Here is a 71,161-nt window from a genome sequence, read left to right on the forward strand (position 1 = left end):
CTTTAAAAGATGAAGGGCTGCAACACCAGGAGCCCAAGGTCGCACACCCACTGAGAGGCAACAATTGGCAACCAGTCAGGACCTTTGGACTCAAGGCCTGTGTCTTCAACCCCCTCCCTGTGTGCTGATTCACCCTGGACTTGTCCCGTCTGTGTCTCCAGTGCCGACACGGACAGACTGGTGCCTGCTTCCTTCCCCTAGCCCTCTGCTTCCACCCAGAAAGGGGGTCAGCTTCCCCCACAGTAACTGAGGCTGCCGTATCGCACGACATCCCTGAGTGGCATTCACATCTCATGTTTGTCAGCCTGCTGGGACTTTAAAAATTGCAGTGTTGTTTTACTGTGTGTTAAACTTGTATAAATTTGCACTTAATTTGCATTGAATAGTAAAGCCTTACATTTCTCAGCAATTGAGACAGCTGCTCTTTTTTTTTTAAGATTTATTTATTCGTTTTAGAGAGAGAGAGTGCACACAAGCAAGGAGAGGGGCAGAGGAAGAGGGAGAAGCAGACTCCCCACTGAGTATGGAGCCTCACGTAGGCCTCGATCTCAGGACCCTGAGATCCTGACTGGAGCCGAAATCAAAAGTCAGGTGTTTAACCGACTGAGCCACCAGGTGCCCCACAAGAGAGAGCTGCTCTTGTTTTTGCATGACGGCCTCACTGACCCACGGCTGACACGCTGGTTCTGCCAGTCCTTAGGGCAAGCTTGGGGGGCCGGCTCCACACTCCATTCCTTATCTCCGCATACGGAAAACACAGCACCTACCTTGAAACCTTGTTCTGAACACACGAGTTAATCCGTTAAGGAAGCCGGCATCTTCAAATAGTGAAACTTGGCTACTGTTATTACCCGTTATTTTCAGGGGTGTTCAACGTTTCTCTTACTGGTTTGTAAAGACTCTTCACATTCTTGGGGTCTTACCTTTGTGATACAAACATTTAGTTCTGTTGTTTGTTTATTCACTTTCTTTGCAGTGTTTAACCCTAAACGTCATCTAAAATTCTATTAGTCAAATGTAGTGATGTTTTCTTTTATAGTTTCTCACTATAGTGTTGGGCTTATAAAGGCCTGGCCTGTTTTATCTTTATTAAACATCACCTAACCTTTTTCCCTAGTACAGTATGTGAATGGTTTTGTTTATTTTTACACTTAAAAATGCACCTGGAATTCATTCTGACGTAAGGTATCCAGCTCTAATTCTCTTGCAAAGGATAAGCCTGATGACCTAACAGCACTTTCTAATTAATTTATTCTCACCTCACCATTTTAAAAGATTACTTTCTATCACATCATGTTTCCCAGACATGGAAACCCTTTCGTGGGTTTGTAACCCTTTTGCTCTTCTACTAGGGAGGCAGGCTGGCTTTCTATCGTGACTTCTGGCTGGGTGCGTCCCACCTCATTGCTATGGGACCATCCATGGGGTAGTGAGGCGGCAGGTGCACACTCGCACCCGGAGTTCAGTCTGGGGGCAGCGCTGGGTGCGCTCTCTGTGTGCAGCAGATGCCTTCATCTCCGCGGAGCCAGCAAGCATTCCACACCACTTTCCTGATATGCAAGGTGGGCGAGAACTCCCACTTTCGTTTCCTGGGGGGTTGTTGAGAGGATCAAGCAGGATGAGCCCATTCCAGTCCGTGCCTGCAGGGGCTGCATGTAGGGTGTATTACAGACTGAATTGTATCCCTCAGAAGTCCTATGTTGAAGCACTAACCCCCACCGTCTCAGAACGTGACTGTCTTCGGAGATAGAGTCTCTTCAGGGGTGATTAAGTTTAAATAGGGTCGTAGGGGTGCCCCTGTCCAATCGGACTGGTGTCCTTAGACGGAGAGGACACAGAGGACGACCATGTGAGGACACAAGGAGAAGATGGCCATCTGTAAGCCAAGGACAGGGACTCTGGAAGGAACCTTGATCGTGGACTTCCAGCCTCCAGAACTGTGAGAAAATAAACAACAGCCCAGTGTGTGGAACTTCGCTATGGCACCTGAGCAGACAAATAGGGAGCATGAGCTGGGAGCGCCTGGTTCTGGGGACCTGCTGGTGTAGCACGAGGTCTCAAAAGCTGGCTGCCCTGCAGGGAGGCTCCAGGAGCCTGACGATGAGCTAGACAGCTCGACATGTATCAGGCAAAAGACCTCTGGGGAGCCAAGGCCCCGGGCCACAGTGAGTCAGGGTGCCCTCCCCTCCAGCCGGGGAGACATTAAAGCAGGGTGGCCCCACTTTCAGGAGCAACAAGCTGTGGTGGACAGAAAAAAAAATGAGCCCATTTGGCACCAAGGCCCCCCCTTTCCTGGCCTCTGCCCTTCGCTGGCTTGCAGTTCTCTAACAGCTAAACCGGACCACAGCGAAGCTCTGGCCAGCCCCTCGGCAGCACTGGCCTCTGCCCACACACCTCACCATCCCACAGCAGCGACAGGCCTGTCCCCTTGGCTGGAGACCTCCAAGGGGCCCACAAGGCATGCCCAGAGCTTCCAGTATTTCCCACCAGCCACATGGCAGTTGGGCAGTAGTCCTAACATTGCTCCACTGCACAAAACTCAGTTATAAGAAACCAAACATCTCCTAAAGATGAGCATATATTTGAACAGACATTTCACCAAAGATACAAAGATGGCAAACGAAAGTGCTTGAAAACAGGTAGCTCTGGTTCTCAGAGTTGTTTTGACTCTTCTGGTTCTTCTGCATTTCCCTGTGAATCTTAGGACCAAGCGGTCGATTTCTACGAAAAGCCCACTGAGCATCTGACTGAGATTGCATCGAATCTGTAGATCAATTTGGGCAGGACTGACGTCACAGCGATGTTTCATCCTCCAACCAGTGAAGGAAGAATAGCTCTCTATTTGTTTAGGTCTCCCTTGATTCCTCCAAAAATGTTTTATAGTGTTTAGACAATAGGTCTCACAGATTTATCCCTAGGTTGTGGATTTTTTTTTTGTTCTACTACAAATGGTGTGGATTTTTTTATTTCAATTTTTGACCATTACCAGCAGAGATAAATTGATTTTTGCATAAGATCTTGTACCTGCAATCTTGCTAAACCCACTTACTACTTCTAGTGGATTCCATCAGATTTTCCTCATAGGCAATCATGTCGTCTGTGAGTAAACATGGTTCACTCCTTCTTTTCCAATCTCGACGCATTTTGTTTCTTCTTCTTCCTTTATTGAGCTGGATAGAACCTCTGGTACACTGCGGAATAGATGTGTTGAGAGTGGGCATGCTGGTTTGTTGCTGATCTTAAGGAGACAGCATTCAGTCTTTTACCATAACACATGATGCTAGCTCTAGGCTTTTTCACAGACACCCTTTGTCAGTTGAGGAACTGCCCTCTTTCCTGGTTTTCTAAGAATTTTTTTTTTTTTTGATCAGAATGGATGTTGGAGTTGGTACAGCCACTCTGGAAAACAGTGTGGAGGTCCCTTAAAAAGTTAAAAATTGAGCTACCCTATGACCCAGCATTGCACTACTGGGCATTTACCCCAAAGATACAGACATAGTGAAGAGAAGGGCCATAGGCACCCCAATGTTCATAGCAGCATTGTCCACAATAGCTAAATCGTGGAAGGAGCCGAGATGCCCTTCAACAGATGACTGGATTAAGAAGCTGTGGTCCATGTATACAATGGAATATTACTCAGCTATCAGAAAGAACGAGTTCTCAACATTTGCTGCAACATGGACGGCACTGCAGGAGATAATGCTAAGTGAAATAAGTCAAGCAGAGAAAGACAATTATCATATGATTTCTCTCATCTATGGAACATAAGAAATAGGATGATCGGTAGGGGAAGAAAGGGATAAAGAAAGGGGGGTAATCAGAAGGGGGAATGAAACATGAGAGACTATGGACTCTGAAAAACAAACTGAGGACTTCAGAGGGGAGGGGGTGGAGGAATGGGATAGGCTAGTGATGGGTAGTAAGGAGGGCACATATTGCATGGTGCACTGGGTGTTATACGCAACTAATGAATCATCGAACTTTACATCGGAAACCGGGGATGTACTGTATGGTGACTAACATAATATAATAAAAAATCATTTAAAAAAAAAAAAAAGGATGGATGTTGGGTTTTGGGGTTTTTTTTCCCAAATGGTTGCTCTGTTTCTATTAAGATGGTAGTATGGGGTTTTTTAAATTTAATTTATTAATGCAGTGCATTGCATTGATTGGTGTTTTTCTAATGTTAAACTAACCTCGCATTCCTGAGATAAAACCCACTTGTTTGCGATGGCTTTCATTAAGCCAACTTGGCTAGGTTAAACTATATTCCCTAGAATTCCTTTCCTAGCGTGTTTTCAGTTAGGGTAGGCTATAAGAGGTAGCCACTGGCAAGGACAGATTAGATGATAGTGGTAATTTTTTTTTTAAGATTTTATTTATTTATTTGACACAGAGAAAGAGAGCACACAAGCAGGGGGAGGGGCAGTGGGAGAGGGAGAAGCAGAGGGGAGCCCGACACGGGGCCCCATCCCAGGACCCTGGGATCATGACCTGAGCCAAAGGCAGATGCTCAACCTACTGAGCCCCCCAGGCGCCCTGTTAGTGGTCATTTTATAGCACACACACCTCTCGACTACCCAAACACCAATCTCGGTGACGGTGTAAGTGACTTTTCAGAAATGAGGTCATACATATGTATGGTTCTGTTGGGTTCACTGATGTCTTTGTACCCTATAAATATTCTTGAACTTTGTTCTGGTGCTCAGTCAAGTTACTGGAACCAGTGTGATCATATCAAGTACTGCCTTTCAGATTCATTAAGTGGAAGCAAAACAGCACTTATCCTGATGAAGCAAGATCATTCTGAGTATGGCATCTAACACTCCATGAACTATTAGGTCTTCTGGTCTGGCTGGTGAGAATAGCTACACATCCCAGAACTTTATGAGCGCCCAGGCATTGTTCCTCTAATTTTTTCTAATGGGCCCTCCCTCAACCTTAGCTGTGTCCTCACCTGCACGCACTGACCCGTCCACTGCTGAGTGCTCTGGAGACCTCTCCTGTGTGCACGTCCCCCCGTGTGGCTCTCTGTCTGAGTTCCCCTCCTAGCACCTCCACATGAGAATGTTCTCAAGGCAGAAGCGGGGCTTGAAAACATTTGCTTTCCCATCTTTAGGGTCATTGTCCTTCACAATTTGATATCCAATGCTTTAACCACCATTGTTTCTTATCTTTTGTCTAGGTTTGTAATTGGTTCGTGCAGGAGGATAAATTAGGTCCCTGTTATTCCATCTTGGTTGGAAATGGAAGTCTGAGAATGCTTTTGAAGTTGCTGCCCTTCCACTCATTGAACGTGAGCTTGGAATACTGTTGGCTGCAAGAAACTGAAAATATGACTTTGCGAAAACCATTTACCGTTTACCCATGTAGTAAACATGGCTAGTCATTCCCCAATATCCTGTTCTCCCCTCTCCTCTCCATATAGAACTCTCAAATGTTAATTGGGCTCGTGGCCACCCAGGGCCCAGGTAGAATTTAGGTTTCTCAGTCCCCCAGGTACTAGGTGTGATAATGTGACGAAGTCCTTGCAAATTTACTGTAAATGAAAGTTTACAAAATGCTGCCAGTGATGTATTCTTACTTTAATAAATATGTATTTTTTATTTTAATAGAAATAAAGTTTAATTTTATTTAACATGATTAATTTGGGCTTTCTGTCATTCATATCTGAAACTAATTCTAACAAATAACAAAAAAAAGAAAAGAAAAGAATTATAGAGGCAGATGAATCTCAGAGTTAGTCCATGACACAGAGGTACAAGAACCCAGCACTTTCCATAATTAAGTCCCACCCTCTTTAGTGTATTATCTTTTTCTTCTCATACTTGGAGCCTCAGGGTTGCAAGAAGGCTGCCACAGATTCAGGCATCACATTTATGTACCAGCAAAAAGAGGGGGGGAAGAGCAGCTCCCACCATTCACCACTTTCATCTGGCATCTATCTCTTCTATCAAGGAAGAAAAAATCTCCCCAAAAGTCCCTTCCACACTTCATTCCTCAGAACTGGGCACTTGGCCGCTCCTACTGCAAGGGAGGTTCGGAAAGTTACGGTCTGCTCTTCTAGTCTCTGCTATGGGAGGCGAGCAGGGGGAAAGTGTTTGGGTGTGGTTGTTGGGCTGGGCAACCCAACATTATCTGCCCCACACAATAGGGATTACAGCCATCCTAAAAGCAAAGGTTTTGAAAGCCCAGACATCTGAATATAGCCTTTTTTTGTGGGGAGGGGAGAAGAGAAAAGAAGGAGAATGTCTTTCTTAGACTGTCTTTGGGATTCTCAAACTTTGGTGTGCAAGGGATTTATTGATCAGAGGTGTATGGAGACATCAAGGCTTATTTTATGCATTATATTTGATGAGTGGCTAAAGAGATTTTCACAGAAAAATCTGACTTTATCTTCTTTTATTTCTGCACTCACCAGCCTGCATACTAAGCACTATGTAAGAGGCAGCTCTGTCCTTCTTCATTCAACTCTCAGGCCCATAGGGCCTAAGGGATTCGGCTCCAGAAGCTTTCTTCTCAGGTTTGTACTTTGGAAGTCAAGAGGCCTGGAATGCTGGTTATTTGGGGGCATCAAAGCCCCAGAGGTGCTCTCTTCGCCTTCCCTACTCAGGGACTAACCACAGTTCTGGAATCCTTACCCTCCTGGAAGCCTCTTGGGCTTATGGGTAGAAGTCTTGGTGAATGTTGCTTAGAAGTCACATTGAAGGGGGCGCCTGGGTGGCACAGCGGTTAAGCGTCTGCCTTCGGCTCAGGGCGTGATCCCGGCGTTATGGGATCGAGCCCCACATCAGGCTCCTCTGCTCTGAGCCTGCTTCTTCCTCTCCCACTCCCCCTGCTTGTGTTCCCTCTCTCGCTGGCTGTCTCTATCTCTGTTGAATGAATAAATAAAATCTTAAAAAAAAAAAAAAAGTCACATTGAGGAAAAAAACACATTGTGGCAGCTCTCCCCCAACCCCCAAAATATTTACTCTATGAAAATAAATGTGTAACCCAGATGTTGACTGGTTGAACCTCACTCCACGCCCTGCTGCAAACTCCCCTGGGCCTGTGGTCTCTTGGCAAACTTGGACTCTGGCCTTAAATGGCCATTTTCTTTAGCGTGGATGCTCGCGTGCGCACACACACACACACGCCTACGTGTGCACACATACGCATACACTTACACATAAACACGTGCACACAGCACACGCACACACAAACACGTGTACCCCTCTGTGCAGTCCAGTGCACTGAATGCTTGTGGCCCCTCCCCAAACTCATATGTGGAAGTCTAATCCAGGTGGAGTCTTCAAGGGGTGATTAGGTCAGGAGGGAAGAGCCCTCGGGAAGGGGGTTAGTGCCCTTACCAGAAGAGGTCAGAGTTAGGTCTGTCCACTCTGCTGTGCCCGGCAAGAAGGACCTCTGCAAACCAGGAGGAGGGCTCTCCCTGAACGGGCCCGTGCTGGCGCCCGACCTCAGACTGCCAGCCTCCAGGCCCGGGAGAAATAAATGTCCGCTGTCAATCACCGCACACAGGTCTCCAGCCCTTTGTGACAGCAGCCCGAGCTGACCAAGTCAGGCAGTGAGAGGGGTGGACAGGGCATTTGCACTGCAGAATGTCGACTGCCTCCCACCGGCAGCGCACAACTGTTTAAAAAGAGGCCCTTCCTCTGCTTCCACCATGCTTTCTCCCTAGCCCTTTGTGGCCCCAGCCCAGCCCCATCCAAACCCCTCTGAGCCGTGACAATCCAGAGCAAGCCCTGATGGGTGCCCATCCAACACTCCCCTCCCCCAAGGGCCTGACTCCCCCCCCCACCACCATCCCGGAGCACAGGCTTCTCCACTCCCCACTCTCCACTGCGGCACCATCCGTCCTTCCCAGCCTCCAGCCGTGGGACCTGCACGTGGACCACTGTCTGGCAGGGCCCACGGAGACTCCCTTCAGGACGCCAGCCGGCCGGGGGTCCGTGGAGAAGCCAGACGTCAGGAGGGGACGCAGACTGTGGAATGCGACGTGGGGCTGCTATGTTGAGGAAGTGAGAGAAATAAGCACCATGCTGGTCAGAGGCGAGCATCTAGAGCGGGTTACAGGGCCACCGGCACGTCTTCCCGTGGCCTTGCCACAGAGCAGGGCCACACATGTGGCAGCACCGCCAGAAGACTCAGCCGCAGGCGGGTCTTGTTTGTTTTCGAGAAACAAAACCAGTCACAGATCAGAATGCTTTGCGTAAAAGTCAGGATCTTTAGCTTGTCTTCAAAAATGCACAGCTCAGGTGACACTGGGCCCCCGTTTCCACAGGGCGGACAGCAGCTGGAACTGAGGAGGGGCTGTCCCCCAGCCCAGGCTCCGTCCCAGCTGGCCAGAGGCCTCACTCTGGGGTCTTCCTCTCTGCTCTCTTACTTCCCAGGTGGGCCGCCATCAGTCGTCAGGGAGAACCCCACAGTAGACTTGACAAGCCTCCTAGCCTGCCTCTTCCCCAGCAACACCATGTCTTCCCGGGCCTCAGCACTTTCGTGCCTGCTCTGCAGCCCTGGCCTGAAGACATGGCAAGTCTGGGCAGAAGGCGCAGGGGGCAGAGAGAGGGCACAGACTGGTCAGCTAGCAGTGGACAGGAAGCCAGCCTAGCAGCCCCCAAGCTGAGGAAGAACCGTGGGCTGGCTGGGCTGGGCCCGTTCCTGGCTGGCCTTCTGCTCTAAGGCATACTGTTCGTCTCTGCAGAAGCAGACCCTGAGGTAGACACCCACTTGCAGGATGGCCTACAGAGCAACACTGTGGGGACAGGAAGGAAGCCAACAGTCCTAGCACACGCACCGTAACAGACACCATCAGTGGGGCCACCTAAACAACAGACACTTCTTTCTTGCAGTTCTGTGGCAGATCATCTCACGTCTCCTTGTATAAGGGCACTAATCCCACTCATGAGGCTCTACCTTCATGACCTGTCACCTCCAAAGGCCCCACCTCCTACACAATCACACTGACGGGTTGGGGTTCAACATATGAATTTTAGAGGAACGCAAACATGCAGTCCTTTGCACGAACATTGATGGAGGGACAGTTGAGCTACGGTGCAGGCCTGACACAGGCCTCAGCCATCCTCCCGGGGGCTCTGGAGCTGGTGGCTTGCAGAGTTGTCCCAAGTTGGGAAGACAGGCCAGGCCTGATTCCTGGTGTCAGTCTGTTACTGGAAGGAGCCATGAATGAGCCGTTTCTCTTCAGGTGAGGAAATCCCCAAAAAGCTGATCAGTGCCTGGTCAGCAGCCAGAAAATAAGTCCCCTGTTTCTGAAGGGGGATCCGAGAAATTCATCCCAGCATCCACCACAATGTGACCCTGAAATAAAAGCCCAGGGGAGTTCCTCGGGGACAGACCCATGGGGTTCAGAGCTCAGAGGTCCCTGCCCTGCCCAGGGTTTTATCTGTCCTGTAAGTCCTGACTTGGCACCGCTGGCCTCGGAGCTCAGCCCAAAGGACGCCAGGGAAAATCTTTCCATGCAATAACAGGAGGAACCTCTCCTGGTGAGTGTAGTAATCCTAAGTGGAGAGCAGACCTTCTCCCCAGCAGTGAGGAAGCTCCTGTACCATTTCCCAGAGGAGCTGACTCTGCTCTCCCCCGGGTGTCTCCGAGTAGAAGAAAGATCTGACAATGACCCACTGAGAAATGTGGGGAAACAGTAAAGCAGCATGCTAACTTCACTGCCGGGCAGCTCACCAAGGAGGGCAGGACTCAAGCAAGGCTGGCAAGGCAAGGAAGGTGGTGTTGAAATGCAGAGAGGGGTGACAGCGGAATGGTGGGGGGGAGGGGAGTGTGGAAGATGCTTAGATGTGTGGGTGCAGAGAGCAGAGAAGCTCAGTGACAGGGTAGACACTGCCATTGACTCACCCAACAAATACCACATGAGGACATAGTAATGTCTGAAATTCATGAAGTAAGCAAATAATCTGTAAAAAAAAGAATATATATGAAAGAGCATCCTTGAAGGGACTGAGGGAAATGGTGCTGGCCTAAGTAAGTCTGGGAATGAGGGGAATCTCTAAGAACAGCATCAAGAGAGCACATTGCATGGTGCACTGGGTGTTATACGCAACTAATGAATCATCGAACTTTACATCAAAAATAAATAAATAAATAAAAATTTTAAAAAATTAAAAAAAAAAGAGAGAGAGCACATAAGCACCCATCCCAGCTGGCAAAGTAGTTTCCTATGGGTGAGCAATTCTAATGCCTCCCTCCATGTATCCTGGAATTGCACAATTGACTAAGGAACTGAACGGCAGGTGGCAGGGCCAGGTTTCTCACTGTTGGAGTGGGAGATTACAGGCAAACCAACGCAGAGGGCTGGGCTGGAATGATCCATGCATAATGGACGGGAGTTGGAGACATGAATACAAGCTCATGTATAGCTTAAGACGGGTACGGATGGTCACATATGGAAATATTTATGGATATGGGTGTGTGCACACACAGATATTTCTTTGCTCTGCAAGTTGGAAGGACCTAGAAGAAATGGCAGTCCCCTAGCACAGCGAACACCAAACGTTGGTTTCTGATACCATTCTCCAGCAGAAGGAATAGGGCTCCTTGGGGAAATGGCTGATTCCAGGGTTGGGGCAGGGAATATGCAGGGTGACCCTGGAACATCTTGTAGCGCTGAAAGTAAGGAAGTGCTCAGAAAACAAAACCACAATAATGAGGGCTGCAGGAGCCAAATGAAGGAGCGCCCACTGGCCAAAGCTGGAACAACTGGAGCGTGAAAACAAATAATGTAGCACGTTATAACCCAAAATATAAAATACACATGTATGAGTCCTGGGAACTCATGTTCCAGACAACCTTCTTGCCCCATGTCTGGCCTGCAGGCTCTACCCTCAGCTGCAAACTCAGGAGCTGTTTCACACTGGCTACAGAACAAGTGTAACACAACGTCGGGGGGGGATTGGGGGGCCCTGTGAGTGCGGAGACCCTGCTGAGCTCCGGGAGTCCTCAAGGGTGGTGTAGAAGTCAGCTCAGGTTCCAGAACAAAGTCCCATAGATGGAGTGGCTGAGACAACGGATAGTACCTCTCTCACAGTTCTGGAGGCTGGAATTCAAAGATGAAGGTGTCTGCAGGGTTGGTTTCTTCTGGGGCCTCTGTCCTTGGCTTGTGGATGGCTGTCTTCTCCCTGTGTCCTCCCATGGTCACCCCTCTGTGAATGTCTATGTACTAATCTACTCTTTCTATAAGGACACTAGTCATATTGGATAGCCCCCCTCAATGACTTCACTTTAACCCAGTTACCTCTTTAAAGACCCTGTCTCGAAATACAGTTACATCTAAGGTATGGGGTGTTAGGACTTCCACATACGAATGGAGGAAAAGGCACAGCCCAGGGGCTTCCACACGCCCAGAAGCCCCTTTGTGGGGAGGCTGACTGCAGCACCTCCTCAGGAACCCCTGTCCACACGACCTTTGCCGCGTTTGGTGGCGCGTCCACAGCGGGGTGCCAGGGCAGCGCTGGGTCCTAGGCTAAGGCAGAGGATGGTCTCCCCCAGCCTCTGTGCCGCACCCCACATCACAGGCCCCCTGCAGCTTGCCGCCCACACCTGCAAGTTCCCCTGCTATGCACGTCCCTCACTCTGGCCATCACAGCTACGCCAGAGTCTCACTGCCCCCACCAACCAGAAATGGGCCCTTCCCCCAGACTCCAGAAGCTTGAGTCCAGTCCAAAGAGCCTTTGGGGGAAGAGAATTCCTGGCACATTCCTTCCTCTTCCAAGTCAAGCTCCCAGTTTTCCTCTGGGTGGCTGCACGAGCTCCAGTGTACATAAGCAGACTAACATTAGACCACGGGCAGGGGTTGATAATGTTTGCATCTGGGTCCTGGGCTCCGCCAGTCCAAGGTGCCCATGTGTATCCTCCACCTTGTAAAATCTGGACATCCCTCCAGAGGCCTCTACCCTGTCTTCTCAACACAATTCAGAGGTCAGGAAAGAGCCTTGGCCTTGAGCTGCAACTGGGAACGCCCTCTCTTGCACCTGGACAGTGTATATTTCTCACCCTTCCTCTGGAACCACAGCTTATTTATTGGCTCCCCCGCAGAGGGAGAGAACCCTCTATACCCTGTTGCTTTTCTCCTCCAGAGCTCTGACCTTAATTTCCTTGACCTTCACTAACCTCTGGGTAGGTCAGGTCCAAGGGCAGTGGAAAAGGTAAGAATATACTAGAAAGCAGAGTCCCCCCCCCCCCGTCCCCACCAGCTTGAGCCCAGAGTTTGTGGACCCCCCACCCTGTTTACTACTAAGAGGTCAGGAGTTAGCCAGGAAGGTGGCCCAGCCCCAGCCCCTTGCTTATCGGCTGGCTTGAAGGCAGGGCAGCTGCTGGTCCAACCAGTTCCCTATCAACCACGGACAGCTGGGTTGGCCGCCCTTGCTTGGATCCAGTCACCTGCTGCATTCCAGCCCACCCTCTAGAAAGGGAGTAGCTGTGCAGCCACTGAGTAATATGGGCCCACCAGGCAGCCCCAGTTCTGCAGCCACTCCCAGGTCCTTCTTGCAGCATCTGGAGTCAAGCGTGCGATACACGCCTGTGCCTGCCAGAGTTCACGGGAAGGAGAGCTGCTGTCTAAAAACCAGTCTTGGGGCGCCTGGGTGGCTCAGTCGTTAAGCGTCTGCCTTCAGCTCAGGGTGTGATCCCAGAGTCCTGGGATCGAGCCCTGCGTCGGTTCCCTGCTCTGCTGGGAGCCTGCTTCTTCCTCTCCCACTCCCCCTGCTTGTGTTCCCTCTCTCGCTGCCTCTCTCTCTCTCTGTCAAATAAATAAATAAAATCTTAAAAAAATAAAAATAAAAAAAATAAAAACCAGAGTTTAGCCCTCTCATCAACTGACTGCACAGGTCGTGGCTTCCCCCCATTTTTATTTCTCCTTCTCAGATAAGATCTCACCAGGTATGTTCATTTGTATGACTGGTCACTTTTACACTGTGACAGCAGAGTGAGTGGTTGGACAGAAACTGCCTATGGCTTGCAAAGCCTAAACTATCTCCTATCTTGATTTTCGTGGAAAAGCTTGCTGACCCTGATGTCAGGCAGCCTCACTATTATGCCTGGTGGCCAGTGCCCACCATCACCCTCAGGGACTCTCATCCTCAGGGAGGCCTGGCTAGGCTTCCTCACAAAGCAGCGTTGGGCTTCTAAGAGGCTGGGTGCAGAAGCTGCAAAGCCCGGGCTCAGAAATCACAAGTCAGTCCCATGGCAGCCATATTGAGGGAGTGGGGACAGGATCCCATGATGGGAGACTCGGCAGTCACTCACCAAGGGCCACATAGCAGGGGTGGAAGGAACTGCCACCATCATTACAAAAATCATGCAGATGTCTTCCCCTGAACACCCCAGTTCAGCTAAGTCCAGCCCAGGGTCCCTGACAAAGCTTTACTGACTGGGTGAGGAGAATGGATTATCACACAGAATGACCTTCACTGCGTCCAGCGTGGTGTTCTTAGGGCTCAGATTCCCCAAACACGCCCCCCTTCCTCCCATTCAGTAGCTACTCCGGTCAGGCAGACCGGAGTGTGGGATGAAAGGTTTGGGGAGCTCGGAGAGGTGCAGAGAGCCAAGGCTAAGAGTAGGTCTGTGGGCAGGGGAGCTGGGGGTTAGAAATGCTCCTTGCGGGGGGGGGGGGTGGAGGTGAATAGTCAAAACTGAACAGTGCCCCTGCCTAGCTGACCTGCCCCCATACAGGACCAAGCCTTTACAGGGTCTGTTACCAAGAGGGGAGCCCAGAGGGACAGACAAGCTGCCTGAAGGGCACACTAACAGCCAGACTGCATTGCTCAAGATTTCTTTTTGCAAACAATAAACTGACTTCAACTTAAATAAGCAGAAAAGGGACTTAAGAGAAAGACCCAGAGTAGCACACCACATCTATCAGAGAACGAGGGTCAGATCAATGGGCAAGAACCATGGACAGAATCATCTTCAAGATCATACCACAGGGAGAGACTTGCTGGTCTTGGCTGGCACTGCTGCCCCAGCACTGCTGTGAGCTCTGCCCCAGGCACCACGTGAATTAAGGCCACCATGGTGAATCATGAGCTGCCCTCTCTCTCTCTCTTTTTTTTTTTTTTTTTTTTTTTTTTTGTCATTTGCTCCAAATCCAAGGCTCAAGGCAGAAGCATCTGCTTGGCGAAGCATAGGTCCTAGCCCATAACCTGCCCAGGATCAAGGTAAGCAAGTATCATACAGAATGCAATTCCTCAACCTGAATGAGGAAGGACGATGCTGGGGAACCAAGACAGATTGCCCAGCACAGTCCACCCCTTTGACTGACTGATGTACTCAGGTGGTGACCTCGGCTGCAAACCCAAACTCCTGAGTGTAAAGTTTACAAAGCATCCCAACCACATTAATGGGAGAAAGAGAGTTGAAAGAAAAGTTAATCTGCGCAAACATCTCTGTGACCTAACCAAGGAAAGACATGCAAAATGGCCATTTCTTCATTTCAGCAACGGACCATGAGGCCATAGCTGCTGCCTGTGATTCCCGCTTTTCCTTCCCAGCTGCAGTTCCTGCACTCTCACCAGTGTCAGGAGGAAGCTTCTTGATCTCACCCCTCGGTGACGCAAGTCCCTAGGGTCTTCCACTAAATTTCGCCATAAGATTTGGAAGTACTAGGAGGTCTTCTAAATTCCATCCATTCTCCTTCCCACCTTCACCGTGTGGCAACAAACCCATTAAGTCAAACACCAAAAGCAATACCATAAGCCATGAATATAATGGTGGGTAGACTAGATGTCACCTGGGGCTGCCCTGTGCTCTGAGATCTAATTAACATTGGCTCTACATCCCTAATTCTATGTCTTGTAGGCATTCAAATCCCTCCCAAATATGTCTACAAATGTTCCAGGGAAAACGCCTTTGTGGTCATCCTGTGCTCTGAGTCCGTGATCCAGGCCAGCTGGCTCAGTTGTACATAGCACCAACTTGGAGGCATGAAAAAAACAGCTCATCTCTCCAGATCCACCATTTTTCTTTCTTTCTGCCTTCACCCTTCCCTCTCTGTCCTTCCATCTGGGCCTTCCCCAGCCTCAAATTCCTCTATTTTATCATGTCAAGCAACTTGACTACAACTTCATTCTGCGGGCTCACCTCACACATGCCTTTAACTTACAGGAAATCAGCCACAGTAGTTCCTGAAAATGGGGGAGAAAAATGCACATGAATTTTGGTCACGTGGGATAACCCATGCTCATGTAATAGAAGGTACACTTCCCAACCCTGACTCCAATTCTCACAGCGTGAGTTTCCAGCTTCGTTTACGGCGATCCTCGCATTGAAAGACATGTATTTGTCATACAAAATAATTGCTTCTAAATGCAGGCCAACTACTGATTCCACCCAACTTGAGGGGAAATACAGCTGTGATGGGCATACAGAGAGAGGGGAAGGTAGCGCCCAAGGTGGCTAGCATACATCACACACTGCTCTGTGGATGATTTAAGAAAAAAATTCGAAAGTATTTTTGGCTAATTAGGATTTCATCTTCTGACCTGGTTTTAGAATTTAACTCCCTTTTAAGACATGACTCAACTTGATTTTTTTGTTTTATTGCTTTTAATTAATAAACTTTATTTTTATAGCAATTTTAGGTTCATAGCAAAATTTAGTGGGAAGTACAGAGTCCTGCTATATGCCCTGTCCTCCCACACATGCGCAGTCTCCCTTATCGTCAGCATCCTGCCCCAGAGTGGTGCATTTCTTACATAGATGAACCGACGCTGACACGCTGCCAGCACCCGAGCTCCATAGTTTACACAAGGGTTCACTCTGTGGGGTTGCACAAATGAATAATGACGTGTATCCATCGTGATACACACAGAGTATTTTCACTGCCCTAATAATCCTCTGTGCTCTAATCATCCCTCCTCCTAACCCCCAGCAACCTCAGATCTTTTGGCCTTCGCCATAGTTTTGCTTTTCCCAGGACATCACATAGTTGGAACCATACAATTTGTAGCCTTTTCAGATGGGCTTCTTTCACTTAGTAATATGCACTTAAAGTTCTTCCATGTCTTTTCATAGCTTGATAGCTCATTTCTTTTCAGTGCTAACTAACACCCCACTGTACCACCGTACGATAGTGCATCCATTCACCTACTGAAAAACATCTCAGTTGCTTCCAAGTTTCGGCAATGAAGAACAGAGCTACCATAAACATCCATGTGCAGGTTTTTGTGCAGACGTAAGTTTTCAATTCATTTGGGGAAATACCAAGAAGTGTGATTGCTGCATCTTATGAAAAGTGTTTAGTTTTATGAGAAACTGCCAAACTGTCTTCCAAAGTCTCTGCCGTGTTGCGTCCCACCAGCCACGAACGAGAGCTCCTGTTGTTCTACACCCTCGCTGGCGCTTGGTTTGTCAGTGTTCTGGGTTTGGGCCATTTAAATAGATGTGTAGTGGAGTCTCGCTGTGGTTTTAATTTGCATTTCCCTGACGACAGGTGATGTGGAGCACCTTTTCATATGCTTACCTGTCATCTGCGTGTCTTCTTTGAGGAGGTGTCTCTTCAGGTCTTTGACCCTTCTTTTTTTTTTTTTTTTTTTTTGGTCAGGCTGTTCATTTTCTTACAGTTGAATTTAGGAGCTCTTTCTTTGATTTTAATGATTTGGCTCCTAATCACAGTTATGCCCCCCCCTTATACCATGGGCTTATCAAGGGTTTTCCCAAACAGAGATATTTCTCTCCCTTGGAGGATTTCTAGTCCCAGCTCATGTACACCTGCCAGCAATACGCTCAGCAGTGACGTGTGGCAAGTCAGGGAGAACAGAAGGGGTGACTGATGGCTGGGGGAGATCTGGGAAGACCTCTCGGAGGAGGGGGCACATCTGGAGTGCAGCTGAAGAAAGAGTAAGACTCCAGTTGAGACACAGGGTGAGGAGGGCATAGCCGACTAGGGAGACAGCATCAGGAGAAGCCTGGGGAGGGACAAAGTGACCGTGTGGACACAGTGGCTGAAAGTGAATGAAAGCAGTATTGGGGACACTGCCCATGTTGGGGCAGGGGTGCACACACCGGCCAGACTGGAACTTGCAACTAATTTGTTGGGACTTCCTCAAAGGATCTCAAACTCCTAGAGGAGCCCAAGAGGTAACATAGATGGGTGAGGCAGATAATGTGTGAGACAGCAGGGAGCAGTGAGATCTCTGACACACTGGAGGTCACATGACCCCTCTAGCAGGGCAGGGCAGGGCAGGGCAGAGCTCCTGAGCTATAGTTGGTAGGTGCCCTTCAGGAACATGGCCCAGTACTGCCTTATCACTTTTCAAAAGAAGCTGAACGTGTAGGTTTTTATGTGAAATCTCATTTTTTAAATGCTAGCCCTGAGTTTTTGCATATGTGCTGCTGAAGCGAGCACCAGCTCTGAGTTTTTGAATCATGAGCACCAAACAAAATGTGAGCATAAGCTGAAACTGGCAGCAAGGCCCCCACGTGCTCTCCATGCACAAAGACACATGCGGGAATGCACGCGCATCCACACAGAGCCTGTGCGTGCTCACATGGACCTGCACAAGTGCACACTCAGTGCGGCCCCGAGCGCACACTCAGACGAGCATGCACGCCTGCACGCACACGCCTGAACTCACCCGGCTGCACGTGCCTGCACACAAACGCACACCCATGTACGCAAATACTGTGTACACATGTACACACAGGCATGCAGCCTTGGACTGGAACTCTCCAGCAGAGGCCTGGAGAACATAGGGGCCCCCTCGGGCCTGGATGAAGATGGTAGTCAGTCCACAGTCTCTGTGGGTGAGGGGAAGGGTGTCATGGGCCAAGTCTCCGCGTCACTGAACACGGTACCTCACACAGCCCTGGGCTTTCTGCCTTTCTGCTTGGATTCCCTTCCCACTGGCCAATGTTTCTCTGAGCTGTCAGAGGCCCAGGTGCCATGTCTTCTCGGTAGAGGTAGAGGCAGCCCCAGTCTGTCAGCACCTCTCTGCAGCCACTGGACTGCTGCTTCTCCAGAGCACCCGTGCAAGAGTAGGTTTTAAAAGTGTATTTTTATGGTGGTCAGATGCGCCCATGATAATCAATCCATGAGCACTACAGAGCAAAGAGGGCAGGTGACAACCTGGACACCCCCTCCCGACCCTCTTCCAGGGGCAGTCTCTCTCTCTCTCTTTTTTTTTTTTTTAGTTTCAGGGGTAGAATTTAGAGATTCATCGTTCGCATATAATACCTAGTGCTCACTCCACCACGTGTCCTCCTTAATGCCCATCACCCAGTAGAGTTAAGAGTCTCTTATGGTTTGTATCCCTCTCTGTTTCTATCTTATTTTATTTTTCCTTCGCTTCCCCTATGTTCATCTGTTTTGTTTCTTAAATTCCACAGACGAGTGAAATCATGTATTTGTCTTTCTCTGACTGATTATTTTGCTTAGCATAACGTCCTCTAGCTCCATCCACGTTGTTGCAAACAGCAAGTTTTCATTTTCTTTGATGGCTGAGTAATATTCCAGGTATATATATATATACTACATTTTCCTTATCCATTCATCAGTTGATTGACACCTGGGCACTTTCCATAGTTTGACTAGTTTGGACATTGCTGCTATAAACATTGGGGTCCACGTGCAGGGGCAGCCTCTCTTAACTGTCTGGTTTTCATCCCACTGGAGACTGCATCCAAGGGTAGCTGACATGTGAAATAACCTGCATCTGGAGTTGCTGACTCTGGACTCTGCCAATTCCCTTAGGAAAGATGTGGTGTCCGCAACCTTCCTGTCCGCCTCTCTCCTTCGCAGCTCCTCCACAGCTCATGTTTAGGACTTGTGTTTTTATTTTACTTCTATTAATACCTGGGTCCATTTCCTACTGCTGTAACAAATTACCATGAACTTGGTAGCTGAAAACAACACCAAGTCATTCTCGCACCGTTCTAGAGCTCAGAAATCCTAGAATGAAGATGTAGGACAGTGTTCCTTCTGGAGGCCTCAGGGAGAATGGGCCTCCTTGCCTTTCTACCTTGCAGAGGCACCTACGTTCCTTCCTCCATCTTCTAAGTCAGCAGCATCTTCTCATCTCTCCCCCTGACCTCTGCCTCCACTGTCACACCACCTTCTGACCCTCTTATACGGACCCTTATGATGGTATTGTGTGCACCAGATAATCCAGGGTCATCTCCTCAGGTGGAGACCCTTAAAGTAATCACACCTGCAGAGTCCTTTTTGCTGTGTGAGGGAATATATTCCCAGGTTCTGGAGATTCGGACATGGACATCTTTGGGAGACCGTTATTCTGTCTACCACACTACCTTTATAACTTTAAATAATGTGTTTAAATATCTATATCTTATCCCATCAATTTTAGCAATAGCTCTTGCTACTACCCACTTTGTTTGCTCAACAAACACTTGTTCTGGGAGCTGGGTTTATAGCCCTGAACAAAACAAGCAAAACCCCAATTCCCAAGGAATTTATGTTCTAGTGAAAAACACATAAGAAACTAAATAAATAGGTAAATCCTGTTTCCAACATAATTGTTTTTCGGATGATGATTTGGCAAAGATTACCAGGATTTAAAATGCGCCCACCCTTTGACCCAGCCAACCCAGCCATTAAAAGTCTGTGTATGAAACTATGTGTGCGACGTGTACTTTAAAGCAGCGTTTATGACAGCAAACGTTTGGGAGCTAATCAAACACGTATTAATGGTAAATAACTTACCATTAAATATGTGGTGCCCAGAAGCTAGAATTTATAGAATAATATTATGGTATGTGTTCCAGAATGTGGGTTTATGGCAAACTCTGTCCTGACAGAGCAGTCTAGCAGGGAATGAACACAGGAGTAAATCACAGTGTGGAAGGTGTGCCGTGGAGAAAGACCAAGAGTACAGAGGGATGAGGAGTGCTGGTGGGTATAACTTTTGTTTGTTTTTATTCTGAAATATTTTAGATTTACAAGAGTTGCAAAGACAGCACAGAGGTTTCCTGAATGCCCCTCTCCCAGCTTGCCCTATGAACACATTGCATAACCAGGGTATGTTTATCAAGACATGAAGGGAGACACAAACTATCAACTGGAGTCCTCTCTCATGCAGTAACATCCAAGCACAGACTTGAAGGAGGGGAGGAAGGAACTGTGGGGTAGCTGAGGAAGAGTGCTTCAGGCAGAGGGAACAGTCAATGCAAAGCCCACAAGGCAAGAGCTGCCTGTTTCCCCAGAATAGCAGACTAGCCTGGAGTGGATGAAGAAGCTTGGTAGGTGGTGAGGTCCACACGGTGCAGGACGGACCACCCTTGCAGGGCTTTCCCAGGTCTTCCTTCTCCTCTGAGTGAAGCAGGTGAATCCTTGGAAGGTTCTGAGCAGAGGGGGGACATGATCAGACAGATTTTATCTGGATCGCCTGGCTGCTGTGCTGTGGGTGTGTGGCCAGAGCAGGGAGAGCAGGGGGAGCTACTGCTACAGGGTGTGCGAGAGGTCATGGGTGGCTTGGGCCCCAGCGGCTGGGAGGAGTGGTCCTTTTCCAGGTACATTCTGCTGGTGAAGGAGATGTTCCTTCATGGATCGGACGCACTCCACGGCTCTTAGGGCCTGCCATCTCCCCCGAGCGTGCTTCTCCATATTCTTGCTGCACCTTTGTCAGCTACATTCGTGTTGTGGGTTTACACCTTAATTAGGTCCCACCACCTTAACCAAGCCTTCCATCCAGGATGCACAGGGTGATTCTAAAAACTAAAACCCTGGGGCACCTGGGTGGCACATCGGTTAAAGCGTCTGCCTTCGGCTCAGGGCGTGATCCTGGCGTTGCGGGATCGAGCCCCACATCAGGCTCCTCTCCTGGGAGCCTGCTTCTTCCTCTCCCACTCCCCCTGCTTGTGTTCCCTCTCTCGCTGGCTGTTTCTATCTCTGTCAAATAAATAAATAAAATCTTTAAAAAAAAAAAACTAAAACCCTATGCGGAGTTTTTATATATGCAAATTGTATCTAATTATGACGACTTCACTGCCAACCAAGTAAAGAGCTAGTTTCTGGGCACCATACTTTACCCAATTCTCCATTAGTAAATTTTTAGATTGTTCCCCACTGTTTGCAGTTGTAAGTATTGTTAAAAAGAACAAACTTGTTTGCATATCTTTGTACATGGATTTTTTTTAAAGAAATTCTCTTTCTCCCCTCCTCTTATTTTTTTTTTAAAGATTTTATTTATTTATTTGACAGAGACAGCCAGCGAGAGAGGGAACACAAGCAGGGGGAGTGGGAGAGGAAGAAGCAGGCTCATAGCAGAGGAGCCTGATGTGGGGCTCGATCCCAGAACGCCGGGATCACGCCCTGAGCCGAAGGCAGACGCTTAACCGCTGTGCCACCCAGGCGCCCCGTGTACATGGATTTTAAAAATATCTTCCTTTAGTGTTCTCTTTCCCCGCAGTTTTGGGATGTACTCGGTGCCCAGCACTGTGCAAGTTGAAGACGTACAGCATGATGGTTGGACTTACGTGTATCATGATACGCTCACCAGAATATAAGTTTAGCTAACATCTATCATCTTATGTAGATACAAAAGGAAAAAAGAAAAGAAAAAAAATGTTTTATTCCTTGTGATGAGAACTCTTAAGATTTACTCTCTACACAACTTTCAGGTATACCACACAGCAGTGTTCACTATCTTCACCAGGCAGTAAACACACATCCCTAGTGTGTTTGTCTTATACTGCAAGTTTGTACTTTTTCACCCTCTTCTCTAATCCGCCCTCTCCCCACTCCCACCGGTGTGACCATGAACCTGATCTCTTCTGAGTTTCATTTTTTCTTGTTTAGATTCCATGTATAAGTAAGATCATAAGGTATGTGTCTTTCTCTGTCTGACTTAGTTCACTTAGCATAATGTCCTCCATATGCAGATTTTTAATGGTGAATTTGCCGGGTCAAAGAATAGGCATATTTTAAATTTTGATTAATTCTTCCAAAGTATCTTCCTAAAACCACTGTGCTGCAGTCAACAGTGAAGAGAGTAGCCATTTCCCCACCCTGGATATATTGTCAGTCTTTCACATTTTTTCAATCTAGCCAGCATAAATAGGATATATTGTTATTTTTATCTTCCCATGTATATTTCCAAGGTCAAACGTCTCCTATACTTATTTGCTACTTGGCATTTCTTTTTCTACAAGTTACTAGCTTATATCCACTGCACACTTTTCTGTTGGCATTCTTACCTTTTACTCACTAATATATAGAACAGTTCCATGCGTTCCAGATATATTTGGGTTGTTGGCTCACACAATTCTCTCCACATCTAATACTTGTCCTTCTAACTTTGTCTATGGTTGTCTACTCTTAAATCAAGATCTTAAATATTGGTGTCAAATATATCTATTATTTCCATTGTGGCTTCTGTTTTGTTATTTCTTGTACTTGAGTGTTTATGGTTGGCTCTTTAATCTGGAGTGGATTTTGTGTGTATGGTGTGAGGTAAGGCTTTATCTTTCCTTATGCCATATAATAACCAGTTGTCCCACTGTCATGTATTAAATGTATCTTACATTGAATTCCCTATTATTTATGTCCTTTTCGAGGATCTTTATTCTGTTTTGTGACTTATTTGCCTTTGTCTATTCTAATACCACATTTTAAAACTCTCTTACTTCTATAGGGTATTTCCATACTTCCTAAGGCAGGCTACTCACCACCACCATGATGCAAAATTGTATTGCACTCTTGCACATTTATATTTCTAGATAGACATTAAAACCAAGTAAAGTGTCATCAAAAACAATCCCCTTAGGATTTGTACTGGAATTGCTTTGAAGTATGAATTAACATGACAAAAAGTGTGAATCTTTACAATTTGGAGTCTCTGATAAAGGAAAAATGGTAGGCAACTCCATTCAGTCTATTTATTTAGTCTTTTTATGTGTTCCATTAAAGTTTTATCATATATTATTGCACATTTTTGATAAGTTTACTGCCATGTTGTTTGTGATTTTTCTTGCTGTTGTGAAAGTCATGAATGCTATTTCTTGTTATAGCTCTAGTTGGTTTTTGACCACATTGTTGGCACCAGTGATGATCCCTCCATTTATCCATGCCCTTTGCCATGGGACTTCACACCGCCCTCACTTGGGGTGGGGTAGCCTATGCCACCCCCTGACACTTGGCCACATGGCCTACATTAGTCAATGGGCTGTAGTGGACAGGACACAAGCAGAGGCTGGAGATGGGCTTGTACACTGGAGCTTGCTCTCTTGCCTTCACCATGGTTAGGGGTGACCAGGTAGGACCCCAGCTTTGCCCTCACCATGCAAACATGCCCCAGCTGGCCCACTGGGCCCAGGAGGATCGTGAGTGGCATGGAGAGCAGAGCTCCAGCTAAACTGCCCCAGCCTAGCTCAAGTTAGAGCAGAACTCTCCACCAAACCACAGACACACGGGTGAGGCCAACCTAGATTAGCGGACCCCTAGCCAGCCCACAGATGCATCGGCTATAATGCAAAATCACTACCGTTCTGGAGCACTGAGTTTTGAGGCAGGTCATTATGCAGCAATTGCCACCTGACACAATGACAATGTCAGTCATCTAATTCCACGTGTCCATCTTGCATCTGGTCACTAAGTGCGCAGTCACAAATTCTGGTAGACCTTCAGTTGATTATTTTCTGACTGTCTGGATAATTATGTCATATACAGTAAAGATCACCCTGTTTCTTCCTTTCCTATCATCCCTCTTTGTTTTTGTTGTCATTGGCAAGGTCTTCACAAACAGTACCAAGGGCACATTTATGTTTGTGTGGGCGCATGCGGGGAGTGTGTTGCTCTTTGCGAATACAGGTGTTAGGGCACCCAGTGTCTCCAGCAGCCTGAGAACATTGCTCTAAGCACAGTAAATTTGTCTAGCATCCCTCTTGTAGGAAGAGCAGGCTAGGTGGGAGCCAGATGTGAATTGACATGAATGGATTTCAGGAGATAGCATGCCCCTGTCAACATGGCCCCTGACAATGCCAGTGTCAACATGGCAGCAGGAGGTGGAGGGAGAGAAAAAGAAGCACTTAAGATGCCCTCTCACCCTCAGCTCCATGGACACAAACTAGAGAGTCACAGGGCGCCCAGGATAACCACCTGGCATTTTTAAGTGAGGCTCAGCTGCCCAGTTATCCAAGAGTATAACCACCCCCTCACGGAGACAGGCCGCTGCCCTTAGTTCTCAGGCCTCCCAAGACCAGGACATATATTTGGGGGTTCTTCTCATGAGCTACAAGGCCTGCCCCTCTGTGGGGGTGGAAAGAGTGATGGCATAAAAGAATTCAGGCCCAGGTAGTATTCCCAGGTGGCACTGTATGGAACAGTACAATGACTAGCTTCCTGTTGAGAAAAATGCAAATAAAACCCATGAAATGTACATGACCTTTTAAAGCCACTACAATTTCTGATTGGGTTTATCTTGTTTATTGCTTGATACTTAATCATCAGTGGCTTGTGTTAAGTATTCAATGGTCTGTGAATGAACACAGAGAAGACATGGAAAACAGACCCCCGCAATCCTTTTGCAGAGGGAGTGAGCTTGCCCTCTGCTAGACCAATCTGCATACTAGATGCCAAGGCGTTGGTGCTGGAGAATGTCTAATCTCACAAATGTCTGTTGGAAGAGTACTGTGTTCATTTAGCAGAAATGTCTTATGAGGGGTGCCTGAGTGGCTCAGTCGTTGACCGTCTGCCTTCAGCTCAGAGCATGATCCCAGCGTTCTGGGATCGAGCCCCACATCAGGCTCCTCTGCTGGGAGCCTGCTTCTTCTTCTCCCACTCCCTGCTTGTGTTCCCTCTCTTGCTCCCTCTCTCTGTCAAAATAAATAAATAAAATCTTTAAAAAAGAAAAAAAAGAAATGTCTTATGATGCCTCTTGGGGTAAAGCAGATGGGGACGCTGAGGGAATACTCAAGTAACAATGAGTAGTAATAAACATACCACCAGCAATAACAGCTTCTGTTCCCTGCCAGATGCCCCTCTAAGTACATTTCACGTTTTAACTCATTTTGTCTGCACAATGACCTATGAGAGAGGTACCCTTGTCAATCCACACAGGTGAGGAAATGGAGGCAAGGAGAGTTTACAGGAACCCAGAGTCTGAGTCTGAATTCTTCTGTGTATTTAAAGAGGTAGGGAATTTGATGTTCTAGGAGGAAAAGGAAGGTGCTTACACAGTGGTACAGGGATAGATTCAAGAAGCAAGTCCCTGGGTGCCTCACAGAGAAGGTAGCAGGTGTATTATATATCATGTAGTTCTTTTTTTAAAGATTTTATTCATTTATTTATTCATGAAAGACAGAGAGAGAGAGAGGCGGAGGCAGAGGGAGAAGCAGACTCCCTGCAGAGCGGGGGGCCCAATGCGGGACTCCATCCCAGGACCCTGGGATCATGACCTGAGCCAAAGGCAGATGTTTAAACGGCTGAGCCACCCAGGTGCTCTATATCATATAGTTCTATTATTTAAATTATAAATAACAGTATATAATACAGTTGTGTTCTTTAAACTCCATATGTGTACATGTAGTTATTATATGTTATTTTGTTATGTTATAGTATTGTATTATATTAGTGTATATGTTATATATAGTATATTGTATATGTTATATGTTAAAATATATGTTATATTATAATTATACTACTTATATTATATAAATTATAATACTACTTATTTTATTACAGTATTTCAACAGGAACATCAAATAAGTATTTCCCAAGGGAAATCGTCAGGGCCATAGGACCCCACAAACCTTCAGGTAAGGTCACACAGATGCCATTTGCCTGAGTGGCTGGACTCTCAGAACCAGTACGACAAACCGGTGTTGTGGCAGAAGGCGGTCTGCTGAGCCAATGAGGGGCGTCATCACTACTTGAAAAACAAGAAAACATGTCAACTAGTGTGAGAAGAAGGCACAGGTGTCCCAGCAGGCATAGCCCGCTCCACCATGGGAATTTTGTGTAGGATGTCTGGTGGCCCTCAGCCCGGGAGGTCCCATGAAATTCCACCTGTGCACCTAAATTGCTAGCAAGGTCCACCAGTTCTAATGGCTGGGAGTCGAGGAGAGAAGACTTCCACCGCTCACCACGTTCCCACCCTCAAAGTTCTCCCTCAAGCTGACACACACGTAGGGCCACATCTTCAGCACCCAGGGTGGGAACCTGAAATTCTCTGCATGGTGCCATCATGGGTCCTGAACATCCTCTGAGGGGGCAGTCGTCCACTTGTCCCGCAGCAGCCCCAAGCCAGTGTGAGTGCCCACTTTTTATCCAGGGGCTTCAGTGGGACCCACCGCCCACTTTGCTGTGGGACTAGACAGGTGGCCTTCATCCCTCTTCCAAGCTGAGCCCCCTGGGGACAGTTGTTCAACCAGTTACCAATTTACCAATTAGAAATGGCACCTGGCTTCATTTCTTCATTGTACGCACGGGACAAAGACTTCTCAGGGAAGACGGAAATAAAAAATAGGATATCAGGGGCGCCTGGGTGGCACAGCGGTTAAGCGTCTGCCTTTGGCTCAGGGCGTGATCCCAGCGTTCTGGGTTCGAGCCCCACATCAGGCTCCTCCGCTATGAGCCTGCTTCTTCCTCTCCCGCTCCCCCTGCTTGTGTTCCCTCTCTCGCTGGTTGTCTCTATCTGTGTCAAATAAATAAATAAAATCTTTAAAAAAAATAGGATATCAAGAAATGTGACTGATATAAATTGCTCTTCTAAAAGGCCAAGACTTCTTTGGGAAAGAGGTAACTCATGACAGACATGCTTCAAACATTCACACAACTTCCAGTCTGTTCATACAGCCTGGGGCTTTAGAGCCAGATAACTGGTATTACATTATTACTTCTTCATTGCAAACTTTCCTTCTCTTTCTGCTACAGTATTTGACATCTGCACTTAGATTTTAAAACCCATTTGCAAGTATCTAGACTCATCTCTAGGTAAGTGTATTTTCATTCTTAGATATGTCCAGCTATGACCTTCCTGCTTTTGTGCAGCTCCTCCTTCTGCTCATCTCCCAGTTGGTCACATCTCTGATGTCATCTTTTGGCAAGAGCTGTGGTGATCCCACTCCTCACCTACGCCAGCTGCTACCCCGTATGGACACGGCTCTTGGGTTCTACAAGGTTAGCTCAGCTCAGAGTTGAGCCCAGTTCCCAGAACTGACGCTGGGTACAGGTGGGCAATAAACAGCTCTGGGGAGGATCCTTAGGTCTCTATCGGAGGCAAATGCTGCTGTGTCCTTGTACCCGGAGGGCTCTGAGAGTCAGCGCAGATGAACTGAGACAGGGAAGGACCGATGGTGGTTGGAAGATTTCTCAGTCTCAGGGTCCAGACCTCCTTCCACCACAGTCTCCTTCTTCAAGGCCAAGTGTCCCTTCCCACCTAGGACTGACAGGGCTGCAGTACACAGCAGGACCTTATGAGATGTGGTGGCTCTGAGCTTCCGCATCCTTATCTCAGATGCTCTCCTCCAGTGGGAGGCCCTTCTTCAGTTGGTGCATTTTTCTTCTTTCCACCTTATCAGTGGTTGTCACCTCTTGTCCACTGTGCAATGGGTCTATTGTTTTAAATATAACTTACTCCATCTTCACACATCCCAGGGGTCAGCATTATCACACTCATTTCACAAATAAGGACTCTGAAGTTCAGAGAGGCCAACCAAGCTTACATGGCCTCATTCCAACTAAATGCCTCTAAGACCCACCCACTATGCTCTCCTGTCCTCCAAGGGTGAGATATTTTCCTGGTCCTCCACTTTTATGTGTATATGGTCAGAATTATATACTATATTATATTAGGATATATGTCATATATTAGTATGTTATATGTTATGTATGCATATATATGTCTATGTTATAGGTTATTAGTGTGTTATGTGTTATCTATTAATATATTATATATCAGTTTATTATGTGTTAGTATGTTATATACGTTACATATTAGTGCAATATATTATATAATAGTATATTATGTTATTAGTACATTATATGTGCTATGTATTAGTATATATGCTATTTTTCTGGAGTCTGATCCAGACTCCCCAGCATCCAGTTATTGGTGGTGTGTTTTCTGCCTGCCATACCCATGTATCTCATTTCCATCCTTCCTTCCCCACTAGTTCTGAAAGATCTATGGCGTTTGCCTGCCCCACTTGCTGTACCAAGGCAGGCTTTAACTCTGACATTACCATCTTTGTTTCCTTGTGATTTTCCCTGATCCTTTCCATTTCTCTCTGCATCCCATCCTCTTGCTTTTCTATTCCACCCTGAGCTCTCTCTGTGGCTTTGCAGGAGATGGATGGTAACAGGAAACTTCCAAAGATGCCTTTCTGGGTCCTGCAGTGGATGGCTGAGGTGCCCCCTTTCTTTGAGTCTCCTGAATGCTGCTCCCCTCCATCTGAGGTTTGTTTCCATTTAGACTTGGTGTTTGTCACACAGAGGACAGCCTTTGCTCTCACTCTTTGTTCCCTTATGTGACATTCAAAGCCGCTAGTCACATCAACTGCTGTGCAGGCTGACAGACCTGTTCCCAGCAGCATCTCCCTGAACCCACTGTCTGGGACCTGGGTACTCTGAATGCACAGAGCACAAGAAAAACTATGATTCCCTAGAAGTCTGAACCCGGGGTCTTTCTACTTCTGTTCCCCAACCCCCATAGCACTTTTATAGATTCTGGGACCTATCCAGGAGTAGACAATGATGACATTATGAGGTTTTATTTTGTTTACTTTTGTCCATATGAGTCAGGATTCTGCCATTGGCAGCCTTGGCTTGTCAATCAAAGCATCTTAGCTCTTCTTTCCCAGTTTTCCTTCATGACCCCCTGCTGTCCCTGCAAGCCTGATTGTTGGTCCCACACCTGTCAGTGACCCTCACTCTCAGAATGTGGCTGGGGCCATGGGTCAGCAGACCCACCAGGCCCCCTTGCCTTCACCATGCTGCCCAGGTGCTCCTCTGCCAGGAGTATGCACAGTGCCAGGTGTGGTGGATGTGCTCACAGTGGAAAGGCCGATCCCATGCTCCCCTTCACTCTCCTGTAGTGGAACCCCTGTGTTTTAGCTGTGCTCACAACCTCTCAGATCAAGACCACATTTTCCAGCTTTCCTTGTGCTGGATGAGGCCATGTGACTAGGTTCTGGCCAAAGAGACGCAAGGGGGCTGAACTGTGCAAATCCCAGCCCATGCCCTCACAGGGAGAGGGAACATGCAACCCCTTGCCTGCTTTCTGTGGGCTCACCAGATACCCTGGCGAGCCATCTTGGACCAGCACCTAGGATGTGGAGGGCAACAGGATAGGAGCCTGGCTGCTCCACGCCGGAGCCACCTATCAGCTAAGGCTGCTTACTTCCAGATTCTTCCAATAGGGAAAAATAAATGTCTACCTGTGTAAGCCACAGTGTTTGGGGGGCTCTTTGTTATAGCAACCTAACCCATACTCTGCCTGTTACAGTGCTCATATAATAAATGGTACTTTCTTCCCCTCTGTGTGCCTTGGGGAAGGGGTATTGTGCAGGGAAGGGTGCCAGGGGGGTTGTTAAGGCTAGATTTCTGCTCTGCAGCCATCCAGATTCCTCTCTATTACAAACAGCTGGGGGCACACTGGCCGGCGTCTCCATCTGCTTTCTTGGCTCATGAGCCAAGACAAATACTACTCTTCCAGTCACAGCAGTCACAAAGGGTGACAAAGGTGGTGGCATGGGGGTCTCTCAGAGGCAAGAGACAAGTCAGGTGCCTCAACAGAACTCTCAGAGTTCCCATGGGTCCCCCCATGGAGGCACTTGTGAAGGCACAGGCCACAGCAGAGAATGAAGGCCCTGCCTCCCCAGCTTTTCCATCTGCTGAGAGGAGGCTCGCACCTAGAAAGGGTCTTGACTGTTGTTCAAAGTCACATTCATTCTCCCACCTACTGTTCACCAACCATGCTGTAACCTGGGGACTGTCATGTCTATACTACAGGGTGAAGAAGCTGAACTCAGAAAGGTTTGATAAACTTGCCCAAAGTGGAGTGCAGATCCAGAGGCAGTGGTCTTCATGTTACACTCCCTCTGCTTTGCTGTCCCTGCCAGCCCTCTCTCAGATGACCCCTCTGGAAAGCAGAGACCTGGGTTGTGCTGCCCATCCAGGGCAGGTGCCAACACACACATCAGGTGGGGAGTCTGGAGCTCAGACTGAGGGTGATGGCTAGACCCCCCTGCACACGTGGCCAACCTCGCCTTGGCCAGGACAGGTTAGCCAGAGGACTGTCGTCTCAGTGCAGTGGGCTTTGGGGGACACACACTGAGATGAGCAGCATCCTGGGTCAGTGCCTGGCATCGTAGGGGCCTGGGTTCACTGACTTACTCCTCCTCCTGTATGATTGTCCTGACCTCCACTGTTCCTTTTATCCTGGCTGCATTGCTTGGTTATGGATAAAGAAAGGCCATGTTAATACACCTGGAAATCAATGCCTCCTTTCCCCAGAGCATGTTTGACCATAGAGGGTAAGTTTGGTCAGGGGCAAAGGGTAGAGGTCATAAGGCCGAGTCCTTTCTGCAGGACCAGAGCTGGTCAGAATAGAGCGTCCATTCTCCAATCACCCGTGCTGTAGTGCTGAGCGCGCATGAAGGCTTCATGTCTGCCGGCTCCCACCGGACAGGAAAGATGATGGTGGCAGATGGCTCCCATCAGCGGGAACAATGGCTTCCACCTTCAGAGATACATGACTTCACACACACACACACACACACACGCACGCACGTGTATAAACCCTGCTTAGACATCCCTCCGCCGGAAATCCATAGGTGCATCACCACCTGCTACCATCTCCAAGGGTGTCACTAAGAAAGACTTGCCGTGCTTTCATTGGGCTCCTGGGGAAAGGATCGCCTCTAGAAGTTTCTTGCCTCTCACTTCACGTGGACAGGAGATTTGGGGCAGCCTTGTCACAGCAGCCACAGAGCCCAGCCTGCCCTGCCCAATTTCAGCCACCCAGTTGAGCCCCCTTGCTAGCTCACGGCCTCTCTTTGTTCTCTGGTTCCCACTGTCCCCAGCTTTCAACCCACCCAGGACATGTGGAAGCATTCAGACCTCAACCGTGCAAGCACATGGTAGAGATCCCAAAAATCTGGGGGAGTTTGGGAGGACTTGTCTCCCCAGAGCTCAGAGTAGCTCGGATGGGTGGAGAAGGTGGCCTCATTGCATATACTGACCTCTCCAAGGCTCCTCTCTACCAGTCAGCACTCAGTGCATTTATAATGTCCTGGGCAGGTGGGAATAACATGCCATTTCCTAAAGGGAGTCTCCTCAGCACACCATGCATACAGTGGGTGCACAGCAGATGCTTGAAGGCCTGCACAGCGAGCACTGAGTGAGGGTCTCCAACAGCACATCGGAGTAGCACTGATCACTGTGGGTCTAGCCTAGCCTGTGCGGGCCTCCTGTGGGTGATTCTGGGATGGGGCTGGATTTGGGTTTGTGGAGAGAGGAGAGGGAGCCCTCCAGAAAACTGCAGAGAACAGAAACCCAGCAGCTGGCACGGAGATGGGGTCGCTTTGAGAAGCCTGCACTGGTGTGCCTGGGGCTGAACCCCAAAGGGGTCTTCATGTCCCTCTGGGTACAAATCAAGGTCCCCTAAATGCTGCAAACACAGGCACAGAGACTCAGCCCTCAGAATCACCCCTATTTCCTGGCAAAGCAGAGGAAAACAGCACATGAATGCCATAAAGTTATTGAGTTCTTTTTTCTTTTTATTGGCAAAGTAAATATATTTTTATGAAGGACCAAAGAAAATATACATAATTGTAACATATGTACACCAGCTTTATAGATTTTTTAATTTCAAATTTACACAAATGTTGATATGTTATTAAAAGATACTTTATGTAGATGTACCTATGTACAGCTTATTTACATACATTCATAGGATGTGAAATAAACCTGTCAAAACAAGCTAGTTCATTTGATATTAATTTCTAGACAAAATAAGGAATGCATTTCTAGATCAGGATTCGGAGGCTCTATCTAGTTCTCCTACACGCAATGCAGCCTGCTCCCCTCTCTTCCCCAAGGTGACCCTGGAGGCTGGTGTCTGGATATGTCTGGAAACAGGATGAGGGGATGAGCCATGCTGGGTACAGATGCTCTGAGGCTAGCCTGCATCTGTCTGCCTGCCCTGCACTTTAACTCAAGCACATGCACTGTCGGGCCCCCAAAGAGGGGGCTTCTCAGCCTAATTTCACATCTGCCCAGGGGCCAGGTTCTGCACCCCTGACTGCCCTGCTCATACCCTCTGGTAGTCAGGCTGAGCGGGAGATCTTGCACAAAGCCACCCTCACACCACAGTGCAGCCCTGGACTTCTGGCCTACTTCCTTCTTCCCAGCATGGCTCCCTCTGGGAACTGACATTTCAAAACTGCACATTTCTTCTTCTGAACAAAAAAGTGCCAGCCTTGGCCCAGGCAGGGAGCCCAGTGGGAGAAGGTCCAGGCTCTCAGCGCCGCTGCAGCACAGGCCGGCCCGCGGGAAGGCACGAAGGCAAGAAGGCAGGAAGGCCGGCCTGCAGCCCGGGTGCTGGGGGCCCAGCCCCCAGGGACGCGGGCGTGGCTCTAGGTCTTCCTAGGAAAGGCTGCAGGCTGGGGGCTCCGGGTTCCCGCCTCCCAGGCAAGCCCCCGTCTTCCTGCAACTCCCGGGCTTCAGAAAGTGGGTTGGCAACATTGTCACGTCCCTCTGAAGAGGCAAATAAATTATTGCTACAAAATAACGGGGCGGGGGAGGGGGCGGGAGCAGGCGGGTCCTCAGTTCACCGCGCGCACCGAGCGGCTGCTCCGGGGAAAGCGGTGCACCTTGATGTGCTTGGAGAGGTGGTCGCTCCGCGCGAACTTCTTCTCACACACAGGACACTGGTAGGGCTTCACGCCCGAGTGCGAGCGCCGGTGCCGCGACAGCTCATCGGAGCGGGAGAACCTGCGGGACACGCACCACGGGCCACAGTCATTAGGGCCCGCCCCGCCAGGTGCCCACCCAGAAGGCAGGTGCAGGGCTCTACCGGGCCAGGCAGGCGCGGCCCCACCACTTCTCCGGCTCCTGAGTCACTTCTGAATCCACTAGTAAAAAGTCACTGTCCCCAGCCCCCCCTCCCCAGGGTGGCAAGAACTGTCAGTAAAAGGCTCAGTGGTGACACAGCGATCCGTTCTTGGGCATCTGGGCCTGCAAGCAGCTGGTAAATACCCTGAGGGGCTGACCCACCAGAGCCCAGGATTTACTCTCCACAGCTCCCTCCCCCCCTTCCCATCCCCCCCCCAAGCAGTGGGATCACCCTGGCCCGCACTGCAGCTAGCTACACCTTATGCTGCCCCCTAGGTAGAATTTGGGGTTCTATGAAGGTCTGCATGAGGAAGCCCATCCAGAGGGGAAACCTGGGAGAGGTGTCTCTTTCCCCAGCACTGCGGGGAGCCCCTGGCTCTTCTCTTCATTACAGCCAAGGTAGGGTCTGCAGACTTGAGCTCCCACCCCACTCCTGGTCATTGCTTTCCTGAAGGCTGGGTCCCCTAAGCTGTCACCAGACAAAACTACACCACTGCAAGGTACTTCTGAGAGTTTAAATGGTTCACCTGCCACCACCCTCTTTTGGCCACAGCCTGCCTGGGAGCAAGTGCTCCCATAGCCCAGAGGCCACTGAGAAGTAGCAGCTGCTAATGTGAGAGCTAAGGATCCCAGCTGGACCACAGGGCCCAGACCACGGGCACTGACTTCAGGCATTTGAAACTCCCCCCACCCCATGACCCTCGTCCTGACAATGAGATCCCACTCCCCAAACATACATACTGTCTTCCTCCATGTTCTACATACACTGAGCCATCCTTGGTCCCTCTTGCCACGGGCCATTTGCATATATTGGTCCCTCCATCTGAAATGCTCTTCTCTCCCCTCTTCTTGCTCCCTCCCACGCATTCCTTAGAGCTCAGCTCAAATGTCACTTCCTCTAGGACTGCATCCCATTCTAGGCTCCCATGGCACAAAATGTGACTCTCTCCTGGCCCCACCACTACTGTTAATTTTAAATTCGTTTTCAACTTTTTGATGAATGTCAGTCTGTGCCATTAGACCATCAGCTCCATGCGGAAAGACGTGTGTGTCTCGTCCCCTGTGGTCCATTCCGCAAGCAGCCCAGTGCCTAGCACATGGCAGGTGCCCAGTAAGTGCATTTACACGAAAGCATGGACACAGCAAGCACCCACGGGACGATGGAGGGCTATCACAGGGAATTCTTCTCAAGTCCCATTGCCTGAACACACACACACACACACACACACACACACGTGTGCACACCACACAACGCACATGTACACACCGCTATATACATGCCACACACATGCACATCCCAAACATGGATGCACTGCAGGCACACACGTGTCCACGCTACATGTGTGCGCAAGTACATGGTCACATCACATGTGGGGGCGTGCACATACATGAACACGTGTGCATGCATGCACGCACACACACACACACGTACCAGGTTCAGTAGCCCCTCCCTGAACCTGCGGCCACCCAGCAAGAGGTAGGGTAGCTGGAACAGCTGTCCCCAAACCAGCCAACGGGTAGCCTACCTCTTGCCTGACCCTCTGGGTGGAGGCCTTCCTTAATCCCACAGCCTGCCAAGGACTAGAAGGAACATACCCTGGGGAAGGGTCAGCCGGGGAGTAGGAAGGCCTGAGCACCGGATAGGGAGTCTGCCCAGGAGCACAGAGGACAGGCACTTAGCCTGGCTCAGCTACCTCTGGGGCCCAGGGCCTTGTTCTGAGAGAACAGCCAGGTTTCTGCACTTGGAGGCTAGCACTACACTTTATTTCCCAGAGCACCAATCGAGGCTGGCACAGAGCAATGCTCTCAGCATATGTTTGGAATAATGGAAGCCTGACTGGCCCATTTGCCAGATCTGGAAATGGAGGCTCAGAGTGATGAGGGCCTGATCCAGCATCCCCAGCATGATAGAGCAGGCAAGGCCAGAGCAAAGGTTCCGGCATAGCTCCTTACCGTGCCCTGCCCACTCTGGTGACTGCAGAGTGCCTGGCCTCCTCCACATTGCCTGGCTGGGCAGTGTCTGTCACTGGAGCCCTGAGCCAGTGAGGATGTGGCATCAATGCACCCTGCAGGTCAGAGCCTGGACCCCGCTCCCAGGCCAGGGCCACCTGCCCCCTGCAGGAGCTGAACACACAGCTTCAGAACAGGTGGGCCTGCCCAGGGCTGGGGCAAGCAGGAAGCCACAGAAACAGCGCCACCAGTAATAGTCTTTGCTGAGCCTTTCTGGGCACCAGGCACTGGTGTTATCTTGTCCCTTTCTGGCCGGAGAGCCAAGATCAGGCCCAGAGAACCGACAATACCACAGCAAGGGCTCAACAAGGACAAGGGGGTTGCCAGGGTCACACAGCCAGCGGGATGGTTGGCTCCTTTCAGGTCCCCACCCCACCGGGAGCCCTGCATGGTCTTCAGCAAGCTCGAGAACCATCTTGGGCCTGTTTCCTCACTCATCCAATGAAGACCTTGGGATTCCAGCCCACCTTCTGGGACTCGTCTCAGAGGCCAAAGGAGTTGACACAAATGCCACAGTGGCCCTCTCACCATGGGGACACTGAGGGAGGCCTGAGAGCCAGGCCTGTGAATAAGCTGTCCCTACCTGCAAGCTTCTTCCCTGCTGCCTCAGGGTCCTGTGACTTGAGGGGTCCATCCCTGGGAAGTGAGCCTCAGAAGATTCCTACCTCACACCCTCACACACATTCTCCCAGACAGCAGCTACTGGAGGAGCCTGAAGGCCACACAGTGGGAGGGAGGCCACGTGGCTAAGATGCACGCCTTACAGGCCGCCTACTGATCAGGTGACCTGAGCAAGTCACCAAGCTCTCTGAGGCTCAGTTTCCCCACCTGGAGACAGGGAAATGACAGATCTGCCTCACAGGACTGTGAGGATTGTAAAAGGCATTGAGTGTTTAGAACAGTGCTCAGCACATGGCAATTATTCAATGACTGTGAGCTCTGATTACCTGTAAGGAGCTCAGCGCAGCACCTGGTCCCTGTTGATGTCCAGGGGCACATGGGTCAGTACCATGATTCATGCTGCTGAGGTGCAGGAGAGGGAAGCAGCCCATAACGACAGCCCCACAACTGGCACATACTGCACCTTTGTGCAAAGCGCCCCTTCCATCAGCCAGAAAACCATTACTGTAGATAGTCAGGTCTCAAGGGCTGCAATGGGAACGGTGCTCCCTGGAGTGGTACAGTGCACAACCTGTCCAACAACACTTGGGGGCTCTGCCAAGAGTGAGGGGAAGAAGTTAGAGTATACCTCGTTGAACAGGAGCAGCAGTGATACAGGAGCCAAGAGAGCAGGCCAGCAGCGGACCCCTGGGTCTGAATCCTGTCCCTGCCACATCCTGGCTCTGGGGCCTCAGGCCTGCAACTACCCTTTTCTGGGCCTCCCATGTCCACTGGGGATGACCACAGTACCTGTCACATAGGGCTGCTAAAAGTTATTAAAATTCATATTAGCTGCGGAAGGAGGGTATTCTTTCTGGATGGAACAGGTTGGCCATTCCGGAACAGGACGTTCTGCTGCGGTGAACAAAGGAGGCCTGTGTCCGAGAGTGTAGCAAGGAAACTTCTAGGAAGGCAGGCAAACAGCCACTTCGCAGACAGTTAGATCGGGATAGGAAAAGTCTGGTTTGGGCCCCATCAAGGATGCCAGAACCACGTCCCAAGAGAGGAGGGGATAAGGAATACTGGGTTCAGGACCAAAAGCAGAAGGAAGTGGGGGCTGGTTACCTGGCAAATGATGACCTGGCGGGGGTGGGGGGAACACCATTCATTTCACAAAGGGACACAGGATACAGTGCCAGGGCCAGAACCAGCCCAGCAGGATAGAGAGCAAACTGCTCACCAGGGCCACCAGGAAGAAAGGCAGCCTTGGGGGTGGTAATCTCCCCACATGAGAAGGCAGGCAAGTACGCAGGGGTGCTGCCTGAAGACCAGCGGCAGGTGGAGATCCTCCTTCCCACCATTTGAGCAGGCCACCTCCCACGGGAGGTTTGCCCAGGGGGCTAGAGAGAGCTCCTGAGTCTGGGTAGAGGAGGTCAGGGAGGCAAATAGCCTGGGTTGAACTCCTGACTCTGGTACTCACTAGCTGTGTGACCAAGAAGAACTTACTTAACTATTCTGTGCCTCAAATTCCTCCTCTATAAATGGGAACAACTACTGATGCCTACGGTGTGGAGTCGCTTGGAGCATTACATGAGTTACTTGGGAACGTTCAGAGCATGCATTAGGAGCCACTGTCATTGCCATTGTTGTTGTTGGCTCTTCTCCCCTAGCCCAGAAGCTGACACCTGAAAGAGCTGCTGGCTTCGTGGGGGAGAGAGGACACCCAGCCATTACGGTACCAGGCACACAGGGAGAGAGGTTGAGGAAAAGGCCAGCCACGTAGCTGCAGGCGTCAGGTTTCCAGGTGGGAAAGGTATGTCCACCAGACTGCTGGTGGGTAAGGGGGGCTGAGGCACCTGCCTGAGGGCACACCCAGAGCCATGCTCACTAGCTCCAGCCCTGTGGGCTCTCTGGGAAACGCAGATTGGTGCCTCCATGTCACGGAGCTGTTGTAAGGACTCAACAAGCTTATCTATGTGACATGTGCAGAACGAAGCAGGGACCTTCGCAAGACCAATTACCATTGCCATCAGGAGGAAAGTGTTGGAGACAGAGGGTGCAGAGAGGGCGCAGAGAGGGCGCAGAGAGGGCACAGAGAGAGTGGGGGCCTGAGTGGGAGCCTGCATTGTGGAAGGGAGGTTGGCAAGCAGATCGTGCCAGAAAGAGAAGTCTGGAGAGGAATCTAAGTGTACCAAGGCACAGGAAAAGGCCAGAATAGCCTCAAAAGGCAATGAGTTCCTCATGGCAGTAAGTACACAAGCAAGGGTGGGGATTTGTGGAAGGTATTCCCGCTCTGAGAACCTCAGAGCAGTGCCCAGCATGGTCAGAAAATATGGCGCCTGTTATCATCACTACTACTGCTGTCCCATCCAGACCAAGCTGCCCCAAAGCCGGTCTGTCCTCCTGCCCAACTACTGCAAGGGCTCCCTCCACATACAAGGGACAGGCACATCTTGTGTACATCTCCAGGTGCTCAGGATTCCTGAAGGCCAACTCTGCATTCTCAGAGAAAAAGCTCTCCCAAAGGGCTGGTCCCTTCAGCTCCCTGTGCCTCCATCACCTGTAACCGCCCACAAAGGCCAGACCCTATTCCAGGGGAACCTTGGGAGAAGCTGGGGATGTGTGAAGGCCTAGGAGTGGCTGGAGGCAGGGATGGCTCCATGGTCAGCTCCACAGAGACCTCGCTATGCCAGGCACACACTAGCAAAGGTGAATCCCCTCCATGAATCCCACTCCCACTTGCTTGCACACCTCCTACAATGGGGAACTCATCACTTCCAGAGGCTACTGTGCTAGATTTGAGATATGCCTCCCTAAGATGCACTCTGGGCTGAGGGTTCCATCTGCTCTCTGGGACAGCCCAGAGGAAGGCAGATCCCCTCCTCCTGGGGGATTGGAACAAGTGGTCAGCCTTCACCAAGGACCACACACTTCCTCACCGTGGCCCTACCCAGCCTCATCCTGACTAGAGGGGCCACTCGCCAAGAGTCAGCAGTGGCCAGGGGACAGTGCCCAGGAAGGTGAGTCCATCATGAGTCAGACCAGTGCTCTGTCCAGCCAGATGCCCAACCCCTCCACAGCCCTGCCCCCCACCAAGAAGAAAGTGCATCCAGGAGGAGTCCCTGTGAGTCTGGGGCACTTCCAAAATGGCACCCTTCTCAGACTCTGCTCTTGTATAAGTAACAGGACCACCAATGAGAAGGGGCAGGGTGCCCCTGCACCCCGACCCTGGTAGGGAGCAGACCCTCCACTTCACTGATGAGGAAACTGAGGCTTGGCCAGGGGGGACCTCCCCCAGGGCACACAGCAAGTTGAAGGCTGACCTAGGCCGAGGCGCCCCGCCATTGCCGCCAGCCACCCCCTACCCCAGGTGTCACAACGCCCCTCCCTTCTACAGTTGAGCGCCTGCCTCTGGGGCCCCAGTGCCTCAGCTTCTCCCCCAACCCCCAAGCTCTGACCATCAACACCGCATATCCACCACCGCGTCGGGCCCTGCAAGTGGCCCCACGGGTGGTGCACCTGTCACCCTAGGGCCCACACGGCAGACTGTGGGAGAGCCCAGCTGTGGTACCCTGAGCACAGGAGCTCCTGGCTGCCTGCTTTTCAGGAAAAGGTGCACAAGCCCACCTGGAGGCCCATCCAGCTCTGCCACCCGCTGGCTGCGTAGCCCTGAGCAAGACCCCTGTCCTTTGAGAGCTGGTTCCCTGCTGTACCGCACAGAGTGGAGTCCGGAAGAACTCTTTCACCTTCACTTCAGCATCCCCCGCCTGGTCCTCCCCTCTTGGTTGTCCTTTGAAGTTTCCAAATACACCTTCAAGTACCCCCACGGGAGCAAGGACCAGGCCCAGCCCATGACTCCAAGAACATCTACAAGTGAAGCTGCCCCTTCTGGTTGGAACAGCAGCGTTTCTGGGATGTGACTTCTCTGATAGGCCCTCTGGGCTGGAATCCCATTTACAAAGTGGTATGGCCTCGGGCAAGTTACCTAGCTGGTCTGAGCCTGTGTGCCCAGCTGAAAGATGGCATAAAGGGTAGAACTTACCCTTAGGGGTGCTGTGAGGCACAGAGGGAGCAGTGCACACATGGCCACAGCCCCCTCTGACACACAGCCCTTACTCCATCATTTTTAGCTGCCCTTGTAGCTAAGAAAAGAGCCGTTCTGCCAAGGCCCAGCTCCTCACCCTCAGCATGAGCCTCAGCAAGCCCTACTGGTCGTTATGAAACTGGAGACCAGTTGCTTTCAGGCTCTAGTGATCACCAGGGACAAGGAAACCTCTGGGCAGCCATGCCCACTCTGGCCCTGCTCCTGCCTGCCCCCTTCTCGCCTTCCTAATCAACCTTATCTAATGGTAAACCAGGCCTTGAGGACACACCCAAGGAAGCAGAGATGAGCCAGCCGTGCTCAGTGCCCGGCCTGTCACCTGTCATACTGACCTCCAGCCGCAGCCCGGCCAGGTGCAGGCAAAGGGCTTCTCGCCTGTGTGCCGGCGCAAGTGGGCCTTGAGGTGGCTGCTTTTGGTGTACATCTTGCTGCAGCCGGGGAAAGTACATTTGTGCATTTTGATGAGTTCTGCTGCCGGATTCTTGGGGAACTTCTGGCCCATGAGTAGGCCGGTGGGGCCAGGCCCCAGGGGTCCCGACCCAATGGGCTTGGCAGCAATGGGCACAGGGGCGATACGCACGAACTTGGAGGACAGGTTCACATTGGAGGAGGGCACCACCTGGGGCACAAGCGCAAAGGTCTGACCCTGGATATTGACCAGAAGCTGGGCCACCTTGACACTTTCCGGCGCCTGCCCAGGGGAGGCAGGCTCTGTGCCTGATTCCTGCTTCACCTGCACAGGCTGGATCTGCAGCAGCACGGGGATGGGGCCATCAGATGTGGGCCCCCCACCTGGGTTCTGGCTGCTGCTCGCACCGGCACTGCCCAGAGTGGGGGTGCAGCGCTCTCTCCCACTGGAGCCAGGATGGAGGTGGCCCCTGTGTGGCCCGGCTGAGAGCTGGCCACAGACCTCTGAGTCCTTGCTGTTGCTCTCTGGGGCCTCCTTGACCCCCAGCTCCATGTTTTCCTCCAGAAACTCTTCAATCTCCTCCAGGGTGGGTTGGAAGGGCCTTGGGACATCATCGGGGTCTCCCACAGGAAATTTGGGGAAGCAGAAATGCTCCCCCTTCACAGGTGCTGGTGCCCTCCGCCAGGCCCCCCAAGCCATGGGGCCACTGCTGGCCCCAATGCCACTGCCACCGCCACCGCCCAGTGTGGCCTGGGACAGCAGGAAGTCCAAGATACTGTCCTGGCCCTCGGCACCTGAGCCACCAGTGTAGCAGGAGCAGACAGCTTGTGAGTCCGGGCTGGCACAGGAGCAGAGGCTGGAGGCGTCGCTGTCATCCTCCGAGAGGGGCGAGGGCAGCATGTGGTATGCCCGCCCACTGGCCAGCCTGTCGCCCAGATAACCAACTGGGCATTTCGGCGACGAGAAGTTCTCGTCCACTGGAAGCAAGTGGTCCACCATGCTGGCCTGGCCGTGCCGTTGGCGGCTGCAGAGAGGAACAAAGGAGGCTTGGTCAGGAGGATGGCATGCTCACCTGCCACCTCGCAGGCCTGTGCCCCCACCCCACTGCCAGCCCACAGTCTCCCATTGCCAAATGCCTGGATCCTGTCTGTATCCCATCCCGTGGGAGAACTCTGTCTGCAAGAGTGTTTTCCAAAATTACACCACCTGTTTGCAAAAGAGTGCTATCCAAGCCCATTGCACAATCCAGGGTACTTTTGGTTTCAAACAGGTTTTCCAGAACAATTCAGGAAAGAACACCCGTGTAAGTGTGAATGATTGAATGTGAGTGCATGTGAGCGAGAAAGTACGCACGGAGGCTGTCTGTTCCCTGAAACGGCCAAGGTTGGGGAACCTCGTCCTGCTAATTGGAGTGGCTACATTTCTGAGGACACCTGACATCAGCTCCATTCTTGTTGAGTCACTGGAAGGGGGTAGGAGAATGGCCATTTGCCCTCTGACCCCTGTGTTGTTGGGGCCTGGGTAGGGTTGCCAGATTGAGCAAATAAAACTACAGGCCACCCAATTAAATTTGATTTTCAGGTTTTAAAAAACCAGCAACTTGTAACATAAGTATATCCCAAATATTAAATGGGCCATGATTTAAAAATTACTTTATCTGATATTGAACCTTAACATGGCAGTCTATTTTAATCAGGGAAGTCTAATTTGTGGCAAAAAAAAAAAAAAAAATTAAAGACCCACATGCGCCTGTCCTCGCAGGCTGTTTCTCCATCTGAAGGGGGGCAGCTCAACCACCCTCCCATTCTCAGACTCCTCCAGCCTCACCTGCCTCCTCTGTGAAATGGGAAAGTCAGGGACAGAACAAAATGCTCTCAATTGTACCCAGACACTTCACCACTGGGTGGACAGGACCCTACCCCATGGTGATAACTCACGAGCACAGAAGTGGACCCAGGTCCCAGAGCACCTGCACGGCCACTACCTCATTTTGATTTCACAGCCGCTTAGTGGGATAGAAGATAAGATACCCTTGACCCTTAGCCCATGGAGCACTCACCACCTCAGGAAGGCCCAGCTAACTTCTGTCTCCCTACTAGACCATGAACTCCATGAGGGCAGGCTAGGCTGCTGGGTCTCCACTGTGTTCCCAGCTTCCGGCGTGCCCGCTGGTGCCCAGGAGGGTCTCAGAGAATATCAACAGAGAAGAGAGGGACATCTGCGTCCTCTGAAGGCCATGCTCGGTCCGGTGTCCAAGGAGAGTCAACAGTGTACGGCTGTAATAGGGCCACCTCTGTGGACTTTTGTCCCCGCCCAGTGACCAGTGAGGCTCGGGAAAAGGGAACATTCTACATCTGAAACCAGAGATTCTCTGCTGCCTGTCACCACTCTGCACCCACCCCTATGCTCTGTCTTGAGGACTACTCCTGGACCTGGCACACAGCATGACCCAAGAGTCAACAAGTCAACAAGCCTGGCCAGGGACAGAGACCTCTCAGGGCCATCTAGGATCATCATCAGCTGTGCACTCCCCAAATCTCAGTTTCCGCATCTGTTCCAGGTCCCAATGACCTCAGTTCCCCATTAATCCAGGAAGCCTCATGGAGCTCCAGGAAACTAAGGCAAGGTAGATGCCCTTGGCAATCTGCACCTAGGGCAGTTTTACCAGGACACTTGGCCCTTTGATTTTAAATACTCATCTGACGATTTAAAACTGGGAGTTTCAAAATACACACTAATCACCAAATCAGGTGGTGAGAAGGAATGAAAGCGCCAGATAATGTGAAGGGCAACGAGCCCACACGGGGCCCTAGGGCACGCCACCACCCCTTGCACCCACCCTCTGAGCAGGAGTTTCTGCTCCTCCCTCTGCAACTGAGCCGGGCAGCCTCAGGCAGGTGCCATAACCTCTCTGTGTCTGTGTCTCGGTCTGCTGGGTGGGGCTGCTGCTGGTGGGGCCTAGTTCCCAGGGTGCTGAAAGAGTTCAATGAGCTGACACAAGTTGAACACTTACTACAGGGCTGGCACATGCAGGTGTTGGTCAGTACCAGCCATTAGGATTAACTTCCAAATAGGTGAACACATGGTCTTTCTGTCCCTCCGCTGTGATCCTAAGGAATCAGGGGAGGCTCCAGCCTTCCTGGAACCTAGGAACGGGCCTTAACTGGTGGTAAGAGGCAGATCCGGCCATGTTCTTGCCCACTTAAAACTCTCCCCCGAAATGTGATCACCAGCTGAATATTACATGATAGTAAGGAATTACTGTTAATATTTTTAAGTGTGATGATGGTATTACAGTTGATAACTGAGATAGTCACAGATGAAATGGTATAAAAAGAAAGAGCGGGGGCGGGGGGGAGTGCCTGGGTGGCACAGTGGTTAAGCGTCTGCCTTCGGCTCAGGGCGTGATCCCGGCGTTATGGGAGTGATCCCGGCATTATGGGATCAAGCCCCACATCAGGCTCCTCCGCTATGAGCCTGTTTCTTCCTCTCCCACTCTCCCTGCTTGTGTTCCCTCTCTCGCTGGCTGTCTCTATCTCTGTTGAATAAATAAATAAAATCTTAAAAAAAAAAAGAAAGAAAGAAAGAAAGAGCAGGGGAAATAAGTCGTGTAGGGTAGGGTAGGAGAAAACCTCTATTAACTTCTCCAGGAACTGTGACCCCCTCTTCTCCCAGCAGCCCAGCATCTGGGCCTTGCCCATCTCTCTCAGACCTCACCTCCACCTGCTCCACTCCACACTGGCTGTGCCCTCTCTGTGGGTCCCTCTTCCCCAATGCTCCCAGTGGGAGTGCCTTATTTAGATCTCAGCTCTGAAGTCACTGCAGGGGGGGTGGGGGCCTCTCCTGACCACCCTCTGTCAAATCATCCCACATTGTATTCTTCCAGCAGTTGCTACCAGGGGGAAACTGTCTTTGCTATGTATTTGTGTACTTTATTTTCTGTCTACCTCCCCACCAAAATACAAGCTGTTCTGACTATCCAGTCCACCGCTATCCCAGAGTCTAAAAGAGGACCTGGCAGAATTTGCTGGTTGAGTGAGTGAGAGGTTCTTGGGGAAGTCAGGCAGGCAGTAGGGGCATGTGGATTCCACCAGGAATAGAATGGCCAGGGTCAGGCAGAAGAGTTTTAATGCAGGGCTGAGCAGCCTGGGCTGGACACTCAGGCACTCAGAGCAAAGAAGGGGCTCTGGGGCTACCCCCAGCACTGGCATAGAAAAAGGGCCTGCCAGGGCTGGAGGCAGCCGGCTCGGGCACTAAAACACAGCAGCACATGGCAGGGCCAGAAGCACAGCCCAAAATAAGAGTCTCTGCTCCCTGCGCCGTCCGCAGGCCCCAAAGTCGCACAGGCCAGGCGTCCTCCCACCTGTAGGACGGTGGGGGCTCCCAGTAGCCACCGAGTCCTTGGGGGAAAGGTGATCTCAGGGACTAAAGCATTTGGGGATTTTTGTCAGCTCCCCAGGGACTGGGCGAGAAAACATCCCCTCTGCGTCCTGGGAAGGGGGGTGGTCCTTTGGGAATACCACGGTGGGGAGGAAAGAGGGAACCCGACAGACGGCCATGGTGGGTGGGGGTGGCCTCTCCGCTGTCCCCCGCCACCACCCCCTGGCTACCGTTCTGCTCATGTTCAGTGGAAAGAACCAGGGGCTCTGCGTGGGTAGTAGGAGTACGAGACGTGTGAACAGTGCGGGTGTGCGAGAAGGGGTGTGAGTTCATGTCGTGTGATCATGCGTGTGCGGGGCGTGGTGCGCGGCAGCAGTGTGGCTGTGCCGGAGGATGTCCCCGACATACCCGCGCGTGGAGCTGGCGTGGGTGCCCGCGCGGGTGTGGGAAGGTGCGTGGGAAAGGAAGACATGGGGGACCCGCTCAGACCCCTCGGTAGAGCCCCGCAGCGCTGTCCGCTGGGCACCATGCCCTCGGCCCGCGCCCCCTCCCCCAGAGGCCACGGCTGCGGTGACCGACAGTAACCCCACCACCACAGGGCACTCCGTCCCCCATCCCCAGCCTCTGACCGGACGGCGAGTCTGCCTGTCCGCTCCTCTCGCCAGGCCCGGCCGGGTGCCCGCCATATGGGAGGGCCGGACCGCAAGGCGCGCAGGACTGGAGGGGCCAGACGCCGAGGCGGCGGCCCGGACCTGCGCGGGGAAAGTGCCTATGGGCAACTGGGGGTCACTCTCCCACGGGCTTGTCCGATCCCCGGCCCCGCGCGGGGGCTCACCCCGCTCCTCCGACATTTCCTCGGACACTCGCGCGGAGCTTGGGCCAGCCGCGGGGGAACCGGGCCACAAGACCAGAGACCAGTTAGCGCTCCGCTGCCCCACTCGGGTCCCAACCAGCCCCCTGGGCGCCCGGAGCCGCGTCCACGCGGCGGTCCGGCCTCCCCAAGCCTCTCCCACCTGAACTTGGCGCACGCCCGGCTAGCGGCCAGGCCCCGGCGGTCCTGAGGCCCCGGGGGCTGGGCTGGGGGCGGCAGCCTGGCTCCCGGTCCGGAGGCGGCCGCGGGCCCAGCCGCGAGTCCTGCTTTGGTTCGCTCGCCCGCTGGCCCGCGGGTCGCTGCGGCGGAGCACTCGCCGGCCGCCGCTAGCTCGGCGCTCACTCCCCGCGGCTCACGTGACGCCGCGGGCGCCGCGAAGGCTCGCAGGAGGCTCGGCCCCGGGCGCGCGCCCCATTGGCCCGCGCCGCGCGTCACGCGCCCCGCCCCGCCCCCAGCCCCGCCCCGGCCGCGCAGGGCTCCGCCGCCGCCCGCGCGCTCCCGGTCCGGGAACCACCGGCCCCGCGCGGCCCGCCGTCCCCAGCCACTGCCCCTCCCCCAGCACGGCCGTGGGCTCTCGGCGTCCGCGGGAGCCGCTTCTGAAGCTTGGTCCCCACGTGAGAACGCGAGACGGGCCTCGGGCCCCGCCCAAAGCCCTGAGATTGTCCCGAAGTGGGGTTTCCAGGCGGGGGTCTTGGGGCCGCCCGGGCCAGGTCTGCCCTCCACCCCCACTCCCACCTCGAGCCCGGTACCGGCCGCTGTATCTCCGGCTGAGAGCCGGGAAAGTCGGGGACTTGCCTTAGGGAACGTATTGTTGGAGAAATACGGTACAGTCTTTCTGCTGAGCAATCACGGTTACCCCCCGGGGAAAGTGCGCGCTCGCGGCACTGCCTCCGCGGCCTCCCAGAAGGTCTGAGGGCGATTGACCCCTGCCTCAAATCACTGACACCCGTGTCTGGGCCAACGTCCTGAAGACAGAGCAGTGCTCCGCAGGCTACCAAGGCCGTGCTCAGGCTGCTGGAGTCCGCAGCAGTCCCGGGACGCGTTGGCATCCCACTCAGAGGTGGGAAGAGGGAGGTTCAGAGTGACTTGACCAAGGAGTACTAGTGAGCCGAGCGTGCCAGGCACCCTGCTGCGCCCTTTACCCCACACTCCTGTGGGATCCTCAGCCAAGCATTTACAGATGAAGAAACGGACTCCGAGGGGCCGCGGTCCTCCCCCAGGTCACTCAGCGGGTAAGAGAGAGCAGGGGGTGAGGCAGAGCCTGTCTGTCTGCCCCAGCGAGGGCATCTTCCAGGCAACCCAGGGACACGTGGGCAGAGGTCCTTCTAAGGAGTGAACATCCCTTCCCTTCCTGGCCTGGGATGTGGAGAGCATTTTCTCCGCTCCCCTCCCAGCACACTGCCAGAGCAGGAACGCATGGCCAGGAGCTGTCTGGGCTCTCTGGAATGTTGTGGGTCTGGGCTCCTGCGTCCATGCCAGCGCTGGCCCTGGATCATGTGGTTCTCCCTGTGCACCCAGTGGGGGCCAGGGATGCAGCGCCTGCTGCCATCCCGGCAGCCAAACCGGGGCTTGGTGGGCAGGTGTGGAGGACACTGGTGTTGAAGATGACATAAGTTCTAGCAGCTCGGACACATAGGTGGTCAGAAACTGAAGAGCAGAAGGGCGCCTGGGTGGCGCCATCGTTAAGTGTCTGTCTTCCGCTCAGGGCGTGATCCCAGCGTTCTGGGATCGAGCCCCATACCAGGCTCCTCCGCTGGGAGCCTGCTTCTTCCTCTCCCACTCCCCCTGCTTGTGTTCCCTCTCTCCTGGCTGTCTCTCTCTCTCTCTCTCTGTCAAATAAATAAATAAGATCTTTAAAAAAAAAAAAAGAAAGAAAGAAACTGAAGAGCAGAGAACGATAAATCCTGTGCGACTTCACTTCCGTGTGGAATCTTAAAAACTAAAAACAAACCATTCATAGAAAAAGGATCAGACTTGTGGTCACCAGAGACAGAGGGTGGGGGGAAAGGGAATTGGGAAAGGTGGTCAAAAGGGACAAACTTCCAGGTATAAGATAAGTAAGCCCTGGGGTCTTCAGGGACAACATGACGTTCAACACTGCTGTGTGATACACAGGAAAGTTATCCCAAGAGTTCTCACCAGAAGGAAGTTTGTTTTCTTTTTTCGCTTTTCCCTTTTATTATATGTATATGAGATGATGGCTGCTAACTAAACTTACTGTGGTAATTATTTCACAATGTATGTGAGTCAGACCATTACGTTGTACATGCTGAGTTCATACAGTGCTGCATGTCAATTACGTCTCAATGAAACTGAGGGAAACGAACCTGAAGGACAGCCAAGATACTCGTTACAACCTGAGTCAGATCATGTCTCTCCTTGACTCAGAACATTCCAGTGGCTCTCAGCTATCACAGCCTGCAATGCCCTACAGGAGCTGTACCCCAGGCCCCATTACATCCCTGACCATACTCTCTACTCCTTTCCCCTTGCTTATATCACTGCAGCCACCCTGGCTTCCTTGCAGTTCCGCAAACATACAAGGCACAGTCCTACCCCAGGGCCCTTGAATGTGCTGTTCCCACTGCCTATACAAACTCTTCCCCACAAATTACATGGCTCCCTCACCTCCTTCAGGGTTTTATTCAGATGTTATCTCCTCAGGGAGCCCTGCCTTAACCACCCAATCTAACACTCTCCCTAATATTTCCTATTCCCCTATCTTGTTTAACTTTTTGTATTGTCATTTATTCCCTGCTAATGTATTAAACAATTTACATTTTATTTTGTTTGGTTTTGGTCTCCTCCAATAGAATGCATGCTCCACCAAAGCAGTGATTTCTGTCCATGTGTTCCGTTCATATCTCTAGCACCAAGCACACAGTAAATGCTCAATTGTTGAATTAATGAATTTCTGAAAGACTTAAAGCAAACAGGGTCAGCCTGAGAAGAATTAAACAGGGCTGAGGAACCTACCCCAAATGAGTTAAGAAGTTGGCCACTGGAGAAATTAGAAGATCAGTCCACCCCCCCCCCCCCGCAAAGAGACCCAGAACACCCCCCAAGCTAGTTTCCAAGGAGTGCCTTTGTACAGAGTGCCTCCTCTCTGGTTTGTTCTCCTCCTCCCTCCAGCACCCGAGTTGGCCTTGTTAACTGCATCATCCTTCAGACATCAGCTCAGACTTCTCTTTGTGGAGGACATAGTCCCGTGAAAACCTTATTTCCAGGCTACACGAGGTCTCACATGTCTGTCCCTCATGGCGCAATATTCAGAATGTAGCAGGGGCTCAGTAAACTTGTATTGAGTAAATAAACAGATGAATGAGTGAGTGGGGACACTGGCAGCCCAAGTCCACCTGAGCAGCTAGGTATGGCATTCACCCCAGGCCATACTGAAGGAGAAAAACCCCCAATGTAGTGGGGAGAATCTGTTACTGGAATTCTCTGCCCAGAAGAAAAGGAAGCCAGGGAGTACTCTTCCAAGCAGAACTGATAAAGAAAAAGAAACGTTTCCCTTCACACTATGAAAACCTCTAACATAGTTTCCCCTAAATTAATTCCTTTCTACTTCTGCATCCTCTCATGTGGAGAAGGGCCTGAGTCCCTGGCGCCTGTCCAGCTCTGACCAGTTGCAAAGGCCCAGGAACAGAAGTGGGGCTTACATCTAGGGTAAGCTTTGGGCAAGTTAGTTTGCCTGTCAGAACCTCAGTTTGCTCACCTACAAAATGGGTGCCAAGACCCCTGTCCTAATTGCTTCACGGGGTTGTTGGAGGAGGAAATACAGTACTAGATGGGAAAAGGCATTGGAAAAGTAGAGAGGCTGGGAAGAGACAGTTATCAGCCCTGGGCAATGCTGCGAAATGGAAGCCCTGGCACACAGCACCCCAACCCCCCCCCCCGCCCCCCGCAGCAGGGCGATGGCAATGCTCTCCCAGGGTGGCAAGGTGCTCCACCTGGGGAGGAGGGAGCGGCATTGCTGAGAAGCGTGTGTGCAGGCCACCTTGGACAGGAGGCATTCCAGGGTGTGCTCGGCCAGAAAATGCAAGAAAGCCTATGAAACAGTGGCCACGTTGTCGATGGAACCAAGTGTGGATTCTCTGTTCCCTTACAGATTCGAGCCCAAGCCTCTTGGACTGACATCCAGGCCATTCACTTGAGTAATCCTTTTACAAAATAACACCTGCACATTGCTTTAGTGAAAGGCATGAAATAAAAAGTAAAATTCCACTTGGCCTGAGTCTCACTCAGCATTTCTGTTTTGGTTTTCGTATGACCTGATTGTAAATAATATGCTTGTCTCCGTTGTGTTTATAATGGAAGAAAATGATGCCTTCTCTCTGTGTGCTGCACATTCTGTGTCTGCCCGTCCCGGTCTCTCTCTGCCCTTCTGCCCCTGCTCTGGGCCCCCAGAGGCTCATCTGCACAGGCCACCTGCAGGGGCCCTTTGGTTTCCAAGAGGGTTTGGCGGGCGGGTGGGAGGCACTGAAACAGATGAGGATGTGGGGGACATGCAGTTGGATTCGTCCCCTGTGGGTCACTGACAGGTGGCTGTGTCCTTCCGATGGGCGCAGCTCCTCTCAGGCAGCCCGGCAGAGCTTCCCGAAGCCCCTCCTCTCCTAACCTTTGCCCAAGACACCTCTGCCCCCTACTATCCCCATCCTCGCCCCAAATTACTCCTCCTCAGGCCCGTTTGGGGCCAACCCTCCTTGCTGGATATCTCCAGCTTTTAGGTTAATAAGATGGCAGCACTCACGTTGCACCTCACAGATGCTCACCTTATTTTGCCTTCACAAACCCCAGAGGTCAGCATTACAGATGAGGAAATGCTGCTCAGAGGGGGAGCGTGTCACCCAGGGAATCATAGGCAGCGTCCAATGACACGATTACCGTGGGGCACACACACACTGCCCCCCTCTGGCCGTCCAGCCCCTGGTGGGCTCCTGAGGCCTGGCTGAGGGACCTCGGGCATACGGCTGAGCCCACGACAGGGCCCGGGACACCCACAGCCGGATGGCAGGGCCTGTCCTGAGCATGCTTGCGGGCCTCACCAACTCTGCCACTCTGCCCCACGGGCAAGGGCCTGTGTGTTGTCACAGAAGCCACATCCCTGAACCACAGAGCATCTGCAGCCCTGGCCTCTCCCACCTCCCCTCAGCTCCAAATCTGCCCTCGACATCTCCCCCTGAGCACCTCACAGACATCACAAAGCAAAAGCACCCCAAGGAAAACCCATCAAGCCTGGCCCTCTGCCCCGGTGTACTAGTAAGCCCAGGCTGCTGTAACAACACAGATCGGGCTTAAACAACAGACGTCGTTTCCTCATGATTCTAGAGGCTGGAAGTCGGAGATCAAGGTGTCTGCAGGGTTGGTTCCTTCTAAGGATGGTTTTCTTCTCCCGGGGTCCTCATGTGCTCGTCCCTCTGGGCGTGTCTGGGGCCTCATCTCTTCTTCTTAAGAGCACCTGCCAGGTTGCATTAGCGTGCGCCTCAGTGACCTCATTTCACTCGCATTACCTCTTAAAGACCCTGTCTCCAAAAACAGTACATATTGTGAGGCACTGGAGGTTAGGATTTCAATGTATGAATCTGGGGGGTATAGTAACACCCTAACCCCTGGACTGCCCCCATCCCACACTTGCCTCACCCAGGGCTATGTCCAGCACCTCCCACCTAGTTACCTGCTGCCACTGTCCCCACTCCACCCCCTTCGCTCTCCCGTGCTGCGATGCAGGTGGCCAGCTAGAGCAGTCTCCTGTCTGAGAGCCCACGTTGGCTCCCCCTGGCCACAGTAAAAGGCAAGCCCCAACTTACCCTGGCATTCAAGGCTCTGAGAGACACAGCTCTTGCCAGGTGTCTAGTTGCCCCCACTCTTCCCACCCGAGGGCAGTACTTTCTCTTGGACAGCCCCACCTCGGTCAGAGCAAGGACTCTGGACTGACCTGTCTGGGATCAAACCCTGCCTCTGCCACCCCTGAGCTGTGTAACTTTATGAGAGTTGTTTCTCCTTCTTGGCCACCATACCTATAATACGGGGACAACAGCAGCAGTGGCTCAGCCATGAAGGCATCCTACCCGATCCCTCTTAAAGGGCTGCTTTGAGGATCCTCGCTGACTGATGGCCTCCAGCACCCCCACGTCTAGATCTGGCGCAGCTTCACGCAGAAGCAAGGATGTCAGGCGCTGGAGCCAGTCACTCCCACCTGACCCCCCAGCCTCCCCACAGGCAGTCTGAGCTCTGGTGCTCTCTGCCGAGTGTGGCCAAGTTGTCTCCAAGCTGCCCTGTGGTCTGAGGCTCTCCCTCTCCAGTCCTCCCTCCTGCCCCCTCTCCTCTCCCGGGTACCAGCCCGGACCTAGATCTAAGGCTTTCCTGGCTGGATCCCGCTCCTCCCTCCTTCCCCTCATCCTCCGCAGGCACTTCCCCACAAGTCTCTTGCTTGTCTGACTCCTTCTTGGCATCTGCTCTCTGAAGGTGAGAACTGGTACAGGGAGCTATCTCACAGGTTGCTCAAGGCATAAATGAATTAATACACACAGAGACCTTAGAAAAGTGCCTGGAACAGAGGAGGTCTCCCTGACTCCCAGCCCCCATGTAGTTCCCTCATGAGGGCCATTCTCAGGGACTTCAACCACCCTATGCACAGAAGATTTCTGTGTGTTCTTCTGTAGACCAGGCCTTCTTCAGTTTCCTGAGTGTGCTGTACTTCCTCTGACCACAGGGCCTTTGCACCCAGTGCTGCCTTTGTTGTGAACACTCTTACCCCTCTTTCCTATTAGCTCAGATGTTACTTCCCCAGGGAAGCCTTCACTGTGTACCTCTCTTTCAAAGCATTTTTCAAGGTTTATCCACTTATGTGTGTGTTCATTTATTTCACACTAGTCTCTCTGGGGCGAAGATTGCCAGTCCTCAGACATTCATCCATCCCTTCCCAGATCTCCCAGTTATCAGCAGAGCACAGAATGGCCCCAAAGAAAGCTTGCATTCCGCAGCCTCCCTTGCAGCAGGCCAATGGGATGTGTGCAGAAGTGATGGCTGTCCATTCTGAGTCCCCCTGTGAAGGGAAGCGGCATGCCTCCCTCCATGTTCCCTTCCCTCCCTCTCTGCTGGCTGGAATGCTGGTAGGCAGACAAGGGCAACGGACAAGGACAAGGCGGAGGAATACAGACCCAAAGAGCCGCACGGACTCTCTGCTTCGCCAGCGTGGGCTTTCAAGGACAGAAAACTAAAGTTAGTGTAGCTTGTCGAAGCTAGTATTACTTTGGGTCTCTGTTACGGCAGACATTTCTCTACCCGCGGAACAGGAACCTCTGCGAAGGCAGAGAACAGGTCCGTCTTGGTTATCGCAACATCCTCTTGGCACCTAGAAGGTCCTTGATTAATGCATGATGAGCAAGTGAATGAGTTCTTTGGGGACTGGACCCTTTCTTAGTCTCCTCGGTGACCCTCTGCAGCACCCAGCTTGTGGAGTGAAGCTGGACAGAAATCTACAGCACCACTACTGCTAGAACTTTCCGTGATGGAGGAAATGCTCCATAAGGTACCACACGCGGCTCGTGGCCAGCCCCTGGGCAGCGCACACCAGAGCTGTAAGGGAGTGTAGACAGGATGTAGATCAGAGCAGCCCCGCACACACGGAGGAGCAGGCAGTCTGCTGAAATCGGGTAGACATATGACGCAGCCTGGCACACGAGCCACGCCAGCAGGTGGAGGGAGCCTGCGAACCCTGCTCCTGGCCCCCTCAGTGAGGGTCACACTGAGGAGTCGTGTCTCGGTGGAGCAGAGCCAATCACAGTGGCCAGCCCTCCCTCATCATCCAGTGCCTGCTGACCCCCACCACTACAGGTGAGGGAGGAAGACCTGTATCTGCCCCATAGCAGGGGTCCCGAGCAGCCTGACCAGCCCCGGGCTGCTGACGAGGTGGGCAGAAAGACCTTGGACTGACCACGTGCCAGGCCCTTACTGGACACTCCGCAGCTACGCTCTCTGAGACAGACTGAAGAGCAGAGAGTCTGCTGAGTGCCACGCGCAGTGCTGTGATGCAGACAGCAGCCTGCACAGCTTGACTCTTCCCGTGTTACAGAAAAGAAAGTTGAGGCCAGAGAGGTGGAGCAGTTCACCCAAGGTCATACAGCAAACGCAGTGGCAAAGACGAAACTAGAACTCGGACCTACCTCACCTGTTTCTGCTTCATCTGCTGCTCCTCGTGGCCAACCCTGCCACTCGGAGAAATCGCCCCATAAGGAATAAGGATGGAGGCAGAACAGCTGGATGCCACAGGGCTGGAGCCCCATCTCAGACCTCACACCAGCCTGCAGGCCCCTGCGACTGGCAGTACCAACCCGACCGGCGAGGCTCTCGGTGCTGCCTGTACACCAGAAAGGGGAAGTATCATCGTCCAAGCTGGCCGCTGGCCCAGCAAGTCAGTAGAAAAGGAAGGCTTCCTCTTGGGAACACCCTGCAACTCTGCACAGGGTACAATGTAACGGGCCCATTGGTTGGAAAGAGCAGGAGCCCCCTGGGCAAAAGCCAAGTGGACAAGGGGAGATCAGGGAAGTGTGGCGGCACTGCGCTAATCTCTTTAAACAGGTGACTTTATTGAATCCCCATCGTTCCCCTCACACCAGGTTCATTTTACAGACGGGGAGACAGAGGCGTGGACAGGTCACTTACTAGGGATCACACAGCCAGCAGGAGGTGGTGCCCAGGTTCCAACCCAGAAGAGAACAAGGTAGTGGGAATTTGGGAGGTATCCGCTGCTTTCTGGAGAAGGCTTTGAGACCCTGGGAGGGGGAGGTAGGAGAAGGGTCTGGAGAGGGGACCCCTAAGAAGGTGTGAGGTGGGAGCCTGTAGGGGGCAGGTTGGGGCACGGAGGCTCCAGGCAATTCCTGGGGCAGGAAATGGCTGAAGCATACCTCTGGCAGTGACCCCTGGCATTGATGGCGTCAGTGGCTTCTGTCACTCGGTCCTCACTGTCCTTACAGCGACAGCTCTGGAAGATCCCGCTGCACGCAGGCCCAGGGGAGCAAGGACCAAAGGTCAGGGCTCTGGAGGTCCAAGTTTGACCAGCAGCCAAGTGCGCACAGGCCTGGGGTTGAGCCAAGCATGCCAGCCCACTGTGGGGATGGGGTGGTCAGGACAGAGATGTGACGCTGGCCTAGAGACTCAAAATGGCAGTGTCGTAAATAAGAGAGGAGTCCGTGCCATGCCCACCCACCAGTGCAAGCCGCTGACCGCCAGGGCTGGTACAGCAAGCTTCTCAGAACCAGGGGCCCAGGCCCCTCCATGGCCGGTCACTGCCCTCTCCCACATGACGACTCACAGCCACATACAGGCTCCAGAGCATGGGAAGGGGAGATAACAGGGTGCATGCCCCCACCCTTTAAGGCCACCATGCAGAAGGGAACACTGTCACTGGAGAAACCAAGGGCGGGGCGTGAGCTATGTGGCCAGGTTTGGGATTCTCTGCCAGTGGGGCTAGGAACCCAGACACCTGGAGTCCCATTCTGTCTCTAACCAGCTACAGAGATCAGAGCAGGTCACTACACTCTCTGGGTCCATTTTCTCCTCTGCACCAAAAGTTCAGCCAAAATAGCCTGGGAGGGGTCCTGAGAGGAGAAGTCTGAACCCACGGTCTTCTGAGGCAGTTGAGGCACAGCCTTGAGGAAGGAAAGGTGAAATCAGGCTGTGGATGGTTCCCTCAACTGCGCTGTGAGGCGGGGGGGCAAGCAATGCATCCCAGGCCATTGACGCAGCCCCCAAGCTTCCAAGCTTTCCTGGAAAAGCTTCTATGGACCAGAGCTAGTACATCAGGCAACCTTTATTAAGTGCCTGTTGTACACCAGGCATGAAACTAAGGACTAGCATTTATGAGTGTTTTCTATACGCCAGGCGCTAATTAAGTGCCTTTCAACTTCTACTTCACTCACGTCACGCAACTTCTCTGTGACGTAAGCCCTGTTGTTATCACCGTGGGAATAGTGGGCCTATAAAACAAGAACCAACCACCACGAAAAAGGAGCACTCAGAGAACAAGAAAGAATGTTTGAAAATGTAATACTTACTAGTATTCATGGAAACCCAGCCAAGACCGAGTAGCAGAACACCCTGAGAACCAAACCAAAGCAGCAGGTGGAAATTCTACAAGAAAAGTCCCATAGACAAGGTTTCCATGGAAGGAACTGAATTCACATTCAGGAAGGAAGAGCGATCAAGATCACCTTCCCGGTGAGATCTGTCCCCTCCTCGCTCCGGCGGGCAGGTGTTGATGTTGATGGCTAACAGGGAGTTACTGAGTCATTGCTGCCTGGTTAAAGTCCTCGACGCTTAATATGTTTTTCAGGCCAGGCTCGAGCCTGAGGTTCCCATCCCCTTTCCCCAGGGTGCCTGTCTTCCTAGTCCAGGGTGTCACTAGCCATCACCGGCTCTGAGCAAACTGCAAGGAACCAGCAGTGGAGCTGGGAAGTGACCGCTGATCGGCACCACAGGGCAGGCTTCACAGGTGTGCGAGGGGCAGGGTGGAGGGGTCTGTGCAAGGGTCCTGGACTTAACATGAAGACACCAAGTGCAGTGGGTTGGCACCACACCAGCCTGACACCAGCCACTTGCCAGATTCAAGGGGAAATTCCTCATTTCGAAACACAGTAAGGAAACCGGTGACCCAAGTGGGAAAAAGACAGAAGCAGAACGTGCAAGTGGCCAGTGCACACACAGGGAAATTTCTAACCTCACCACTGATCAAAGAAACACAGATTAAAGCAAGACACCCTTTTTATCTAACTGACAAGGACATTTTAAGTTATAACACTGGTGTAAAGAGGTACATTTGCAGAAAGCAACCTTGCAATATACACACCACTTTTCAGTCTGTAAGTCTGCTTCTAGAAACCGATCACAAAGAAACAATCAGATCTGTAGGCAGATTGATTTACAGGCTTGCTCTTCCCACGTTGCTTACAACTGAGAAAACTTAGAAACCATTCAATGTCCAACCATAGAAAGTGAGGATGAACTACACCAGGGGCCCATCTGTGCAATAGAATTTCATTTACCAATTTAAATTGGGTTTTCACAAGACTATTGATAAAAGTTAAAGTGAAGAAAAGAAAAACAGCATGCAAAATTTATATGGGAATTATTCTATATGTGATTAATTAAGAAAAACAGGCTTATAGAAAACATTAGAAATACACAGAGAAGTATTTACATCCATGACTTTTAAAAGTATTTACACTGAGTAATGGGATTACAAGCGATCTCTGTTTAGGGGCGCCTGGGTGGCTCAGACAGTTAAGCTTTCAGTTCAGGTCATGATCCCTGTCGTGAGATCGGGCCCCACATCGGGCTCCAGGATCAGTGATCTTTTTTTAGCATTCTATTTTTTACTTTACCGGATTTTCTACAATGAATGTATGCACACTACTTTTATAACCAGAAAAAAATATGGTCTGATTGTGTAGCTCCACGTTATTTTTTCATAGTTTTTGTGTTCATATAATAGTAAATATCCTCACTGCCCTCAAATCGGAAAATACAGACAGATATAAAAAAGAAAAAAAAAAGTCATTCATAATCCCATCATTGTTAACATTTTCTGGGTAATTACAAAAATGGAAACACATTTTACAGATTTTTAAACAATTGTAGCTACATACACATAACGTAAAATCGACCCTCCTAGCCCTTTAAGTGTAAGTTAGGTGCATTAAGTAAATTCACACTGTTGTGCAGCCATCTCCACTGTCTCTTTCCAAAATTTTTCATCTCCCCAGCCTGAAACTCCATCCCCATTAAACATGAACTCCCCAGTCCCCTCCCCCAGCCCCTGGCAGCCACCACCTGACTTTCTGTCTCTGAGTTTGGCGACTCGAGGGATCACATGTGAGTGGAATCATGCAGGATTTGTCCTCTTGTGACTGGCTTCTTTCAGGAACCGCAATGTCCTTAAGGTGGGTCCATGTCGTAGCCTATGACAGATCTTCCTTCCTTTTATTTTTTTTTATATATACATATTTTTTTATTATATTATATTAAGTCACCATACAGTACATCCCGGTTTCTGATGTGAGCTCGATGATTCATTAGTTGCGTATAACACCCAGTGCACCATGCAATACGTGCCCTCCTTACTACCCATCACCGGTCTATCCCATTCCCCCACCCCCCTCCCCTCTGAAGCCCTCAGTTTGTGTCTCATAGTCCATAGTCTCTCGTGGTTCATTCCCCCTTCTGTTTACCCCCCCTTTCTTTATTCCTTTTAAAGGCAGGTAATCAGAAGGGGGAATGAAGCATGAGAGACTATGGACTATGAGAAACAAACTGAGGGCTTCAGAGGGGAGGGGGTGGGGGAATGGGATAGGCTGGTGATGGGTAGTAAGGAGGGCACGTATTGCATGGTGCACTGGGTGTTATACACAACTAATGAATCATGGAACTTTACAGCAAAAACTAGGGATGTACTGTATGGTGACTAACATAATATAATAAAAAATTATTATTAAAAAAATAAAATAAAATAAAGGCTGAACCACATTCCATCACATTTTGCTTATCCATTCACCCATTGATGGACACTTGGGTCCCTTCTGGAGCCTTTTTCAAACAGAACAATATATTGTGTACTTCTTTCTGTGCCAATAAGCATAGATTAATAGCAGTTACTTTTACAATTTGCCTAGTATTCTGTATTTATTTAGCAAAATTTTTTACAAATAATGTTTCTTTATTTTTTATTGAAGTATAGTTGACATATGTTATATTAGTTTCAGGTGTGCAGCACAGCGGTCCTCCAATTTTCCATCATCATATACAAAACTGCAATACATCTTGTGTACTTATCCTACTATTTCTTTTTTGTTTTTTTAAGATTTTGTTTATTTATTAGAGAGAGAGAGAGACCACAAGCAGGGAGGAGAGAGAGAAGCGGACTCCCCACTGAGCAGAGAGCCCCACGCAGGGCTCGATCCCAGGACCCCGAGATCATGACCTGAGCTGAAGACAGATGCTTAACTGACTATGCCACCCAGGCACCCCTGTCCTATTATTTCTTAAAGATAAATTTGAAAAGTGAGATTTCTGAATGAAAGGGTATTTTTAGATTTGGTATCTTTTGACCGGCTTGTCCTCCAAAAATTATATTAGTCTAGATCTCCGCCATCGATGAATCCCAATCCCCATTTTCCATATCCTCGTCAATACTGAGTATTAGCACTTTATAAAAAGTGACAAAATTTTGGGCAGTTTTTGCCAATGTGGCAGGTTTTAAAAAAAGTGCCATTGTTTGAATTTGTATCTCTTGGGTTATCGGTGACGTTGACTTTTTTCCTATGCTTATATCTTACTGGTGGTTTGTGTGTCTTCTTAGGGTGCGTGTTTTATCTTCTTCTTCGTCTACTGATACTGATCTTTCTCTTACTTGAATTCTGTGCACCATGGACGTGGCCAACCCCGTTCTTGGAGTTGCCAGGTTTGTTTAGATTGACGTAACCAGATGCAGTCACGGATTCTGGAAGCCTTTGGTGTCATGTTTAGCAAACTCCTCTCTTTCAGGGTTCCACGTGGCTCAGGCACATTTTCGTCCTGCTCCATAGTGACACATCCCCTTCTAGTACTGCCATGGCTCCTGTTCTCATTAGCTTCTTTAGGCCAGTTGGAGCTTCCGCGGATGGGTGTGTGCTGAGATCAGGACCTCCCCTGTCTAAAAGTCAAGGCCGGCCAACCCTGGAGGTCTGTCCTTCCCCACACGCTTTCCCAGCTTAAGCACTTTCTCCCGTCCTGTGCTGGCCTTTTACACAACCCCCACGTTCAAGAAGAGAAAAACTCTGCGAGGCCAAGCCCCATTGCTCAGCTTCCCCAGAGGCATCTGCTTGTACACAAGAGGATTCGGGAGAAGCTACCAAGTGAGGGGGCCCAGTCCGTGGCCTTTCAAGAACCACTACTGACATGTAATGGGTAGCCATTGCGGGACAAGAAGCTCCTTCTCCAGCTGGCCAAACTGGCGGGCACCCACTCTGCCCACAATTTGGAATGATTTATGCCAAGTCAGGGTCAAACTGCGCCCCAGTCTTGCGGCGGGCCGGCTGCAGAGTGCATTGCCTCACTCAGTCCTCACAGTAAGTTTTACCTCCCATCTTGATTTGTCAGCTGAGGGGCTGGGCTGCAAAGAGGAACGTGTCTGGTGACACAGCCTGCAAGTGGCAGAGGCAGGCCGGAGGCTCTCCTGGTGCACGTCCTCGAGCTTTCTGCCCCATGTAGGGACCTGGCCCCTGGAGCAGGGACCTGGAGGGTGCGCCAGCTGTCAGGTCAGGGTGGTGTTAGACCCTCCAAGCTGTCAGCGCTGACAGGAGCATGGCCCAGGGCAGGCAAGGAGCCGGAGGTCTGAGGCTTGAGGGCCCGCAGCCATCCCCACCTGCACCCACTCCTCTGAACCCCAGCCCCCGCCCAGTGTGGTCAAACATACAAGGCATCCTGGGACATGCTTCCCTGAAGCCTCCCTGTTCTCAGCTACAGAAGCAGTTCATGCACTCACTCATTTAGCAGGCATTTATTGAGCACTTACTGTGTGCCATGCAGTGGTCTGGGGATTCAGCAGTTAGCAAGAGGCAAGGGCCTACCTTCTGGGAGCTTCTATTCTAGTGGGGATAAGCAAGGAGACAAGGGAATGGACCTCATAACTACTCATGAGAGTAAGTGCTAGGAACAGGTCATAATACTCACCCAACAGCTTTTTCTGCCCTCCTGGAGATTCTAATGCACCAACGTCCCTTGATGGCAAGACAGAGGCAAGCTGCTGCAGGAGGGCCAACCCGACAGGGCCTCTCTGAGGAGGTGACATTGCCATGAGAAGGAATTCTTGGTAAGAACTAAGGGAAGGGCAATCCAGGCCAAGGGAACGGCAAATGCCAAAGGCCCCGGCGGAAAAGAGCCTGTGGGTTTGAGGCACTGACAAGAAGTTGAGGCTGGGAGCCAGGGAGATGTGGGGATGAGGCAGAAGCAGGAGAGGAGATGAGGGAAGGCCCGGGATTCCAACATTTGGCACTACAGCCCACGGGGAGACACCACCTTCTGGCTCAACCAGCTTGCCTGTTACCAGAACGAAAGTCTCCTACTATCACCCAACCCGGGCTCCCTGCGGTGCGCGCTGGTGTTTTCTACTGTCTGCTCTCCTGTCGTTAAACGGAGGCAGAAAAAAGAAAGGAAAGAAATGCAACCCACGCGATTAACCTCCTGACCCGCTGAGGGACGCAATTTAAGGAACACTATCGTGGATGGTAATGAAGATTCGCGTTTGCGTTCCCAGAGCAATGGGAGCCCACGGAAGTGTCGGGGAGGGAGAGACTGGACCGGACTGAGGTTTTAAAGACTGTTGTGCTGTTGTATGCCAACCGGAGTGACCCGCGGGACAAGACAACGCACCGAAACGGGGGGTGCCGAATCAACGACAGGGCTGGGGCGCGGGTGGGGCCGGCGAGGGGCAGCAAGCAGCGACCCCACCGAGGCCGGGAGGAGCTGCAGGACGGCGCACGTCCGACCCCGGGCCCGGGAAAGCCCTTACCGCGCTCCGCTCCCGCCTCCCGGTGCCTGCAGCGCCTCCTATTGGCCGAACCGCTCGGGCGCCGGGGCAGGTGCCGCGTCAGCCTCCATCACCCGCAGCGGGCTTGAGACGGATGCGCGCGGAGCAGCCAGGCAGAGACGGTGCCGACTGTGAGCGGGCAGTGGCAGAGGACATGAAATGGCTTTGGGAGTAAGGGCGCCGGCGGAGCTTCAGGGCTAGCCAGGGATCGGATTGGGCTCCTGTAAGGAAAAGGTTTTGTTTCCTCTTTGAAGGCTCACGGGAAACACAAGGTGCGACACTGGCGGAGGGAGCAGGATGGGGTGGCGTGGAGAGAGCGATGTCAAGGCACACAGGCCTGGAGCCCAGCCCTGCTCAGCGGCGTGAGGGCGGGGAGGATGCTCACAGTATCCGGCCGCTCCGCCGGTCAGAATGCCACCGAGCTGGCTGTGCGACGTGTCCCCTCTGTTGCTGGGCCACAGGCAGCCCAGGGCAGAGGCGTGGCTGGGAGCAGGGGACCTTGCGGGTCGGGACAGGGCAGCTCACAGCTGACTATTTTCCTTGTCGGTCCGTCCATTCCCGGGTATCCTGGGTGTGTCACCCCCAGGTGTGTCATTCGGTTAAGGGGATCATGCTGGGATATTCTGAAGGCAAAAGCAAAGACAGAGACGGAGCTCAGCCTGGGATGGCATTGGGGTGGGGGGCCCAGCCCAATCCAGGGGGATGAAGGAAGATATGTGACATTCCATTATCTCCACGACCCCGACATGCTCGGGGAAGGGGCAGGGACAGAGGCAGGCCTGGATGGCGCACTTTCCCTTCATGGTCGTTTGCAGATGTCTTTATCCCTCTGTCCAACTACAGGTTAGAACCCAGTCGTGAGTCATGGGATCCCTTCAGTAAAGTGTAATCAGCATTGTTAAGAACAATAAACAAAGAAAAGGGTGCTATCAAAAGGGAAGGGAAAGAAAAGGTGTGTGTGGTCGCTACCGAGAACAGGCTGTGTGCTGGGTGCTGAGGAGAAGGTAGCAGACAAGACCCACACAGCCCATGCCCCAGGCACTTCCATAAACACCTGTCAGGAAGGAAGCTTAACCTTAATGCGGATGAAGAAAACCAGCCACAGACTGAGGCAGAAGGAAAGGGGAGCAGGAGGCATAGTTACACCGCAACGTCGAGATGGCTCCTCTTAGGGCATTTACATGGAAGGGCCCGGCCAGGCTGAGTCCCACAAGAGCATTCCTAGCCGAGACCTCGGCACGTGCTAAGGCACTGAGGTGAGGCAGACTGACAGGCCAGTGTGTCCGCAGCCTGGTGAGCACAGGGAGTGAAGCGGAGGTAAGCAGGCCAGACGGAAAGGCTTGCTTCCAGCCGAGGGCACTGGGAAGTTGTGCAGGGCCCTTTGCTACCCTGCCATCAGCCCTGGATCCGAGGTCCTGGGCACCCCATGGTCCAGGACTGCCACATTCTCTCCGCCTGCTTCCCAGTGACTTAGGAGTGGGCTCTCCCTGGTTCAAAACAGAACGCACCACGTGCCTGCCCTGAGCTGAGCCCCGAGTAGGGCGCTAAGGGAATGGAAGTCTGGTACTATGAGTGAGAGCATGCCCAGCGTGCCCACTGCTGGGACCGTAGCCACATGCATTCACTCAGTGTCGCAGACTCTTCTGTGTAACTCACGCACACAGCAAATAAGCCAAAAGGTAGAGAAGGGTGTTCAGTGAATAACCACTGTTCCTCCTATTGCCCCCCCCCCCCGCCACAGCGCCCCTTCCCAGAGGCCACCCTGTGGCCATTTCTATGGATATGTTAAGCAGAAAAGGATGGCCTTCTTTAATACACAATGTGGATTCTAACGCACACGCACACGCAAGCACACACGAGCACGCATACACGTGCCGCTTAACACTCTCCCTGAGGCCGTTCCATATGGATACGGGGGACATTCCCTGACATCTCAGACAGTTCCACTGTGTGTATGACTCACCATTCACGGTCAGCCCCTCCCGTGGCATAATGGGCTGGCTGGGCAGGGTAAGGGGAGTAGGGGCATCAGGTCAACGGTATTTGTATTTTTTAAAAAGATTTATTTATTTATTTTAGAGACAGAACGAGCATGGGGAGGAGCAGAGGGAGAGAATCTCCAGCAGACTCCCTGCTGAGTGTGGAGCTCAACACAGGGCTCAATCCCAGGACCCTGAGATCATGACCCGAGCCAAAATCAAGAGTTGGACACTCAACCAAGCTAGCCACCCAGGCGCCCCAAGGGTATTTGCATTTTTAAAGTGGACTAATATCTGAAAGGTATCTCACTGACTTTAGATAAGAAAATCAAAGAGGCAGGGGCTCCTAGTGGCTTAATCTGTTAAGCCCCTGGCTTTTGTTCTTAGTTCAGGTCTTGATCTCAGCGTCCTGAGTTCAAGCCCCATGCTGGGCTCCATGCTGGCCATGGAGCCTACTAAGAAAGAAAGAAAGAAAGAAAGAAAGAAAGAAAGAAAGAAAGAAAGAAAGAAAGAAAGAAAGAAAGAAAGATTGGGTTAACTGACTCCTAACCCTTTTGCCCACCAGCAACCCTGCCTAGCTCCCATTCCTCTTGTGGGCTAGGAAGGAGGAATCACTGGCCGGGGAGGGGGGATCACTGTCTCACCCCTGTAGGGCCCAGCCTCTATACTTGGGGTAACTGGAGGCCTCTGCCAGAGCATGCAGTCTCTGAATCTTCCTGCATCTTCTCCCACCGACCCCCACCCAGCCTCAGGCCATCCTCCATCCTCAGGATCAAGACCTCTTCAGCTGCCTGAAAATGGGTCTTTAGCTGGTCCTGGTCCTCGCTGGGACTTTTTTCTATGCCTCTGGCCACTTCTTGCAAAAGCAAATATTTTCCAGACAGTACTGGGCATGTTGCCACTGTCGGAGAAGCCAGGAAAATTCAGGGGCGCGAACAGCTAGGGCTGCAGAAGTCTGATTCGGATTGCGGTCTGGGCACTAGGAGCACGTGGCAGTCAGGCAGCGGAGGGGTCTGGGGTGCAGGCCTCCCCCTTCCATGCAAGGACCCTCAAGAATATTTCCAGTTCCGTCAGCATGACTCATCACTGCCTGGTGTACTCTCTGGGCATTTGAACCATGTCAGTGAACACACAGGCAAAGATTTCTGCCCTTGAGGAACTTGTAGTCTATCAGAGGAAGATAGGAAACAGACAGCAGAAAGACTCAGACAGACAATGATAGGGAAGGTCAGAAGAGAGAGATACTGTGGAGAAATAAGAAGTGGGGCCAAGTGATGTGTTCAGGTTGGAGATGCAGGCTGCAATGTGGAACAGGCCAGTAGGACCGGGGCTTGTTGAGAAGGTGACAGCAGTCTTGAAGGTGAAGGGAAGAGGAAACAGTGCAAAGGTCCTGAGGCATCTGGCCTGGTGTAGTTGAGAAATTCAAGGAGGCCAGTGTTGCCACAGCAACACGGGGAGAGTCAAAGGAGAAGGGTGAGGTTGGGTGATCCAGGAGACCACTTGGAGGCTCTTTCTGTAAACTGGATGAGGATGTCTGAGGCCGAGCAGCAGGCACAGTGTGAAGCCAGCAGGACCCTCAGCGGGACCAAGAGCTTAGCCCAGGCCAGGCTCTTCCAAGCGCTTTGCCAGTATTACTCCATTTAATGCTCACATAGCCTTAGAGGCCGGTGCACTCATGGTCCTGTTACATAGATAAGGATACCAGGCACAGAGAAGTAACGGAACTCACCCCAGGTCACACAGCTCAAAGATGGCAGAGGCCGGATTTGAACCCAAGTCCCCTGAAGCCAGAGCTCAGGCTCTTGAAGAGATACATGTTTTGGACAAAAAAGTCACAACCCTCACCCTGAGAGAAGACATTTGTAAAGACAATAGAACAAAGAGTCCTTGTCAGAGAGACGAGCTCGGGTCTGACCCCAGGCAGTCTCCCCAGAGGCGGGAACTCAAGCAAGCCCCTTGACTTCCCTGAATCTCCATCTCACCTTGTGAGGAATGGGAGCCGTGATGGTAGCTACCTGGCACAGAGCATGGCTCGAGGAGGGGGTGGAAGCATTGCCATCCACCTGGGATGCTGCAGGCTGCCCACCAGAGCGGCAGGCAGGGCTGGACAGGGGACCAGAGTAGGAGGAGCCTGCATCCCAGGGCCTGGGGAGAGCCGTTGACAGACAGGAGCCAAGAGTAGTGGTCACCAGAAAGATGCTGGGTCACAGAGTGGGGCCTGCATGGAGGGCCTCTCGGGGATACTGACCACCGGGAAAGGCAGAACAATGTGGGGGGGCGAGGCCCCAGACACACAGACCAGCCAGCTGTGCGGCCTTCACGTGTCCAGACCTGTCTGGGCCTCACTCTCGGCCCAGGGGCAGCTGGCTGAGACAGAGTGCCAGCTGCGGGTCGCAGAAGCTCCGGCCAGGATGAGAAACTCAGCTCAAGCTGGTCGTAAAATCCTTTTGTGTCATTCTTCCCCCCCCCCCCCCCCCCCGGAGGGTTTCTGTCGCTCGGGACTGTTTCTTAGGAGCACTTTTTGAAGCTCATGTCTTTACAAGTGATCTCTGCTCTCTGCCAGGAAGCTTCGGGGGCTCGGCATGTTCTGCAAAATACAAATGTGCAAATGTGCCGGCGGGGTGTGGCCACTGAGGCTGGAAGTTTGTCTTGTTCGGTTGATGTGGGCAGACTCTCACCCGCACGGGGTCCACCCTGCCTCGCTTCTTCCTCTGCTCCGGCCCCTGGCTCGCACCGCGCAGCTCTGTGTCTCGCCCCGAAGAGGAAGTCCGCTCCTCGTCCTCGGGTCGCCAGCTTCTGCCTCCTGCCTCCTGGAGGCTTGTCAAGCACATCCCCCGTGCTCACAGATCCCATCACTGTTCGGTATTATCGCTTGATTGTGTCCATCTTTCTTTTCTTTTTATCTTCCTTGCCCATGTACCGTGGATTTGAGGCCTGCTTTATCTCATCAGTGATGAAATCAGCCCCTTTCTGATACTTCTGTGTCAAGCAGCCTATTTATTCTGAGGGGAGAAACTTTTTTTCCTCTCCTCAAAACAACCCTTCAGAACGATACTACCCTCCGGGACCAGCCTTTTCCCAGTGACACCATCCGTGTGGGCCGCTCGTATTCCATCTTTTTGCCAGTGACTTTCAAATTCCTATCTCCTGCTGGGATCTCTCTCCTGAATTCCAGTCTTTAGAATCCGGTCACCTGTCTGCACCGACCCTTGGTTATTGCTCTCCCTGACCCCAGCAGGCTTACCCCTAGTATCTGTGGAACTTGGGGTGAGAGGGAAATGGAGGCACCACCCACCTGCTTCTCCTCCCTTCCCAGCTCCATCCAGAGTCTCAGGGGCCAGTGCACTCAGGCATGGACCCTGGGGCCCAAGTTCTGTCCATACCCATGCCCGCCTCCACAAGCAGCACCGTTCCCCTCCCAGGCCTAACGGGGCATATGCTTGTGATGCAGTGTCCCTTTGGGAGGGTCAGGCCTAGGAGTGGGCTCTGAGTCATCTGGGCAGAGAACTCTGGGGTCCGGATCCTGAAAGGTCACCCCCATCACCCTCTTCCCGGCTCCACGGCTGACCATCACTCAGTCCTGTAGATCCTCTTTCCGCCTCTCCCTCCCCAGTCCCCAGGACGTTGTCCACACCAACTCCCTCTCATCCAGAAGGCAGAGCGGCGGCTCTTCCCACATCTACTCTTGTCTGCTCCAATCCATCCCAATTTTTGAAAGATGTTCATGAGCATAAGCCCCTAGTTAAGCGGTTTCCCCTTGCACAACACAGACTCCGCCCCCTGCAGCCACCCCACACCCCTCCTTGCACTCGAGTCCAGCCCACTGACCAGGGCAGGCACGTCATCCCTCCAGGCCCTCCCATCAGAAATGGAGCGGCTTCTCCATCCCTTGAGTCTGGGCTGGGCTGTGATTCACCCTGTTCCACAGAAAGTGGCAGCAGTGACGTGGAGCCACTCTGAGCCCGGGTGTCCTAGGCCTTGCAGCTTGCATTCACACCCCTGCCCAGCTGCCGAGGGCCAGGCCTAGACTAGCCCACAGGGGAGCAGGGGAGCCCTCTCTCACCCAGGGCCTCCGAGACCCCCCGCTCCAACAACCTGCCTGCTGAGCTCAGCCACGCGCAGGTGCAGAACCACTCAGCAGAGCCCCGCACACGCGGCTGATCCACAGAATCTCCAGCAAAATCAGTGGCTGTGGTTTTAAGCGCTACATTTTAGGGTGGTTTGTTACATTGCAAAAGCTGACTGACACTTCAGGGTAGTTCCTGGAGCTCCCCAGGGCCTTCCTGACCTCGGGTGTCTCATGCGGACCACTGCCCCTCTCGGTCCTGCTTCACCCTGACCTCCCAGCTGGGCTCCTTCCCGGACTGTCGACTTGGTCTGAACTGCTCTGTAAGACGCCCGCTCTGACCACCCTGCCCTCCGTGTCGGCTTCCAGTTATCTCTGTCCCCGCTCCTGGGTCCTCCTAATCTGTCATCCTCTCATGTCTCCGCCCTCCTCCTCCCCACCTCACCCCGCTCCCCCTCACACTGGCCTGCCTCCTGGTGAGTGCAGGGGCCTCTCTCCGTGCTTCTCCTGTCCCGTGAAGCCCTTTGCTCCCTCCCTATGCCCGTCTTCACATGATCCACATCTCTGCTCCAACGTGCTGAGAGCTCCATGGGGCAGAGACCATCACAGACCTCCAGCTCCTACCATGTGTCCAGCACATAGTAGGAGAGCTCAATAAATGTTTGCTGAGTGAAGAAATGACTGAACAAATGATTTCCATCTGAGTCAGCTTTCTCTCCAGTACTGCTGACAGCAGTAACTGTGAGCTCGGGGTGGGAGTGCAGGGGTGAGCTGCAGTCTGGCTCAGGGCTGGGCAAGCCCCGGGGGGCGGGGGGGGGGAGCAAGAACTCCTCCATCACCCAGAGGTCACTCACCGGGCGCTCAGGCCAAAATCATCTCCGCAGTCCTCCCTGGCTTCTCTGTCGCATGATCAGCACCCAGCAACATGCTCACAATGTTTCTGGGACCCTACGCTTCTGTCTCTTCCCAATGCAGCAGCCACGAAAACCCTCCTAAAACATGAGTCGGCACACATCTTCCTCTCTCCAAAGCCCACCAACAGCTTCCCACTTCACCTAGGGAGGTGAAAGCCCAGACAATGAGCTGCAAGGCCCTGCCACCACCCTCCCCCTCACTTGCTCTGCACCCTAAGCACTGCCCGTCCTCCCTCCACTCCTGCATCCCGCTCCCCCTCAGGGTTCGCCCACACTGGCCCTCTCCTGGATTCAGGTCTCCCAGGAAGAGGTTGACTCATGCCATCACCATTTTCAAGTTGCTTTGCCGAAGTCCCCTTTCCCAGAAGGCCCCCGCTGACCGCTCCGTACAAAGTAACAACTCCCCACCCCGGCCAGACCCTCTCCGGTCCCCTCACCAGGCTTTTTAACTGGCCATCGCCTCTTCTCCATCTGGCCTGCTGCCTGTTGGGCCGTTTATGCATTGTCTCTCTTTCTCCCTGAGAAGGTTAGCTCTTTGAGGGGAGGGACTTTTACTTCTTTTGTTCTTTGCTGCATTCCCATCGTGCCTGCTGGTGATGAATGCTCAATAAGTCTTTCTTGAATGATCGAAGGAATAACGTCACACTGCTCAGCCTGGGGCCACCCCCAGGGGTCCTTCCAAGGCCTCATCTCAAACCTCAGCCCAAGCAGCAGCACCTGCCTGGCTCCAACCCACCACTGACAGCCAGGCCAGAGAAGGTCCCTGCTGTCAGCAGCTCATGTCTTATCTGCTCCTGGACGTGGGGCTGCGGGGGAGGATTTCCTGTGCCCCTCTGCCCCGTTCTGGCCTCACCAGAGTTCCCATCACAGCAGCCACACTCTTCCCTAAAGTGACCTCCCCCTTCTGCTCCATCGGGGTCAGGAGTGACTGCAGGGAAACGACTGCTTTTCTGGCTCTTGCTAAGCCGTGGTGTGTTCCAGAGCCCAGCATCTCTGCCCGTCGCCTAGGTCGGAACGTGCCTCCTGAAGTCTTAGGAGCATGGCTCTCTAGCCCAGTTCAACAGACCTTTCCTAAATTCCTGCTCCAGTCCATGCTTGGGAGGGAAGAGCTGTGCTTGCTCATGTCAGACTTGGAGTGGGCAGAGGTGAGGTGCATTCAGGACCACCGCACTGCAAATGGGGCCAGCATGGGCCAAAAGGTTGCAGCGTATCTCTCTCCAACTTCTTGTCACCTCCTTGTCACCAGCAAAATCTGATCAAACTTCCTCAGAGAAGCAGACCTAGCACTGTGCCTTCTACTCTCAGGCAATGCGCTGCTGAGTCCAAGCACACTGCTGTAAACAGGAGGGAACGTCAAGGCCCTGGGGGATATGAGGGTTACTCACGCTTTCTTGCATTAAGTTTAAAATTTTTTATATTGAATTGAATATATTATGATCTCCGTAAATGCAGGGAACAGCCTACTCACCTTCGCATCCTCAGGGCCTGCTTAGCCAGGAGCTGGTGTACGTAAAGGAATTCTGGTGGCATTGGCTACATAACAAATACCCCAAAACTTAGTGGTTAAAACAATGACCGCATTTATTTTGCTCACAGATCTTCAATTTGAGTAGGGCTTGGTGGAGATAGAACACTTCTGCTCCACTTGGCATAAGCTGGGGTGATTCAAAGTCTGGGAGCTGAAATGATCTGAAACATTGCTCATCATAGTGCTGGGAATTGACGCAAATTCTCGGCTGAAGTCTTAGCTGGGGTTACCAGCCAGAACACCCACACATGGCCTCTCCATGTGGCCAGGACTTCCTCAGCACACGGACGCTGGTTTCCAGGGCCGAGTGTCCTGAGAGAGAGCCAGGAAGTAACCGTATCATCTTTTCTGATGGGGCCTGGAAAATCATACAAGCTCACTCCGGCCACATTTGTCAAGACAGCTGTGCAGTCCCCCAGGCTCAGGGGGTGAGAAATGGCATCTGTATCCTAATAGACAGTCACCAGGTTCTAGAAGTGCCTGTGGGATAAGACATATTGCTCTGGCTATTTTGGGGAGATATTATCTGTCACAAGGGGCTACAAAATGCCTTCAGCACCCCAGAAGAAAAAATCAATCCCACCTAGAATTCTGTACCCAGCAAAACTAGCAATTAGGTGAATGTCTGGAAATTCTCAAAAGTTTACATCCTGTGACTTTCTCTCAGAGAGTGTTTGTCCATTAGGAAGTGGTTGCAAGGGTCTGTGATCATGACATAGAATGGAACTGATGACAGAAAGATCAATTGAATAAAATAGAGCCTGGACATAGGCCTACATGTAAGCAGATACTATCTGGCCATGATAACATTGCAGATCAGACTGGCAGAAATTTAAAAGCCTGACGATACAGAGTGCTGGCAAGGAACCAGATCAAAGAGAACTTAAATTCCCTGCTCACAGGGTGTACATTGGTGCAACCACTTTGGAAAACAATTTGGTATTACCCAGGAAAATGGAACAAATGCACGTCTTCTGACCCAGCAATTCCACTCCCCAGTGTGCACCCAAAAAAAAACTCTTGTATCTGTGCATCAGGAAACATAGACAAAATTGATTTTAGAAGCATTGTTTGTAAAAGAAAAAAAACAGACACAGCCCAATGTCCACAACAGTAAAACAGATCAACTGCATTACAGTCTTACAATGAAATGCTACCGTGTAACCATGAAAATGAATGGGCCACATGCACGTGAGCTGAGGTAGACCAATCTCTCAATGCTGAGCAAAAAAGCAAGTCCGCAAAGAAGAAGTGTAAACGCTCCCGTTTCTATGCTCACCACCAGGCGAGACGAAACAAGCTGCCGTCTAAGAACACACACGTGGGTAATAAAACTAAACAAACCAGGCAAAGCACATCCCAGAAGTCAGGGTGAGGACCTCCCGGATTTCTAAGAGACTGGACAAATTCTGGCTCTTAGCCTGGATATTTGTTCTTCTTCTTCTTCTTCTTTTTCTTAATAAAATTATTCTTGGGGCGCCTGGTGCCTCAGTCAGTTGGGCATCCGACTCTTGGTTTCGGCTCAGGTCATGATCTTGGGGGTCCTGGGATTGGCCCACATCTAGCTCCATGCTCAGCACAGAGTCTGCTTGAGATTCTTTCCCTCTCCCTCTGCCCCTTCCCCCACTCTCTCTCAAAATAAATAAATATTTAAAAATAAATAAATAAATAAAATACTATAATACATTCTGCGGTATGATTTCTAT

The 71,161-nt window shown here is 51.7% G+C and overlaps 1 protein-coding gene and 1 long non-coding RNA gene across 2 annotated transcripts; one reads left to right on the forward strand and one right to left on the reverse strand.

Moving 5' to 3' along the window:
* Positions 1-31,720: 31,720 nt before the first annotated feature.
* Positions 31,721-45,715, reverse strand: KLF15 (Kruppel like factor 15). Its single transcript, XM_040628353.1, has 3 exons — positions 45,546-45,715; positions 40,076-41,176; positions 31,721-32,911 (listed from the first exon to the last, which is right to left on the reverse strand). The coding sequence occupies exons 2-3, from the start codon at positions 41,149-41,151 to the stop codon at positions 32,743-32,745; spliced, it is 1,245 nt and encodes a 414-aa protein (XP_040484287.1). The 5' UTR covers positions 41,152-41,176; positions 45,546-45,715; the 3' UTR covers positions 31,721-32,742.
* Positions 45,716-46,121: 406 nt separating this feature from the next.
* Positions 46,122-49,630, forward strand: LOC103669468. Its single transcript, XR_570283.2, has 2 exons — positions 46,122-46,635; positions 49,515-49,630. It is a non-coding gene; the product is annotated as an uncharacterized LOC103669468 (long non-coding RNA).
* The last annotated feature ends 21,531 nt before the right edge of the window (positions 49,631-71,161 follow it).

The sequence above is a fragment of the Ursus maritimus genome, unplaced genomic scaffold, assembly GCF_017311325.1.
Source record: "Ursus maritimus isolate PB19 unplaced genomic scaffold, ASM1731132v1 scaffold_14, whole genome shotgun sequence".
Taxonomy (NCBI): domain Eukaryota; kingdom Metazoa; phylum Chordata; class Mammalia; order Carnivora; family Ursidae; genus Ursus; species Ursus maritimus.

What these genes read in the sequence shown, in the direction of transcription:
- KLF15 (XM_040628353.1), bottom strand. Translation starts at nt 41,151, where the DNA reads ATGGTGGACCACTTGCTTCCAGTGGACGAGAACTTCTCGTCGCCGAAA. An exon ending in TGGCCGGGCTGCGGCTGGAG is followed by an intron (nt 32,912 to 40,075) that starts GTCAGTATGACA and finishes CGTGTCCCGCAG; the next exon opens with GTTCTCCCGCTCCGATGAGC.